This window comes from Zalophus californianus, chromosome 10 (genome assembly GCF_009762305.2).
Source record: "Zalophus californianus isolate mZalCal1 chromosome 10, mZalCal1.pri.v2, whole genome shotgun sequence".
NCBI lineage: Eukaryota > Metazoa > Chordata > Mammalia > Carnivora > Otariidae > Zalophus > Zalophus californianus.
The window spans coordinates 107,181,720-107,253,808 of record NC_045604.1 but is presented as its reverse complement, the minus strand read 5'-3'; the positions used below and the strand labels follow the sequence as shown (position 1 = coordinate 107,253,808).

General features: G+C 42.0%; 1 protein-coding gene and 1 pseudogene across 2 annotated transcripts in view; both read left to right on the top strand.

Annotated features, from left to right (window-relative positions):
* The window catches only part of LOC113932071 (cytochrome P450 3A12-like), a 46,770-nt gene extending 42,061 nt beyond the window's left edge, over positions 1 to 4,709 (top strand). Inside the window, exons 12-13 of one of the 2 annotated variants that reach the window (XM_035722054.1) lie at positions 2,308 to 2,470; positions 3,922 to 4,709. In XM_035722054.1, the coding sequence (XP_035577947.1) occupies positions 2,308 to 2,470; positions 3,922 to 4,017 (259 nt within the window). In that variant the 3' untranslated portion in view covers positions 4,018 to 4,709. Of the gene's footprint in view, positions 1 to 2,307; positions 2,471 to 3,921 lie in introns of those variants that run through there. The other variant, XR_004819344.1, reaches the window with a different exon arrangement.
* A 13,425-nt stretch (positions 4,710 to 18,134) lies between these two features.
* LOC113932072 lies at positions 18,135 to 50,323 on the top strand (annotated as a pseudogene).
* The last annotated feature ends 21,766 nt before the right edge of the window (positions 50,324 to 72,089 follow it).

The window sequence follows — 72,089 nt, the reverse complement described above, 5'->3', positions numbered from 1 at the left end:
GTCCAGAATTCACCAACTATCTTTACACCTTAAAGAACTGGAGAAAAAACAACAAATGATGCCTAAGCCCTGCATTAGAAAAGAAATAATGAAGATTAGAGCAGAGATCAATGAATTAGAAACCAGAAATACAGTAGAGCAGATCAACAATACTAGAAGCTTGTTCTTTGAAAGAATTAATAAGATCGATAAACCACTGGCCGGACTTATCCAAAAGAAAAGAGAAAGGACCCAAATTAATAAAATTATAATGAAAGGGAGAGATCACAACTAACACCAAGGAAATAGAAACAATTATTAGAATTTATTATCAACAACTATATGCCAATAAATTAAGCAACCTGAAAGAAATGGATGCCTTCCTAGAAACCTATAAACTACCAAGACTGAAACAGGAAGAAATTGACAACCTGAATAGACCAATAATCCAGTAAGGAAAACCTCCCAAAAAACAAGAGTCCAGGGCCTGATGGATTCCCTGGGGAATTCTACCAAACATTCAAGAAGAAATAATACCTTTTCTTCTGAAGCTGTTTCAAAAAATAGAAACAGAAGGAAAGCTTCCAGACTCATTCTAAGAGGCCAGCATTACATTGATCCCCAAACCAGGCAAAGACCCCATCAAAAAGGAGAATTTCAGACTGATATCCCTGATAAATATGGTTTCCAAAATTCTCAACAAAATCCTAGCTAATAGGATCCAACTGTACATTAAAAGGATCATCCATCACGACCAAGTGGGATTTATCCCCAGGATGCAAGGATGGTTCAACATTCACAAATCAGTCAATGTGATAGAACACATTTATAAGAGGAGAGAGAACCATATGGTCCTCTCAACTGATGCAGAAAAAGCATTTGACAAAATACAGCATCCTTTCCTGATTAAAACTCTTCAGAGTATAGGGACAGAGGGAACATTCCTCAAGTTCATAAAATCCATCTATGAAAAACCCACAGCAAATATCATTCGCAATGGGGAAAAGCTGAGAGCCTTTCCCTTAAGATCAGGAACACGTCAAGGATGCCCACTCTCGCCACTATTGTTCAACATAGTACTAGAAGTCCTAGCAACAGCAGACTACAAAAAGAAATAAAAGGTATTCAGATTGGCAAAGAAGAAGTCAAACTCTCTCTCTTCACAGATGACATGATACTTTATGTGGAAAACCCAAAAGACTCCACCCCTAAATTACTAGAACTCATACAGCAATTCAGTAATGTGGCAGGATACAAAATCAATGCACAGAAATCAGTTGCTTTCTTATACACTAACAATGTAACTGTAGAAAGAAAAATTAGAGAATCGATTCCATTTACAATAGCACCAAAAACCGTAAGATACCTTGGAATAAACCTAACCACAGAGGTAAAGGATCTATACCTAAGGAACTACAGAACACTGATGAAAGAAATTGAAGAAGACACAAAAAGAAGGAAAAACATTCCAAGCTCATACATCGGAAGAGTAAACATTGTTAAAATGTCTGTGCTGCCCAGAGCAATCTATACCTTCAATGCCATCCCAATCAAAATACCAATGGCATTTTTCACAGAGCTGGAACAAACAATCCTAAAATTTGTATGGAATCAAATATAATGAGTTTTAAATAATACATCACCACATTGCCATTATCACTTTCCCCAAATACACCTGTTTCTTTGATATAAATATGGAGGAATGAATTTTAAATAAAGTGTAAGTCTAACCTTCAAGGAATTTATAGCTTTGTGGAACAGATAGACCAAAACTCAGTAATTATAGTGATTATTCATATCGGTGAGTATGATTATAGAGGAGTAGCATCACGTGCCTATGTAAATCATCTGAAAATCTGATCTGTTTAAGTGGTTGGGGGTGGTCCTAGCAGGGAGGGTAGGGAAGTAAAGGGAAAAAATACCAATGTAAATCACGGGAGGCATTTCTCCTGCTTCCCTTTTCCATGGATAGATGACCAGTGTCAGTCAGTGGAGGCAGGATCCTACCTTTCCTTCAGTCAGGCTCATTTCTTGCTTGCCTTCCAGAGTGTGAACATCTCATCACCCTGAATATAATTCTAGTGTTTAAGATAAATCTTTTCAAAAGCATTCATCTCTCATCTCTTCAACAAGACTGAATGCTCCCATAGGGGAAGGGGTATCCAACAACCTATAGCTTATAATTGTCACAGCAGAATGAGCATACCAGGATTTCGGTAACCAGCCTATCAAAATTTCCTATGTACCCCTGGTTGAGAACCCTGAATATGTAGGTCTCGTGATTTTTATGTTTCACTGACTTGTTTTCAACTTGTATGGTGGAGCCAGGTTCAGTAAGAAGAACAAGGACAACATAAATCCTTATACATACCTGCCTTTTGGAACTGGACCCCGAAGCTGCCTTGGGATGAGGTTTGCAATCATGAACATGAAACTTGCCCTGGTCAGAGTCCTGCAGAACTTCTCCTTCAAACCTTGTGAAGAAACACAGGTCAGAGAGAGAACTTTCTGCAAAAAGAATGTTTTATTGTTTTATTTTTAAACTAAGATATGGAAGAAGGGTGTGTGTGTGTGTGTGTGTGTGTGTGTGTGTGTGTGTGTGTGTGTGTGTGTGTGCATGGGCTCATTTATCCTTAGTGATTTGTTCTATCAGCCAGAGAATCTATCTGGAGTCATCTGTGACCTTGAAAGTTACTTCAGCTCTTGAGTGCCACATCTGTGGTTTATGACCCCCCAATCATAAGGGTCATGTAGTCAGTACAGTTCATGTGACATCATTATGCACAGACCTATGATCTTGAACACTATTTTAAATTTCTTTCAAGTCCACTGAAAGGAAGGGAACATGTTGTGCATAGTTATGACGTGTAGTAATAACCATGACGTGACTTTTGAAAGATCCTCTTCTCCACCATAACTTACAGATACTCTGGTGACCGAGGTTCTCAAACCCTCATTGTACATGGGAATCAGTGGGTTTGTTAAAAATCCGGATGCCCAGGTCATCTCAGAAACTCTAATGTAATTCTCCCAGAGTGTGGCTTTAAAAGTGCCCCCATGATTCTCAAGGGCAAGCAAGGTTGAGAATCAGTGGTGTGAAGCATGTCTGCCTGATGGGAAGGACTCCCAGGGTCCAGGCCATCCTGGCTACTTGGCTCCACCTTCTGCAAGCCTGGCTCCAGTCAGGCTGTGCTCCCATCCCATCCCAATCTGTCATCATGAATGGGTGTTTCCATGGCAGAGGTGACAGGATGTTTAGCAGTGTGGATGTCCACACAATAAGATGTGTAATGAACACTCAGTATTCAATGTATGAAAATTAACAAAATAAAATAAAATTTAAAAAGAAAGAAAATTAACTCCGACACTTTTCAAAATTGTTTGCCATAATGGCTAAGAATCTGTTTTAAATTTTAAACACTCATCCTTTTTCCTTAAAATTAAAATAAAAAAAATACCAGCCAATATGAGTGTGTCGCCAGCCTGGTACAGAGTAAGTATTCAATAGATATTCTGTTGCAAGCGTGATGGATGAATGCTTCCATGCTCCAGTCTTGACTGTATACAGAGTTATTTTATTTTATTTTTTAAAGATTTTATTTATTTATTTGACAGAGAGAGACACAACGAGAGAGGGAACACAATCAGGGAACACAAGCAGGGGGAGTGGGAGAGGGAGAAGCAGGCTTCCCGCTGAGCAGGGAGCACGATGTGGGGCTCGATCCCAGGACCCTGGGATCATGACCTGAGCCGAAGGCAGACACTTAACAACTGAGCCACCCAGGCGCCCCCAGAGTAATTTTAAAGAATCAGAGATAGATGAATCTAAAAATAGTATTTATATGTTAGTAATGCATTATTGTCCTTCATGTATCTTGCTTGCTTTGCTTCTGTTGTTGGCAGGGTTTCATTTGTTGGTTCTCGTATGCTTAACTGTTGCAGATCCCTCTGAAATTAAATTCACAACGGTTACTTCGACCAGAAAAACCCATTGTTCTCAAGGTTGAGCCAAGAGATGGGAGTGTGAGTGGAGCCTGACTTTCTCTAAAGACTTACCCTTTGTTCTTCAAGAAGCTGTATCCCAGATTACCAGAGACCTCAATTTCCTTTGTGACTAAAACCCAGAAATGAAGATGGCCTACATGTACTGCCCGTGACGGATGACTAGGGATTCCGTACATTCTTTTAGCTTTTGTGGTGTCTGTGTGGAGCATTATATATTGTGGAGAGTAAAGGAGGTGATAATAATTGCCAGAGATGTAGACTCAGCCTGTCTCATTCACACAGACTACTCTCAGTTAGTACCAACTACTCCCCTGAGCACTGATCAAGAATAAAACTTTCTCAACAATTTTATCAACAAACTTTAATGAAAACAAGAATTAGTGTCATGACTGTGGTAGTGGCATTTATATCACATGTCTTATTTTGAATATTCTACATTAAATATCACACTGAGCCAGTCAATCAACACCTCTTTACAAAAGTATTAACTGATGGTTTCGAGCACATTAAGGGGGAATCCGTAGAACTGATGAGTGAGAGCCAGTGACTGAATGTTTTGACCATCACAGTTGCTGGGTGGATGGAGCTTGTTCAGAATTCTGATGTGATACGTTAAGATGGGTGAGAGTTAATCCGCTGTGACTTTGCCCATGGCTCAGAAAGTATATTCATAGTTTAATTCTACAGGTTTTGGAGCACATGTTTTTATAACTCGATCGAGGCACTTAGTATTATATGATTTGTTTTCACCTCATCTCCCCTGATATTCTGGTAGGCAGGGAACATACTTTCTTTCTGTGTTCCAGTCTCAGCTCCCAACTGGCCCGACACAGTGAACATGGAATCAGAGATGGTTGGTTGGCCAATTGATTGGACAGAAAGGCTAAAAGCATTTGTCCATTTCAGCTGGTATCAGAAGCTGCACAGGATTCTTCCTTTTCCTTCCCTCCCCTCCCCACCCCTTCTTTCCCTTCTCCTCTCTTCTCTTCCTTTGCCTTCCTTCCTGGATAATTCAGTCCTAAAGCTATAGGTGGGGCACAGCCAGGTGGGCAGCCCTACACTGAGGGTCAGGGGCAGAGAAGGGAGTCACAGTGACTCCAAGTTAGAGACTGAGTAGAGTGGAGAGGGTGTCCACATGGAAGAGCAGCCTGGCATGGGTGTGGGAGCCCACGCTAGGTGAGAAGGGGGCCCACACAGAGAGGTGGTCTGGTGACAGCCCCCAGAGCCCAACTACAGTATGGAGAACCCAAGTAGCATGGTGGGGGCATACATGAGTGTTAAGGGATGGAGTGAGGGTTAGTTACATGAAGGGGGATTGATCAAATAAGTAAATATATTAAAGCTACATGGTTTCAGGAGTTTCTCAATATTGGAGAAGTGTCATGCTTTCCTATGGATACATGATAGATTGGTAGAGAGAGATAGAAATGTGTGTTTGTGTAAAAACACATATTCCCTACCTCTCTCCACAGACAGTTCTTAGAAACATGACGTTGGGAGTAAAATGAACATACCTTGTGCCCATTTTTGGCTTATAAATGTCATTTTTGAGTGAAAGGAACTAGGGCTTTTCAGAGAAATGGCTGATTCCAGGCTGGGAGAGCACATGCTGAGCCTGGAGCATCTTGTGCTACAAAGTGATGGGGACACATCCACCGGACACAGAGCTACTGTGAGGGGTTTCACCCACCCATCAGGCACGATTTGGGATCACGGTCACTAACGCTAGGAAGAGATTATAACCCATTGACTAAAACTGGAAAATCGGGTACATACATGTGGAAATAAATACAGGGATAGATCACAATTGAAGAGGACAGTCACAGAGTTTTAAAGTACTACAGCTGAGACAGCCATGAGTTACTGAGTAAAGAGTAGCTCACAGAGCAGAGACCTGGCAGACCAGTGAGCCTCATCAGGAACAGGAGGAAGTGACGGAGCATCACCTGATAGGATGTGGTGAAAGGAACCCAGCGTCACCTCGGGGATATTCTTGCAAAGGAGGCAAACCTGAAAAGAAATCCCAAGAATTGTCAGACAAACCAAAATAAAATACTACCTACTCCTAATCTGTAACTGGTGTGTAATCTTCTACAAAGTCAGGGTCCTGAAATGATAAAAAAGAAAAAAGCCAGGATTGGAGTCACTTGCCCCCCCAACTCCACCACACAGTAAACAATGCCTAATTACCTCGATCAAATATCCCAGGAAGATGACCATTTAAAGGTCATCTGAAATTTCCTGTTGGCACTAATGAGTCATCTGCAGGATAGAAACCCTGCAAGTCCATCCCCCAGAATGAAGGTGTCCTGGCCTGAAGCAGTGCTTTCTTTTCCCTCTGTGCTCTTCTTGCCCTACCCTCCTCCCTAGAAGACCCTGCATTTTGTACACCTCCTGGGAGCATCTGTCTACTGGGCAGGTGAGATGGTGCCGATTCATGAATCGCTTAATAAAACCAATTAGATGTTCAACTTGAGTTGCTGGAATTTTGTTTTTTAACAAAAGCCAGAGACAAACTAAGGAAGTGGTCCAACTGAAATAAAGAGACAAAGGAGGGGTGACATATAACCTCAATGTGTGAGCGGGGTCCTTCTACTATAAAGGACATTGTGGGGACAGTTTGGGGAATTGCGGACTCTGATTGTTACCTGGAGTAATGTGTCAGCGTCCACTTCCTGACTTTGCGGGAGAGTGTCTTTGTAGGAATTATGAAAAGTAGCAGGTCAGCATTTACTGTGGGATGTGTCAGTAACATAGTTCTTGGAAGAGACCCTTCTAGAAGGCTGTGATTGTTTTCGGGAGAAGTGGGTCACAAAAGCAGCTTGAGCCTACACAGATCTCCCCGACCCTTGCCTTAGTCTGACTTGTATTGTTTAATACAACGAGGCAGCACCACACAGTGATTGAGAGATGGGGTGCTCTGAAGCTGGAGCTCCTGTGGTTTGAATCCCAGCTCAGTCTAAGGCTGAGTCTAGTTCAATCAGTGGCTTTGGGTAAATGAGGAAAAGGTGTCCCCTTTGCATAGCTGGACCCACAGAACTTGGGCCACATTTCAGCACGTGTATGCCCCGTAGCTGAATGCCGCTGTGCACAAATTAGCTTGGGCTTTGTCGTTGTCTCAGGTCAGGTCCGTAAAAGTAGAGCCTGAGGGGGGGGGGGTGCTCTGGAGCAAATGGTCTACTGCAAGAGTGCTCTCAGGAGGAAGGATTGGGGGGAGCTGGGTAGGGCAAGAGGACAAGCTGAGCAAAGCTGCGGTGGGGGTAGCCCGATGTCATGGGGAGCTCTGGAGCCAGAATTGTATTACAGAGTGGATATCACTGTGAGGCAGGGGCTGGCATTTTGTACCCCATCAGTGGGTCATACACTACCCTCCCAACCCCGGGAGGCACAAACTCCTAGGTGAAGTGGACTCAGTTTGGCCAAGAGTGATTCTCCAGAGAGTGGGGCAGCTGTGAGCTCATAAGAGTGACTACTGCCAGCAACTGGGGGATGAGTGAGTATGCTGCCCAGTGACAGGAGTCTGGTACCTTCCTCCTCTACGTGGGACCTTGAGCTAATTAGTTAACACTTCCCGCCTTGGTACTTAGTGCCTCAGGTTGTGTAAAATAGGGGCATAATGCCAGTGCCAATCTGACATGACAATGAAACCAGATGATGTATGTGTGAGGTGTTTAGGACACAGACCTCGGAGCACGCAGCGAGGATGGAATCAATGTCAGCTATTACTTTCATAGCTGTATTATCCTCTGTCCTCAAGAGGCCATGTTCGTTTGGACATTTGGGTTCCATCCCTGTCGAGTCCGGCTTCAGTCTGCCATTTGAGAAAGTAATTGCAGACATCTTTCACAAAGGTTTAACTGTGAAGATGTTAATGTCTCAGCTGATGTTGTCCATGAATTTTCCAAAGAACAATATAAACATCCCCCTTCTAGAAGTGCCTTTGTCAGATGATAATCAATATGTGAACCTCACTGAGACAGAGTGGGGAGGTTTCAGCAGGGGGCGCCCTCACGCCCTACCAGCCAGACCAACAGGAAGTGATGGACTTGACCTCCCAGGGACTTGACCTTGCTCTACCTTATTATCCAGCTGGAGGAAGAAGTCACCACAATCCACCACCTCTTCTCCCCAAGAAGAGCTCTGCCAATGAGAAGCCACCACACTTTCTCCCTCCTGGGTTCTCCAATGGACTCCAGTTTGTAACAGCCTTCCCAGCTTCCCCTTCTCTCCTGAAAAACATACCTCCCCTTTGTTCTTCAGACTTGGCTATGGTTGCGGCAGCCTGTTTGTTCCGGATTGCAATTCTCATTTATTCCTGATTAACTCCCTTTCGGCTGGTAAAACAACTGGCAGTTTTTAGTTTTATGGTTCATAGTCATCACAACTAGGAGTGGGCCGTCTTGGGGGCAGGGATGCACTGCCGTAAAAGCTCCACTGTGTTCAGATGGGCTCTCTCCAGCCCTGTCTTAGAATTGTTTTTCTGGTGCCAGAGTTCTGCTCAGGGTGTCTGGTCCTGTCCAGGCTGTGCAGTGTCCAGGATGCATGAAAAGCTCGGATGAGAGCTGCTTAAATCTTTGGGGGTCAAAGATAGGCAGGACCAGAGAAACGTCCAGTCACAATTAGCTAATTCAGGGGCTTGTTTCCTCTCCAGTGACAGACTGGCTTCTGCAGAGTAGATGACTGTCCATGGGGCTGGAAGGCCCTGTTGGGTGTGTAAACTTCCATATTCACTTCTTTAGGCCAAGAATTGTCCTCTCCGTGGAATCTTGTTTGAAGATGCAAATCCTTGTTTGTAAGTGTTGTATTGTAAGTCTGTATGTAAGTGTATAGGATTCTATCTATCATCTACTTACCTGTCTCTATCTCTTTATCATCTAATCATATTTACCTATTTACCTACCTGTCATCTATATCGATATATATATCTCTCTATCTATCTATGTATCTATCTATCTATCATCTATCAATCTATCTATCTATCATCATGGTATGTATCTACAAAGGCAGAAGTGCCTCAGAGCCCCAGGCAATCCAAGCCCAGCTGTTTGAGTGTCTCCAACCCAGACATATGAAGAGAGCCTTCAGGATGACCCCAGCCCCAGCCTGTCTGCAACCACATGAGACTCCAAGCAAGGGCTGGCCATCTGAGTCCAGTCCATTATTTCATGTATAAGATAAAATATTGTCCAATCTTTTTGGGTGGTCTGTCATGCCACATTAAATCAGTGGAGTCAGATGTATAGGATCCAGAGAGAGGTGACAATTGGGGTAAACTGGAGGAAGCCATCAGTTTTCAGTTCCTGTGAATCAAGGAGGCAGCAGTGGGGTTATTGGTGAGCTCAGAGAAAGGAGTGTTGGTGTCTAAGAATTTGGTGTCCAAGCAGGTGTCTTGGAGTCCCATGGATCAGGACAAAATGGAAGAAGGGAGAGGACTGATTTTATTGAGCACATGTCACATGCTGGGCCTCCTTGACACCAAGGCTTTGTGCCCCTAGCATGCCTCTCAGTAGGGCAACATTGTGCCTATAGGGGTAGCCAGCTTTGAAGAGCACCCCAGTGTCTCTCCTCCTGGTGTGTAGTCTCTGCCCCATGAACAGGGCTGGCCTGGGAAGCCGGGAGAATATTGTGGACATGTCGCTGTGTGACTCTGTGGCCGAGTCATAAGAGAAAAAGATGTCTCCACCTTGCCCCTCTTGGTCACTTGACTGGGGGAAGTCAGCTGCTGTGTTGTGAGGACAGTTAAGTGGCCACATGGCATGCACCTGAGACGTCCTGCTACAGTTGGTGCTGACCTGCCAGGTCCACGAGTGAGCTACCTGTGATGTAGCTTCCAGCTCAGTCCAGCGTGTAGATGATGACAGCCCCAGGCAATAGCTTAGCCACAGCCTCATGAGAGTAAGGTGAGAGCCACTCAGCCGAGTCACATCTGAATTGCTCACCCACAGATTCTGAGATAATAAAATCATTGTTTTATGCCACTGTCTTCTAGGGTAATTTGTTACAGAGTCATAACTAATCCAGAGACAGAGGAGCTGGGCTATCTTGGATGCCACAGCAGGGAACTCAGGAGTCTGTCCAGAGGTTGACTGTCAGCTGGGCTTGCCAGGCAGGGACGAGGTGGTGGTGGTGGTGGTGGTGGTGGTGTGTGTCTGTGTCCAGGTGACTGTTCATGTACAGGGGTGTGTTTGTATAGATTTGTGTGTCTGTGTACAGGGGAGTGTGTATGTACAGAGGTGTGGGTGTATTTGTGTGTACAAGATGTGCATGTCTGTGTGTACAGGGGAGTGTGTTGGGTGTATGTGTTTGTGTGTGTGTATATGTATGGGGGTTTTGTACACACATGTAAAGGATTAGGGTTCCAGCAGTTATTCTGTGGGAGGATGAAGATTACTGCCACCAGTTGGCTGTGGTTGTTGAGGGTCAGACTCTCCCTGGATTCATTAGCCAGCTCTGCCAAAAACTGCTGGGGGATCTAGTTATTCAACCCAAAAGGCTCCGTTTCCCCATCCGTGATGCAGGGATAATAGTAGCATCTACTGGGGGGTTTTGTGAGGATTGAGGGTGTTAATACAGATGATGTTCTGATGGGATTTCAGGCATGAGGCAAGCCACCAACACTGCTGGCCGTGATCACTGAGATTCACACTTCCTGAGCAGGCTCTCATGAGCTACAGAAGGGATAGAAGTCACCCAGTTTAGCACAGATCAATTTGCTGAAGAGCCAGTTTTCTGAATGACTCAGCCACTGGATTCCTGAGGATACTTTCTGAGGTTTCAGTTCTTCCCCCACCTCTTACCTTTGTGATATGAAGTATTTTTCTGTAAGTACACTTAACTGTTTTATATGAGGTCTTATGTCCTGCCTTAACACCTGACAAACCCCTGCACTGTCCTTTCTTTGGCCCACCCCACTGCCCCCGTTCTGTGGACACAATTGATGCTTTGGTGGGCTTTCCCATAAGCCCACTTTACGGTTTTCTCAATTTTTATGGAGTTATGCCTCTGTTTTGGTGAATTCACTCATCTTGAATTAAGAGCAAGAAGGAAGTACTGGCTTGGAGCCCTCTACCCTCCAGTGTCAATGTTGTCATGGCCGTGGTCACACTGACCACAGCTTGGCCTACCTACTCCAGTGACTTGCAAGGGCTTACATCTTTAAGCCTCATGACGCTTTCTGTCATGCAACCAGAACTGGTACTGATGATTCATTAATTGGTCTATTTATAGAGTATGTGACTTCTGCACTCTCCATCTTACTGATATTTGGAGGTGGTTGTGCAAAAAGGAGATTATTCCGTCATTCCTGTATGCCTTCAAATCACCATACCAGTTATGGCACTCTTAGACCCAAGAATATAGAAAGGAGGAAGTTGTGGCTCCTACCCAGGAGGATCTCATGAATTAATTTGGAGACAGAAACATAATTATTGTACAGCCAGTGAGTCCCAGGCCTCCTGCTTCAACCCATGAGAGAAGAATGGATCAGTATTAGTTTGCTGGGCTCCTGTAACAAAGAACCACTTATAGGGGAGCTTCAACAACAGAATTATATTCTCTCACATTTCTGGAGGCTGAAAGTCTAAGATCATGGGGTCAGCAAGGTTAGTTCCTTCTGAGGTCTCTCTCCATGGCTTGCAGATGGCCACCCCCTCCCTGTGTCTTCATATGGTCTTCCCTCTGTGGATGTCTGTGTCCTGATCTCTTCTCAACACCAGTCATGTTGGATTAGGGCCCATGCTAGTGACCTCATTTAACTTTCATTTCCTTCTTAAAGGTCACATCTCCAACTGCAGTCACATTTTGAATTGCTGGGATTTAGGACATCAACATACAGATTTGGAGGGGGACACAATTCAGCCTATACCAGGGTCTGTGGAGAGAACCCATGAGCCTGCACATGGCTGTCACAGGAGGGCTAGGGGATCCACAGCAGTGACCGTGCACTCTCAGCAAAACTGGGTGGAGGGTGGGGCTTGGTCCTGGGTGCCAGCAAGAAAGGTCCAGGTCCGCAGGGGCAACTCCCAGTCCTTATAGAACCATGGACACAGCCACAGACCATCAAGGACCTTCTGTAGAACCAGGCCAGAGAGCAGGTGTCACTTGTAAGGTCCAGGGCAGAGAGAGGGTCTCAGGCCCACTTTTCCCAGCCCAGAAGTCACACCCCCAAACATCCTGAGCTCATTCTGGGAGGAGCAGGGAAAGGGCAGTGGGGGATGGGATCAGAAAGACTGAACTAAGAAAAGCTCATTACCTAAGTGAGACCAAGAAGTTGTTTTATGGTAGCAAGGAATTCTCCCTCCCCAATGTCACCCCAGAAAAGGTCTCATGGGGATGAGGATGTCAAAGATGAGAAGTTAAAAAGTAACATTTTCTTTAGGCATCTGTTTTCAAAAGCAGTGTGTCTCTCATTTCTGCAGCTGGGACCATAACACAGCTGACTGATTAACAAAGATGAAATGGAAGAATCAGAGAGCTGGAAAGAGTCTCACTGTTTGAATCGAGGCTTTCATTTTACAGATTTCACATTTAATCGTCCTAACAACCCTCTGAAGAAACTGAGGCACAGAGAGGCTAATGACTTGCTCATAGTTAGAGAGTAGAAAAGGTGGAGCCCTCTGACCTGTGGCCTTGCTCATTATGCTGAGCTGCTTCCAGACAAGCTCATTAGTGCCAGTGCTGGGCTGGAGTCCACTGGCCCCCAAAGGACAGGGATGGCTTTGTGGCTAATGTTGACCCCACAGCTGTCCTCTCAGAGCCTACATACTGCTGAACGAACGATAGGCCTTCAGTAAAATATTGTGGCTGTTTGTGAAACACATCTTGGAAACAGCACATGGACTCCACCAGTACTTCTATTGTTTTGTCACTTGGGCATTTCCTAACACCTGCTATCTGAGGTTCATCTGAAACTCAAACATACCTAGAGGTCAGCAGGAATGTTCTTGTTCTGGTTTTTGTTTAGATCCACAAACATTTCCTAGTTACCACTCTGGATCAGGTCCAAATGTGCCCTGTAGATAGGGAAAAGTCAGACCCATTGATAGACAGATTCAATATGGCAGAAGTTTAGCTGCGGTGCTTTGAGAGCACAGAGAATGAACACTTGTCTCCAGAGGGAGTTGGGAGGAGCTGATACCTGGTCTGAGGCTTTTAAGAATTTATCTTTAAGAATGAATGTATAGATGTACATGCTTTAGAAAGTTGAACAGTACTACAGTGGTTATAACAAAGCTAGTGACACCTTACTCCACCTGATCTTTCTTGGTTTTCTCTCTCATTTTGGCAGAGGCCATCTCCTTGTAGCTTTCAGAAGAGTGATGCAGAGGAGTAAATTTTTCTTAAGAATGTGGGTGTCTGAATATATCTCTACTCTCTTATTTGATGGCTGATTTGAGCATAGACCTCTAGGTGGGCTAGAATTTTCTCTGTGAACTTGAAGACCTAGAGACTTGTCTCTAGTATCACTGTTGAGAAGATTAGTGGCCTTCTGGTTTCTGATTCCTTGTATGTGACCTGTGTCTTGCTCCCCTCACTCTCTGTGCAAGCATTTGGGATCTTCTTTTTGTCCCTGGTGTTCTGAAAGTTGATTACAGTGTGCCTTCGTGGATCTGCTATCATCCATTATGCTAGGCAGGGGCATCTAAGAGGCCTTTCTGCAATGATGCAAATGTTCTGTATCTGTGTTGTCCAACATGGTTGCCTTCAGCCACATGAGACTCTTGCACACTTGAAATGTGGCTGGTGTGGCGGAAGAACTGCATTTCTGATTTTATCTATTTTTAATAAATGTGTATCTAATTGTAACTTGCCACATGTGTCCAAGGGCTGTGTATTGGACAGTGCAGTGTATTGGCCTTTCATTCTGGAGACTTGCTCTTCAGTTCTGGAAAATTTTCTTAAATTATTTCTTTCATTTTGTCTTTTCTTTTTTCAGCAACCACTATAGTCAGATAATGGAACTCCTTGAATTATTCTCTAGTTTTCCTATTTTTCCCTCCCATTTTTTGGAGTGAATTACTTACATAAAATTAACTTAGTAAACGTCTTTATTTAAAATTTTGATATTTTACCCCTCATTTATTTTTCTGATTGAGTTATTTTTAATTTATTTTTTAGTTTCAGATGTAGAGTTCAGTTATTTGTCAATTGCGTATAACACCCATAGCTCATTACATCAACTGCCCTCCTTAATGCCCATCACCTAGTTACCCCATCCCTCACCCACCTTCCCTCCAGCAACCCTGTTTGTTTCCTATAGCTAAGAGTCTCTTATGGTTTGTCTCCCTCTCTGATTTCATCTTATTTTATTTTTCCCTCCCTTCCCCTATGATCCTCTGTTTTGTTTCTTAAGTTACATATATAAGTGAAACCATATGATAATTGCCTTTCTCTGATTGATTTATTTTGTTTAGCATAACACCCTCCAGTTCCATTGAAGCTCAGATGTCCATCGACAGATGAATGGATAAAGGAGATGTGGTATATATACACAATGGAATATTACTCAGCCATCAAAAGGATGAAATCTAACCATTTCCCTCATTGATTTCTTTGTATTAATATTGATTTTTTAAAATATTGTGTTCAAATAAAGTGTGTTATTTATATGATTATTAAGAATTTGGCAATTTTGCCCTTAGGTGGAATGCCTCACTCTCTTCGCTGGTCCCAGGCCTGCTTGGAAGTCCCAACTGAATTTTCTAAAACACTGTGTTGGTAAAGAGAGAATGAGTTCTCCTTACTCCTGCTGTTTTGGTTCTTTTGGAGTTTAACTTTTCCTGACCTACAGGGCACTCCACTTAGGGAACTGTTTAGAGACAAATTCTGCCCACTAGGAAAGGCAGACAAGTGGGTTCTCATCCTAGAGTTTCTTTAGATCCTACAGAGGTGGGGAAAAGTGAGGTGTGGTGGTCCTGCTCTCTGTCTGCTCTGTGTTTACACAGCTGGACAGACACTGCAGGCTCCAATTAGAATCCAGGAAATAAAGTCTCTAAACATTTATGTCCTCAGTGGCTCCTCACACAGCAGATGGTGAAAAGAGCCATTTACACATAATTGATAAGAAGGAAAAAGGTCAATAGTCCACATCCAGCAAACTCTCACCTTTTTAATTATGTCTCATTTAAAACTTGAACTCATGTCTCCTCCTGCTAAAAGAAACTACATTGCATCATTTGGGGTTACTCTATAACTCTTGTCCTCTCTCAGTCACCAGTTGAACTGTTTATGAGTTCATATTCAGTAAACATTTGTAAAGGGCCTGTGAGGTCAGGTATCTGGCTGAGCAAAGTAAACAGATATACCAAATGCCATTAATTTATAGCAGGTTTTGATTTATAGCTCCATAGTTGTGTGTTATTTGTTTAGTGTGTCTCATCCCTTTAGAGTGTCAGATTCATAACATAAGGATTTTGACTTCTTAATATTTAGTGCTTGGCCCATGGACTGAATGCAGCAGGTATAGAGACCAACCAATATCAAATGACAATGCGAGAGGGGCCCACCTCCTCCTATGGCAAGAATGTCCATGGACCTGTCACTTACCTCACCACTGCTACACCAACCACAGGGCCCAGCCACCAACACTTAGATACCCCCTAGTTATCCAGAATTGGCAAGATCAAGTTTGGCCTTACTGAGAAGAATGGGAGCTTGACAGCTTAGGAACAGACACATAATCTGGCTTTCATTTTTGCACACTTGAGATTGTGACCTGTGAAATTTGAATGTGAGGCACAAATCATTCCAGAACAACACTGGGTCTCCTACTGTGAGCGGTTCTCTTGGCCAGTAGAAATCAGGCCCAGCTTCTGAGAAGAGAAGAGGCACCATGTGGGCTCACGATACAAAGGGATGAGACTATTAGACAGCCAGGGCTCCTTGCATCGCTGAGTTTCTGACAATCTGTCCACCTACACTGATATCTGAGCCTAAGGCTTCCCTGAATGGTATTTGAGATTCAGTTGTGACCAATAGCTAGGGAGACTGAGAAAGCAGATAAATCCTTCATTGTTGAGGAGAAAACAGTTACTTTTCCTTGGCTGAGCTATAATTATCTGTTAAATTCCTCTATCTTCAACTGGAATGATGTCTGGGTCTTAGTTATATTTTTACCCCCACGTATTTAGAGCAGAGTATGGAAAGTACATGATGAGCGTGTTAGTACAAGAAGGAGTAGGTGAGAACCATGGGTGTGTGGGGTATTCTTCCAACACACAGTGTCTTCCTTCACACCTTCTGTACAACTCTGAAGATGCAAGTCTCGTCAGGTCAGGTGTTCCCTACTGGGGAAGGATGGAGCACAAAGCTCACACTTCTGTTGTGTCCCCTTGAAGACAAGTCATCTACATTGGTTCAGAGCTAGCTGCATTTTAGTCCCCAGCAATGACTAGCCTATCACTGTTGGGATAGATTCCAACAAGTTGGAGCAGACCCTGAGGTGACAAAGGCAGGTGGATGCTCATATTAGGCTTAGTTATGAAATCATCATTGCCGAGCATGCGTTTTGGAGGGGGATGAAAGCACATTAGTTCCCACAGAGACCTGATTTCCAAGTAAAATGAGAAAGGCTTTCTGTTTAGGTGAGAGAATTAAGTTGTCCAGATTATCATATGACATGATTCTTTCCTTGTTTGCATGTATTCTGTGTACTAGGGAACATAGGAAGGCAGATCCCTCCCGACAATATTCTATCATCTTGACTAGCGTCTGTCTTCCCTGATGAGATGAGGCAGTCCTTTGTTCAGGAAGATGCATAAGGAGGCTGCTGTTCAGGCCACCATGGAGGTAGGAACAGAAATTTAACCAGTTTGCTTTTGTAGTCTTGGGTCTCAGTTTTCTCTCATGACCCTTATCAGGGAAGAGCAAATGTTGAATACCAGTGTTGCAGAATTCAGAAGACTTTTCAGTCTCTCTTCATGTTTGCTTATTTACAATTTGTTCTTGTGATCAATGGCTGTTGGAAAGTGCATTGCAATCACTGAGACTCAGTCTCTACTTCTGTAAACAGGGATAATAGCATGGCCCTATTAAACAGTGTCCAGTGAAGGCACCAAACAGGGCAGAAATATTTCAGAATTCCTGGAACTTTCTCTCCTACTATATCTGGAGATCATCTTCTAGCTTCCCATGTCTGTCAATTGTTGATATTCAAGTTGGAGCCACTTCTTTCTTAATATCTATTTGTAGGGCTCCATTATCCCAGAGATTCCTGAGGTATGCCACATAATCCACAGTTTCTCAGATCATGCAGACACAGAACATGAGTCAGAGTGATGATAATGAGAGCCAGTGTAACTTCCAAATGCTATGTTCTCAGATCTCTCCCATCAAGTATGTGGCCTGGTCACCAACAATCCACCCAGGAAGGACACACAGGAAGCCCAGCAATTTCACCTCTACCAACTCAACTCCACCAACCTTTCTGGATGCCCCCTGAGTATATAGCGGTTTGCGGGGGACGAGAGACATAATGTTGACAAGTACTGAGACTCACCCTTGAGAAGCTCTCTATCTAAGGCTAATAGGTGTGGGGACCAACAATAGGGCTGGAGGGTGGAGAGGACAATAACAGAACTGGGGCTTTGGGGAGGGCATAAATTTCCCAGAGGAGGAAGTTGTTAGTTATATGTGTTCAAGGAGGTTGGTGAGGAAAAATCCTAACACAGGTGATTCTGTTGGATCTGGGTTTGAAGGAAGAGTAGGTTCCTTCTACAGGGCAGAGTGGTATTTCTAGGCAGAGGAACCTTCATGGGTAAAGATGTGCAGACCTAGCTTGTTTGAAGGATTTCATGTATTTAAAGATAGAGGCAGCCATGATAACAAGGGCAAGTTAGAGTTTTAAAGACAGTGAATTTACCTGAGTTTCTGTAACCTTTGAGATTACCAATAACACTGGGTTGTTTATTGATTTTGAACAGAATATGAACTCAACAGTCAATCTGGGTGTGTCCATGATGCTTTACCAACACTCATGGCTGGGGGGGCACCTGCTAGTGACTGCACTCCAGTCCCACCCCGTTTTCAGTATATACATTCCAGCCTCACTGAATCACCACTGGTGGGAAGAGAAACTCTGCACACACAGGCCAGCAAAGACTAGCACACATTGTTGAACTATAGTAGAGGAGAGTCACAGAGAGAAAGTGGCCATGGACCTGATTCCAAGCTTTTCCACAGAAACCTGGCTTCTCCTGGCTACCAGCCTTGTGCTGTTCTATCTGTAAGTAACTGTCCAGGTTCATCACCTCTGGAACCCTGGGCTTGGGTTGTTAACCAGCATCCACTCCCTTTTCCTTGTCTGTTTTGAGGATCAAGAGTTAAGAAAGAGGAAGTTGCTTAAGTGTTGGGTGCTTCAAAAATGCTAGGCACACTTAAGGGGTTATTATTTACCTTACCAAATCTGTTGAAGGAGTGCCAACTCCCAGACCCCAACTACAATTTCTGTTGCTAGAAGGGTATAAGTGACATTATTTGCTTCTGGGGAAAATCTTCTGATGGATTACCTGTTGGGACCTAGACTAACCCAGCAGAATTCAGCAGAGGCAGAGTAAAATCAACAGGCCCCGGTGCCCTGGGGTCCTCACCGCCTTCCAAGCTGTGGGGGATTCTGGAGGCAGAGGGAGTGCCTTGGGTCTTTGTCTCATTATCTTCACCTTCTCCTCTCTGTCCACTGCAAGAGATGTGTAGAAGGACTGCGCCTGTGTCACTCAGGTGGCTCCTACTCCCCTCTCTCCACCACCAGGCATCATGGACGCAGGGCACCTGGTGCACCCAGACTTCCAGGGGGGCTGCAGATGCCTCGCCTTCCTCTCCTGACTGGCCTCTTCCCTCTTTTCTGCCCTTCTCCTGGCCATTACCACCCTGCCCCCCATAATATACAGAACACTTTACCCCTAAATGAGCATCTTTAGAGCTGAGGAGACTTGGCAGAAATCTTGAAATGTTATTAATTTTACCTTTTCTTTCCAGTCTCTGGGAGGGTTAGCATCAGTATAGAGATTTCTTTCCCCTCAATGTAAAAGGCAGAACCCTGAAAGCCAATTTGGAATTTATTTATTTTATTTCAATTCAACTAGCTAACATATAGTACATCATTAGTTTCAGATGTACTGTTCAATAATTCATCAGTTGCATGTAACACCCAGTGCTCATCACATCATGTGCCCTCCTTAATGTCCATTACCCAATTACCCCATCCCTCCCCCACCTCCCCTCCAGCAACTCTCAATTTGTTTCTCTAAAGTTAAGAGTCTCTCATGGTTTTTCTCCCTCTCTGAGGACTTCCCATTCACTTTTCCCTCCCTTCCCCTATGATCCTCTGCTCTGTTTCTTATATTCCACATATGAGGGAAACCATATGATAATTGTCTTTCTCTAACTTACTTCGCTCAGCATCATACCCTTGAGTTCTATCCACATTGATGTAAATGGTAAGTATTCATCCTTTCTGATGGCTGAAAACTTCCAAACTCGTTCTATGATACCAACATTACCTTGATCCCCAAACCAGAGAAAGACCCCACCAAAAAAGAGAATTACAGACCAAAATCCCTGATGAACATGGATGCAAAAATTCTCACCAAGATATACTAGCCAATAGGATCCAACAGTACATTAAAAGGATTATTCACCACGACCAAGTGGGATTTATTCCTGGGCTGCAAGGGTGGTTCAACATTTGCAAATCAATCAATGTGATACACTACATAAATAAAAGAAAGGACAAGAACTATATGATCCTTCCAATAGATGCAGAAAAAGCATTTGACAGAACACAGCATCCTTTCTTGATTAAAACTCTTCACAGTGTAAGGATAGAAGGAACATTCCTCAATATCATAAAAACCATATACGAAAAGCCCACAGCGAATATCATTCTCAATGGGGAAAAACTGAGAGCTTTTCCATTTAAGGTCAGGAACACAACAGGGATGTCCACTATCATCACTGTTGTTCAACATAATACTAGAAGTACTAGCCTCAGCATTCAGAGAACAAAAAGAAATAAAAGGCATTCAAAGTGGCAAAGAAGTCAAACTCTGTCTCTTTGTAGATACATGATACTTTATGTGACAGCCTAAAGATTCCACCCCCAAATTGCTAGAACTCCTACAGGAATTCAGCAACATGGCAGGATATAAAAATCAATGCACAGAAATCAGTTGCAATCCTATACACTAACAATGTGACTGAAGAAAGTGAAATTAAGGAATCAATCCCATTTACAATTGCATGAAAAACCATGAGATACCTAGGAATAAACCTAACCTAACTTAGAAGACACTGAAGACACTGGTGTAGCCAAGAGTCAGTAGCTATAGACAGTGCCCTCTGCAGGCAATGCAATGCAATGGCAATAAAAATGGGTGGTTTTTTGTTAGCTCCCTCATTTGTGCCAACAGCAGCATTACAGTACCAAGAAGAGGGAAGCTAGAAAGAATCAGAAAAATTCACCCAGCCCACCCTCTGCCTTCTTATGGAGCCATGTGAGTTAGACACTAGACCAGATCTTTCCTTGGAACCAGTGTTGCTGACACGTTCACTCAGTTGCTTGGCTTCACTTGGGAGTTCACGGAACACGTTGAATGTTCAGAAAAAGGAATTGATTTGTTGTGGTGGTGATGGCAAAGAAGGAATGGAGGTGGGACTAACCAAGGAATGGAGGTGGGAATGGAGTGGGACTAATCCTGGCTTCTGCAATCAGTGCTGATGCATTCAACTGTAGTAGAGGAAGGATCCAAACACCCAGCTGGGCCCGGCTGAGGTGCCTCTGCTGGGACCCTAAAGCACATGTCCTTTCATGAAATTTTGTGAGTTTATTTGACTATGTAAGATTGGCTGGATTTGTACAGAACACTCAGAACCTGTGGTGCCTTAAAGGCTAGCCTCCAGAGAAGAGGAGACAAGGCCTTAATCCCAATCTCTGGGACATTTTATCCTTATTCATTTTATGTTGCATAATACATATTCTGCTGTCAACTGGATGTATCTGGATTCTGGAAGGCCCCCTATTAGTGAGCTGAAAGCACCTACAGGGCTTGTTGAGCCATTTCTGCCTAGCATCCTTTCCCACCATACTTTCTTTATTTGCCTCTATGGGGTTAGCCTTATAGGCTTAGTAGGTTCATGGTTAAAATGGTTTCTGGCAGCTTCTTCCTTCAGCCTGTCTTCTTCCTCCACTCTGCTATCTCTCAGCATCACCTCAGTGGAAGGACTGCAAGGATCTAGAACCCTCAGTTGTGTAATGGGTTTTTGAGATAGTTGATGCACAGATTTGGTAAAATAACTCTTTGTGAGTGACCATCTTTAAAAAAGAGTGTACCTGGCAGTGTGCTGAGCAAGTGAGTATTACAAGTTGAAGGACCAGATGCCATGAGGGGAAGAATGGTCTGGAAATGGATTGTTTCCTTACTGATTATTTTATATGGTATCATTTAGGGCACATATAGGTTAGTCCCCCCTTCTCTGCAGCTCAAGAGAACCAGAGTGCCTGACAACAGAGACTTGGGTAGAGCTGAAAGTATCTCACTTTCAATGAGGCCAGTGGAGTCTTGGACAGTTTTCATTGTACAGAAATAAGAACACTGTTGTTGCTCAAGGTCTGTCTACAAAGATAGATTTAAGAAGGTCCAGATCCAGAATCATTACAGAGCCAACAAGGAAGAAAAAGCACAAAGGTCTCTGAGCAAACTGTATGAGCATATTCATGGTAGGCTCTCAGTAACCCTCAGCTCCTGAGTAGGCTGGTGGGCTCCAACCTACTTGAGTAGGTGCAATTAAGCAAAATCTCATCATTGGAGGAGAGAAACAATTTTTCCTCTTTCCACCTAGAATGAGAATCTCCAAAATCATGGAAGAGTCATTTACTAAATAGGCATGAGTGAATTTCCTGGAAGAAATCAGCATGAACCTTTCAGTTTTCAAGCGTGGAACATTTCTGCAGTATTCATTCTAGGATTGAGACCATGATGTTTTAAGCTGCTCTTATATAATCATCGTTACTTTTTGTAGGTCTCACAGTGGAGGTGGGAAAGGAGATGATGTGAATGTAATTATTGCCATTGGAATTGCTCTTATTATTTCTTGCCTACATTTTACCTCCCTCCCTTGCCTGTTCCAGTTCTGCATCAGTGACTGGCCAGCCTCAGCACTTACTCAATCATCCCTCTGACCTGGCTTTCTCTTTCACTTTATAGATATGGGACCTCCACACATGGACTTTTTTTTTTTTAAGATTTATTTATTATTTATTTTGAGAGAGTGAGAATGAGAGAGAGAGAGAGAGAGTACACGAGAGAGGGGAGGGTCAGAGGAAGAAGCAGACTCCCTGCTGAGCAGGGAGCCCGATGCAGGACTCGATCCTGGGACTCCAGGATCATGACCTGAGCCGAAGGCAGTCGCTTAACCAACTGAGCCACCCAGGCGCCCCACACATGGACTTTTTAAGAAGCTGGGAATTCCTGGGACAACACCTCTGCCTTTTTTGGGAACTGTTCATGGTTACCAAAATGTGATTGTTGTTTGAGCTCCCTCTTTTTCCTCTTAAGGTTGCAAATCCCATTTTAGTTCCGTAGTAAAAATACTCCTCCTCAGGAAGTAGTTCTTAGGTTTCCTGACTTTCCAGAAATGGTGTCATAGGCCCCACCCAGCACATGGCCAAGTCTACCCCAGGCTTACATTGTCTGCTGTTAGGAGCCTCGGTGTTTTCCTCAGTGGGCAGCCCAGCTCTCTGGCTAATTCAGCGAAGGACGATGTTTTAGCTTGTGAGCATCCTGAAGAGGCTTTTGTTTCTGGCAGTTGCAGGTTCCCAGGAAGGCATAGTTGTACTTGGTATTAGGAGAAGAGCATCAAGGGTGTCCATGTTAGTGGTCCATTAAGCTGTGTATGCTAGAGTCAGACTTTTTGTTCATAGCACAAGCTCTGGGTAGCCAGGATAGCTCTGGAACTTCAGTTTATTGGGCAGCCCAAGATTCACCTTTAGGGAATTTGTACATACTTGAATTCTCTCAAGAACTGGCCAATCCCCTGCAGTTATTTCCATTGCTCTAATTCTCCTTTTGCTAATGGCAAAATCTCTTGGGATTTGAGAGGTTGAAGGAGAGCTCTCAGCTTTACTTCTCAACCTTCAGAGGAGGCACCCTATGGGTGAGTTGAACAGGGAGGGAGTATAACTGAGGTGAGATGGTGTTTGTCTATTGACTTCAGATTTTAACCTTTTTTTTAAAAAAGATTTTATTTATTTATTTGACAGAAAGAGACACAGCGAGAGAGGGAACACAAGCAGGGGGAGTGGGAGAGGGAGAAGCAGTCTTCCCGCTGAGCAGGGAGCCCGATGCGGGGCTCGATCCCAGGACCCTGGGATCATGACCTGAGCCGAAGGCAGACGCTTAACAACTGAGCCACCCAGGCGCCCCAGATTTAACCTTTAGATGAGTTGTGTGTGTGTGTGTGTGTGTGTGTTTTGTTTTTCATACAAAGGAAGAACTGTCCTTATAATATCACCAGAAGAGAGATACTTTAACAAAATTATTAAGAACGTAATGTAACTGGAGGTGCCTGAGTGGCTTGGTCTGTTAAGCATTGGACCTTTGATTTTAGCTCAGGTCCTGATATCAGGGTCATGGGATGGAGCCCCCACATCTGTTCTGCACTCAGCATTGAGTCTGTTTGAGATTCTTTCTCTTCCTCTCCCTCTGCTTGTGTTCTCTCTTTCAACAAATAAATAAAATCTTTAAGAAAAAGAAGAAATTAATAATGAATGGAATGTACTAGCAGACACACACACTGATGTTGGTGGAGCCACTGTGGCTCATCTAGCTCTGATTCCTTGTCCGAGGCCCAGCTTCTGGACAGAGGGCTAGGAGCTCACATCGAGAAGGCCAGTGGGCACAGTCTCACGTGCAGGCTGCTCTCTGCTGTGGAGTTCCTTTCTCACAGACCTGAGGCTTGTTTCTCAGATCCCACGTTCTCCCACTGAGACCCTCGGTTTCCAATTATCATCTAAGAACTACTTGGGCTTTTCCCTCTGAAAAAGTAATAATTTCCTTTCCACAGTTCCCAAATCAACTCCTTAGGACTTGCACCCAAAACCCACATTTCTGGGACCCAATTTTGCACGGTTAAAACATCAAAATCACAGTTGAAACTTAAGGACAGGAAGTTTTGTTTTTTTTTTTTTTTTTAAAGTGACAGAAGTGAAAACTCATATCAAATGTTTTAATCGACTCTGCCCTTTGTGGAGTAGTGGCACCATCCCATCTTTCCATGTTGAGGTGGAGGACTGGAAGGCGAGTCCACCTTGTGTCATTCATTCATTCATCTCTCACTTTCTCCCTCAACAAATATGTCTTAGACTTGTATAAATCTGCTAGACTAGAAGAGGTCACTGGTGTCTTAATATCCTAAATCCACTGGAATTCTAGTAGGGCTCATGAGATCAATAAACAGGACGCTGACTGAGCATTCAGAATGTTCAGGCCATGCTGACTTCCCCTCAGCTTCAGTTTTCCCACATGGCCCTGGAGGTAAATAATTCAGAGGGTTCTGGGATTTAGAGACAGCACATGCATAAGAAAAACACATGAGACAGACAGGTTACATAGTCTTCACAAATATGGTAAATTGTTCAGTATCTACACTACTTGGACATAATTCAAGAGGAACTTGAAATTCTGTTTCAGTACCTCCTCTGTTTTCTTATTTCTGGTAAGTCACCTGTGAATAAGAGCTTCCCTCTAACTGCCAGTGGGAGACAGTAAGCCACATTTCATGTGATCTAAGTCATTTTGGTCCTTGTTAGATGTAGGACTCAGTATATTTAGATTAGTAATATATTTTGTTTCTTCTTGCAGGGTTTCTGTGATTTTGATGAGAAATGTTTTAGAAAGTATGGAAGAATGTGGGGGTGAGCATTCTGGACATTTCCAGTGGATAGACTTGTTATGATGAGGCCCCCGGTGTGGACAGTCTCAGTCAAGAGCCCCTTGGGATACAGCCCACTGTAGTAAAGCTTCTTGAGCCTCTGCTTCCTGGGATTCTGTGTCACCAGCTGTGCGGGTCCAAGTGCAAATCGGGCCTGGAGGGTATCCTTTATTTATATTTTGGATTCAATATGCCCTTTTGAAAGAAGGGTTGGGGTAAACACAATGGGAAACCATTTCTGCTCACCTTTTCTTACTTTCACTAGAAGTGTGGAGTTTGTTTTGTGAGAAAGACAATTATCATATGGTTTCACTCATACGTGAAACATAAGCAATAGCATGGGGGACCACAGGGGAAGGCAGGGAAAACTGAATGGGAAGAAATCAGAGAGGGAGACAAACCATGAGAGACTCTGTACTCTGGGAAATAAACTGAGGGTTACAGAAGGGAGGGCATTAGGGGGATAGGATAACCGGGCGATGGGTATTAAACCACAATTGCAACCCAGGAATAAAGCCCACTTGACCACAGTGAGGAAAAAAATATCAAGCCAAGATTTTTCTTTCAATAGAAGTATTCAATATACAAATGTTTCTTTATTCTATGTACTTGAAGAGATGTAGGAAAATTTTAAACCACAGTGTTTCCTGGTGGGCTGATGGCCTTGGTGATTCTGTAGTATGGCCTTGGCTGCTTGCAGTGGATGCTCCTGTTTAGTGTGGCCAGAGGCTTGATGAAGCAGAGGAAGAGGTACAGTGTGGTGCTGGGATGCTCACCGCCAATAGTGTACCTCCTCGCACCTCTTTATCTTCTCTGGTCAAAGCCTCAGAAACCATAGGGCTCTGAGTGGGATGCACCACAAGCAACATGACAGAATAGAAAGAACCCAGATGTCTGGATCACCACTGGTTCAGCTCCACTGCCCCTTCCCACATTCAGTACTGCTCAGCTGTGGATGGAGCCAGTCTTACATGGTGGGGCCAGTTCTGTCCTTAGTACATGGTTCTCATGCTTGGCTGTGGGTGAGAATCACCTGGGAGAGCTTGTTCAAAATGCAGCTTCTTGCGCCCCATGCCCCAGCAACACCGAATGTGGAGAATATGGGGTGGGGCCCAAGAATCTGAAATTAACTCATAGTGGAAACAATATTAGGGCTGTGTGAGATCATGAATATAAAGGGTTACCCCAAACCACTGTCCCTTGTCCATCCAGGTGTTTTTGAACAAATATGATGGGATGAGGGGAAATATGATCAGGCTGATGGGAGAGCTTACCTATGTGCCACCTCATTAACTTCCATCACTGTTACAACACAAATGTACTCATCTCCCACTGAAACCTTCTGAGTCTTAGAACATTTTTAGAGATGCACAGCATTTAGTTCAGTGATTCTCATTCATCTTTTTATTTATTTATTTATTTATTATTTATTTATTTATATATTATGTTCAATTAGCCAACATACAGTACATCATTAGTTTTTGGTGTAGTATTCAACTATTCATTTTTAGATGTGATCACAAAACTATTTGAAATTCCTCTGTGATGTCAAAGAAAGAATAAACTTGTAGAAAATTGTTCATTTTGTTCTGGTAAATGCAAATGATTTATAGAGGAAAATACAATGTTAGAAGACAGTGTAATTTAACTTAAAGTAAACCTCATGCTGGTGGCTGATTCCCATTGATGGGCCATTTTGACCGTCAGGTCAGGACTAATAGGGATGGATCACATATAAAGAGTCAGCTTTGTGTGAGACATGTGTGAAAAGTGGGCGTGCCCTTCTGCTCCGGGATGTCACCTACATGGAGCCCAAGGAACTCAGACTTGGGACCCACATATAAGAATAAATACCAGTAATGAAAAGAAAATATGTCTAAAATGAATTATACATGTTCCTGTGTATTTCTTTATTCTCTTTGTCCTTTTGTTTCAAATTTTTCTGACTTTGACATTACCAAGGGCCTCTCTTTAATGGTTAAAATAATATTTCTTTTAAAATGTAATTGGGAAGGACGGGTGCCTGGGTGGCTCAATTGGTTAAACATCTGTCTTCGGCTTAGGTCATGATTTCTGGGTCCCACAGGGAGCCTGCTTCTCCCTCTCCCTCTGTTTCTCCCCCTGCCTGTGCACTTTCTCTTTCTTTCTCTGTCAAATAAATAAGTAAAGTCTTTTTAAAAATGTAACTAGGAGAGAAATTTTAGAAAATAGGGCAAAGAAATCATTCATAATCCTACCATCACTTTTTGAGCATTCCAAGACTTTTTCATTTGCAGACATCTTACATATTTGTGATCAGTGTGTCTTCAATTTTCATCTAATATTCTCTCCTATGCATTTCATGTGTTTGGTATTTCTTCAAAATTATAATTTTTCATATCTAAGTGGGTGGACTCTCCCTCATTTTTTTGTTCCTAGATAATTTGCTTGCCTTCAGGTATTCACTAACCTAAGTTGCTTCTTGATGATATATAAAAAGTATTTGAAATGTCCAAAACACATCAAAAATACTTGAAATATTCTAAAAATGCAAAAAACTATGGAGAATGGTCCAGGAAATACCCGTGTACACATCACCTAGAATTAACAAATGTTCTAATTTTATTTCTTTTTTTTCTAATGTTATTTCTAATCTAATGTCAGATTTTAGATTATATAACATCAGGATAAAAGTCTGGACTTCCAGGCATGGCTGCAACTGCAAAAACTGTCATGTTAAGTGTAATCAGCTCTGTTTTCCCAACACAGGTTTTATGTTGGGTAACAGCCTGTGTTGGCTATCACGGATCCAGACATGATCAAAACAGTACTAGTGAAAGAATGTTATTCTGTCTTCACAAACTGGCGGGTGGGCATGGAGTTATTTTTAAATTCACATACTTATTTATTTATTTATAAAACTTTCATTTTGACACAATTATAGATTCACAGGAAGTTGTCATGGGAGGTCCCATGTTGTATGATCTTCAAGTTCTTTCCCCTGAGGTAATATCCTGCATAACTATAGTACAGTATGGAATTGGAAATTGACATTGGTTCTCAGATTTCAACAGTTTTATGTGCACTCATTTCTGTGTGTATGTGTGCATGTGTGTGTTGCTTTCTGAACATTTATCTTACCTGTAAATTTGTGTATCCACCACCCCAATTATATTACAGAGCTGTTCCATCATCAAAAGTCTCCTGCTTACTATTCTTTTGTAGGCACTATGTATGGCTTGTCTTTTTGTTGTATCGGGGTCTCAACGGAGCAAACATTTTTTATTTTGATAAGGCCAATTTAACATTTTTTTCCTTTTATGGGTTGTGAGTTTGGCATCAAGTTTGAAAAATCTTTACCTAGCCCTAAGTCCCAAGGATTTTCTCAAAGTAGTTTGTTTTATGTTTTACATTTAAGTATATAGTTTTATATTGTTTTATGTTTTACATCAATAATATAAATCTTATATAATTTTATGTTTCACATTTAAGTCTTTGATCCATTTTGTGTCAATTTTTAATGTTAATTGTGAGGTGTGAAGTTTAAGTCAAAGATCCTTGTTTTTGGCCTATGGATGTCTAATTGCTCCAGCACCATTTGTGAAAAGGCTATACTCCCTCCATTGAATTGCTTTTGTAGCAGTATCAAAATTGAGTTGGGCCTATATGTGTGTATGTCTATTTCTCATTCTCTGTTCTCTTCACTGATCTCTACCTCTCCCTCCACCAATGCCAGGCTCTCTTGATTACTGTAGCCATATAATAAGTCTCAGCATCATGAGCAGTGATTCCTCCCATTTTATTTTTTGTTGGAATTGTTTTAGGTATTTTAGCTCCTTTGTCTTTCCATACAAATTTAGAATTAGCTTATCTGTGTTTACATGATATTTGCCAGGATTTTTTTAAAAATTTTATTGTTATGTTAATCACCATACATTACATCATTAGTTTTGGATGTAGTGTTCCATGATTCATTGTTTGTGCATAACACCCAGTGCTCCACGCAGAAGGTGCCCTCTTTAATACCCATCACCAGGCTAACCCATCCTCCCATCCCTCTCCCCTCTAGAACCCTCAGTTTGTTTTTCAGAGTCCATCGTCTCTCATGGTTGGTCTCCCCCTCCGTTCCCCCCCTTCATTCTTCCCCTTCTGCTATCTTCTTTTTTTTTCTTAATATATATTGCATTATTTGTTTCAGAGGTACAGATCTGTGATTCAACAGTCTTGCACAATTCACAGCACTCGCCATAGCACATACCCTCCCCAATGTCTATCACCCAGCCACCCCAACCCTTCCACCCCCCCACCACTCCAGCAACCCTCAGTTTGTTTCCTGAGATTAAGAATTCCTCATATCAGTGAGGTCATATGATACATGTCTTTCTCTGATTGACTTATTTCATTCAGCATAACACCCTCCAGTTCCATCCATGTCATTGCAAATTTGCCAGGATTTTTTAAGACATGATTAAACCTATCGATCATTTCTGCAAAATCTGTATCTTTAATAAGTCATGTCTTTCAATGCATGAACACAGTATGTGTTTATTTAGGTTTTCTTTGATTCTTTTCACCAACATTTAGTTCTCAGCACAGGAACACATGTTTTGTTCATCACACATCCTGAGTATTTCACCTTCTTTGTGTGATTATAATTGTTATTGTGTTCTTAATGTGTTTTCACATATTCATTATATAGAAATGTGGTTGATTTTTGGTGTTGATCTTATTTCCTATAACCTAGCTTAGCTCATTTATTAGATGCAGAGGTGTTCTTTTTTATATTCCTCAAGATTTTCTACATTGACAATTATGTCACCCGAAATAGGAACACTCCTATTTTTATCTTTCCAATTTTATGCCTTTATTTCTTTGTTTTGTCTTATTGCACTAGCTAGGATTTCTAGTATGATGTCGAATAAGAGTGGTGAGAGTGAACATTCTTACCTTGTTCCTGATGTTAGGGCAAAATATTCAATCTTTTGCCATTTAACAATTTGTGTATATGTTTTTACAATGAAAACTGTATATATTTAAATGTGATGTTTTCATTTATAAAGCGATTGTGACAAATGAAACATATTAACATATCTATCACCATCCAGAGTTACTTTGTGTATGGGTGTGCGTGTGTTAAGAACATGTAAGATCGAGGGAGGAGCAAGATGGCGGAGGAGTAGGAGACCTAAATTTCATCTGGTCCCAGGAATTCAGCTAGATAGGGATCAAACCATTCTGAGCACCTATGAACTCAACAGGAGATCAAAGAAAAGAATAGCAGAAACTCAATGAACAGAAAAGTGACTACTTTCTGGAAGGTAGGACATGGGGAGAAGTGAATCCGAGGTGATATTCGGGAAGATAGACGGTGGGGGAGGGGGCCCCTGTCAGCTGCTACCGGCAAGTGATAGAGCAGCAGAGCACAAAATCAGAACTTTTAGAAGTCGGCTCCACTGAGGGACGTTGCTCCAGTGGCTAAGCAGAGGGTAGAACACTCTCTGGGACAGTGTGGTCTCAGGACCCTCAGGGTCACAGAAAGACAGGCAGTGCCTGAGTGCGGCAGAGCTCCCAAATATTGGAGCGGGGAAGCCGGCTGCAAAGACAGAGCCGAGGAGTGGGCTCTCAGCTCGGGGTTGCCATAAACCGTGATCCATGGCACAATTGGGCCATTGCTCTTCCAGCAGGGACCCAACAAGCACAGATCCGGGGAGACCCCCCCTTCCTCCCCTGGGAGGAGGGGCATGGGAGCACACCACAGGGATCTGCTGGGTTTGGAGACTCCACATGGGGTTGGGTCCAGAGATAGAAATGCTCAGTCACAGGCCAGGTGAGCACAGAGTGCGGCAGGAGACCAGGGAGATGGGAGTGACTGACTGCTTTTCTTGGGGGCACACTGAGGAGTGGGACCCCAAGTTTTCAGCTCCTCCGGGGCAGAGATTGGGAGGCCGCCATTTCACTCTCGTCCTCCAAAGCTGTACAGAAAGCTTGCAGGGAACAAAAGCTCCCCAGAGCAAACCCGAGCAGATGACAGCCCAGCCCAGCAAGGGTGGGGCAATTCCGCCTCCGGCAAAGACATTTGGGAACCACGGCAACAGGCCCCTCCCCCAGAAGATCAGCACGAACAGCCAGCAAGCCAAGACCAAATTTACCGATCAAGGAGAACGGTAGGGGAATACTGCACATAGAATTCAAGGCTTTTTTTCCCCGTGATTCTTTAGTCTTTCAAAGTTTTGTGTTGTTTTTTTTTTTTACTTTCTTTTTCTTTTTGAATTTTTCTTTTTCCCTTTTTCAACCAACATCTTATCAATCCCTTTTTTAAAAATCTTTTTTATTTTTCATTTTTAGAGTCATATTCTATCCCTTCATAGTAGTTAACCTTATTTTTGGTGTATATATATATATATGTTGTTCTCTCTTTAAAATTTTGGGATACAGTTTCTTCTAACAGACCAAAATATACCCTAAATCTCTAGTGTATGGCTTTGTTCTAGTCTCCTGCCTGATCACATTCTCTCCCTTTTTTTTTCTTTTAAATCCTCTTCTTTCTTTTTTCAACCAACTTCTTATCAATTCCTTGTATAAAATCTTTTATAATTTTCAGGTTTACAGTCATATTCCATCCCTTCATCGTATTTACCCTTATTCTTGTACTTATATAAGTTTTTCTTTCTTTAAAATTTTGGGAGGCACTTTCTTCTAACAGACCAAAATACGCCCAAAATTTAGAGTGTGGCACTGATCTATGCACCAGCTTGATTATATTTGATCATATTCTGTTTTTTGTTTGTTTATTTGTTTTTATCTTTTTCTTTTTTTCTCTCTCTCTCTTTTTTCTTGCTTTCCCTTTCTTTTCCCCTGGTTTCAGGTCTTTTCTGATTTGTTTAGTGTCTATTTTTCTGGGGTCGTTGTTACCCTGTTAGCATTTTGTTCTCTCATTTATCTGTTGTCCTCTGGACAAAATGACAAGATGGAAAAAATCACCTCAGAAAAAGAACAAGAGGCAGTACCGACTGCCAGGGACCTAATCAATACGGACATTAGTAAGATATCGGAACTAGAGTTCAGAATGACGATTTTAAAGATACTAATTGGGCTTGAAAAAAGCATGGAAGATACTAGAGAAACCCTTTCTGGAGAAATAAAAGAACTAAAATCTAACCAATTCGAAATCAAAAAGGCTATTAATGAGGTGTAATAAAAAATGGAGGCTCTAACTGCTAGGATAAATGAGGCAGAAGAGAGAATTAGTGATATAGAAGACCAAATGATAGAAAATAAAGAAACTGAGAAAAAGAGAGATAAACAACTACTGGATCACGAGGGCAGAATTCCAGAGATAAGTGATACCATAAGACGAAACAATATTAGAATAATTGGGATCCCAGAAGAAGGAGAGAGAGGGACAGAAGGTATATTGGAGCAAATTATAGCAGAGAATTTCCCTAATTTGGGGAAGGAAACAGGCATCAAAATCCAGGAGGCACAGAGAACCCCCCCTCAAAATCAATAAAAATAGGTCAACACCCCCAACATCTAATAGTAAAACTTACGAGTCTCAGAGATAAAGAGAAAATCCTGAAAGCAGCCCGGGACAAGAGATCTGTAACCTACAATGGTAGAAGCATTAGACTGGCAACAGATCTATCCGCAGAGACCTGGCAGGCCAGAAAGGACTGGCATGATATATTCAGAGCACTAAATGAGAAAAACATGCAGCCAAGAATACTATATCCAGCTAAGCTGTCACTGAAAATAGAAGGAGAGATAAAAAGTTTCCAGAACAAACAAAAACTAAAGGAATTTGCAAACAGGAAACCAGCCCTACAAGAAATATTGAAAGGGGTCCTCTAAACAAAGAGAGAGCCTAAAAGTAACATAGACCAGAAAGGAACACAGACAATATACAGTAACAGTCACCTTACAGGCAATACAATGAGTATCCAAAATCTATAAAGAACTCATTAAACTCGGGCGCCTGGGTGGCTCAGTTGGTTAAGCGACTGCCTTCGGCTCAGGTCGTGATCCTGGAGTCCCGGGATCGAGTCCCGCATCGGGCTCCCTGCTCGGCAGGGAGCCTGCTTCTCCCTCTGACCCTCTTCCCTCTTGTGCTCTCTGTCTCTCATTCTCTCCTTCTCAAATAAATAAATAAAATCTTTAAAAAAAAAAAAAGAACTCATTAAACTCAATACCCAAAGAACAAATGATCCAATCAAGAAATGGGCAGAAGACATGAACAGACATTTCTGCAAAGAAGACATCCAAATGGCCAACAGACACATGAAAAAGTGCTCAACATCGTTCATCATCAGGGAAATCCAAATCAAAACCTCAATGAGATACCACCTCACACCAGTCAGAATGGCTAAAATTAACAAGTCAGGAAACGACAGATGTTGGCGAGGATGTGGAGAAAAGGGAACCCTCCTACAATGTTGGTGGGAATGCAAGCTGGTGCAGCCCCTCTGGAAAACAGTATGGAGGTTCCTCAAACAGTTGAAATTAGAGCTACCGTTCGATCCAGCAATTGCACTACTGGGTATTTACCACAAAGATACAAATGTAGGGACCCGAAGGGGTACGTGTACCCCAATGTTTATAGCAGCAATGTCCACCATAGCCAAACTGTGGAAAGAGCCAAGATGCCCATCGACAGATGAATGGATAAAGAAGAGGTGGTATATATACACAATGGAATATTATGCAGCCATCAAAAGGAATGAGATCTTGCCATTTGCAACGACGTGGATGGAACTGGAGGGTGTTATGCTGAGTGAAATAAGTCAATCAGAGAAAGACATGTATCACATGACCTCACTGATATGAGGAATTCTTAATCTCAGGAAAGAAACTGAGTGTTACTGGAGTGGTTGGGGGTGGGAGGGATGGGGTGGCTGGGTGATAGATATTGGGGAGGGTATGTGCTACGGTGAGCGCTGTGAATTGTGCAAGACTGTTGAATCACAGATCTGTACTTCTGAAACAAATAATGCAACATATTTTAAGAAAAAAGAAAAAGAAGAAGATAACAGGAGAGGAAGAAAAGGGGAGTATGTCAGAGGGGGAGATGAACCATGAGAGATGATGGACTCTGAAAAACAAACTGAGGGTTCTAGAGGGGAGGGGGGTAGGGGGATGGGTTAGCCTGGTGATGGGCATTGAGGAGGGCACGTTCTGCATGGAGCACTGGGTGTTATAAACAAACAATGAATCATGGAACACTGCACCAAAAACTAATGATGTAATATATGGTGATTAACATAACAATAAAAAATAAAAAATAAAAAATAAATTAAAAAAAAAAAAAAAGAACTCATTAAACTCAATACCCAAAGAACAAATGATCCAATCAAGAAATGGGCAGAAGACATGAACAGACATTTCTGCAAAGAAGACATCCAAATGACCAACAGACACATGAAAAAGTGCTCAACATCGTTCATCATCAGGGAAATCCAAATCAAAACCTCAATGAGATACCACCTCACACCAGTCAGAATGGCTAAAATTAACAAGTCAGGAAACGACAGATGTTGGCGAGGATGTGGAGAAAAGGGAACCCTCCTACACTGTTGGTGGGAATGCAAGCTGGTGCAGCCACTCTGGAAAACAGTATGGAGGTTCCTCAAAAAGTTGAAAAAATTACCATACAACCCAGCAATTGCACTACTGGGTATTTACCCCAAAGATACAAATGTAGGGATCCGCAGGGGTATGTGCACCCCAATGTTTATAGCAGCAATGTCCACAATAGCCAAACTATGGAAAGAGCCAAGATGTCCATCGACAGATGAATGGATAAAGAAGTGGTTTATATATACAATGGAATATTATGCAGCCATCAAAAGGAATGAACTCTTGCCATTTGCAAAAACGTGGATGGAACTGGAGGGTATTATGCTGAGCAAAATAAGTCAATCAGAGAAAGACATGTATCATATGACCTCACTGATAGAAGGAATTCTTAATCTCAGAAAGCAAACTGAGGTTTGCTGGAGTGGTGGGGTGTGGGAGGGATGGGGTGGCAGGGTGATAGACATTGGGGTGGGTATGTGCTATGGTGAGCTCTGTGAATTGTGCAAGACTGTTGAATCACAGACCTGTACCTCTGAAACAAATAATACATTATATGTTAAAAAGAAGAAGAAGAAGAAGAAGAAGAAGAAGAAGAAGAAGAAGAAGAAGAAGAAGAAGGAGAAAGGAGAAGAAGATAGCAGGAAGGGAAAAATGAAGGGGGGGGAATCAGAGGCGGAGACAAACCATGAGAGACTATGGACTCTGAGAAACAAACTGAGGGTTCTAGAGGGGAGGGGAGTAGGGGGATGGGTTAGCCAGGTGATGGGTATTAAAGAGGGCATATATTGAATGGAGCACTGGGTGTTATATGCAAACAATGAATCATGGAGCACTACATCAAAAACTAATGATGTAATGTATGGTAATTAGCATAACATAAAAAAATGTAAGATCTACATTTTAAGCAAATTTCAAGTATATAGTACAGTATTAATAATTATAATCACCATGTATATTCCATCTCCAGAACTTACTCATCTTAAAACTGAAAGTTTGTACCATTTGATTACTGTCTGCCCTTTGCCCTCCTCCCCAGCTTCTGATATCTACCATTCTACCCTCTGTTACTGAGCTTGACTTTATTTTTCTAGATTCCACTTATAAGTGAGATCATGGGATACCTGTCTTTCTCTGTCTGGTTTAGTGCTCCTAGTGTGTTGTCCATGTTGTCCAGGTTCATCCATGCTTGGAAATGGCAGGATTTCCTTCCTTTTTAAGGCTGAGCAATATTCCATTTTCTTTATCCATTTATCTGTACACTTACATTTATTTATTTATTTATTTATTTATTTATTTATTTATTTATTTATATTTAAATTCTAGTTAGTTAACATACAATGCACTATTGGCTTTAGGAGTAGAAGTCAGTGATTCATCACTCACATACAACACCCAGTCCTCATCACAAGTGCCCTCCTTAATGCCCATTACCCATCTAGCCCATTCCCCACCCGTCTCTTTCCATCAACCCTCAGTTTGTTCTCTATCATTAAGAGTCTCTTATGGTTTGTTTCCCTCTCTCCTTTTTCCCCCCTTCCCAAATGTTCCTCTGTTTTCTTTCTTAAATTCCACATATGGTATTTGTTTTTCTCTGACTGACTTCTTTCACTTAGCATAACACTGTCTTGCTCCATCCACATTGTTGCAAATGGCAAGATTTCATTCTTTTTGGTGGTTGAGTAATATTCCATTTGGTGGCTGAGTGAGTATATATATATATATATATATATATATATATATACCACATCTTCTTTATTCATTCATCAGTCTATGGACATTTGGGTTCTCTCCGGAGTTTGCCCATTGTTGATAATGCTGCTATAAACATCGGGGTGCATGTACCCCTTTGAATCTGTATTTTTGTGTCCTTTGGGTAAATAACTAGTAGTATAACTGCTGGGTCATAGGGTAGTTGTATTTTTAACTCCTTAGGAACCTCCATACTGTTTTCCAGAGTGACTGCACCTGTTTGCATTCCCACCAAAAGTGCAAAAGATTTCCCCTTTCTCCACATCCTCACCAACATCTGTTGTTTCCAGAGTTGTTAATTTTAGCCATTCTGACAGGTGTGAGGTGATATCTCATCATGGATTTGATTTGTATTTCACTGATGATGAGTGATGTTGAGCATCTTTTCATGTGTCTGCTAGTCATCTAGGTGTCTTCTTTGGAAACGTGTCTATTCATGTCTTCTGACCATTCTTAACTGGATCATTTGTTTTTTGGGTGTTGAGTTTGATAAGTACTTTATTTTTTGGATACTAGCCCTTTATCACATATGTCATTTGTAAGCATCTTCTCCCATTCCATAAACTGCCTTTTGGTTTTGTCATTTGTTTTTTTCATTATGCAGAAGATTTTCGTCTTGATGAAGTCCCAATAGTTCATTTTTGGCTTTGGTTTCCCTTGCCTTCAGTGACAAGTCTAGTAAGAAGTTACTATGGCCAAGGTCAGAGATGTTCTTCTCTAGGATTTTGATGATTTCCTGTCTCATATTTGGGTCTTTTATCCATTTTGAATTTGTTTTTGTGTATGGTGTAAGGAAGTGGTCCAGTCTCATTCTTCTGCATGCGGCTGTCCAGTTTTCCCAGCACCATGTGTTGAAGACACTGTCTTTTTTCTACTGGATATTATTTCCTGCTTTGTTGAAGATTAATTGATCATATAGTTGTGGGTCCATTTCTGGGTTCCCTATTCTGTTCCATTGACATTTAAAGTAATCGTTGATAGGTAACGATTTAGTACTGTTATTTCAGTATTCCAAGTGTTTCATAGATCAGTTGTTCCTTCTTATTGTCTTCCTTTGTAATTTCATGGGTTTTGTTACAGTGGTATGCTTTGATTTTTTTTTCTCTTTATCTTTTCTGAATCTACTCTAGGTTTTTGCTTTGCAGTTACCAGGAGGCTTACATAAAATATCTTATACATATAGCAGTCTATTTTAAGCTGATAAGAACTTAACTTCATTTGTTTTCAAAACAACGCTTTTACTCCTCCTCCACCAATTTTATGGTTTTTATGTCACAAATTACATATTTTTATATTGTGTGTTTAAAAATTATTTTAGCTACGTTAGTTTAATTTTCTTTTAACCTTTCACTAGAGTTATGAGTGATTTGCATGTCACTCGTACAATATCACTGTGTTCTGAATTTGACTGTATATTTATATTTACCGCTGAGATTTATACTTTCATAGGATTTCATGTTTTTAGTAAGTGTCCTTTTATTTTAGCTTGAAGAACTCCCTTAAGTATTTCTTGTAAGGCAGTTTCAGTGGTGAATTCTTTCCACTTTTTGATTGTCCGGAAATGTCTTTATCTCCCTCTCATTTCTGAAGGCCTTCTATTCTGGATAAGGTATTCTTGGTTAGTGTTATTTTTCAGCAGTTTGAATAAATCACCCACTCTCTTCTGGATTTCCAGATTTCTGCTGAGGAAACCACTGATAGACTTACAGGTGTTCCCTTCTTTGGGATGAGTTCCTTGTCTCTTGTTCCTTTCAAGAATTTTTCTTTGTCTCTAATTTTTTTTCTTTGTCTTCAATTTTTGACAATTTTATGATCATGTGTCTTGGTGAAATCTTTTTTGGATTCAATCTTACAGGGGACTTTAAGCTTCATGTCCCAAGATTTCTATATATTTCCCAATTTGGGGAATTTTTCAGCCATTGTTTCTTTATTTTTTTAAGGACTTTGTTTATTTATTTGACACAGAGAGACAGCTAGAGAGGGAACACAAGCAGGGGGAGAGGGAGAAGCAGACTCCCCACTGAGCAAGGAGCCCGACGTGGAACTTGATCCCAGGACCCTGGGATCATGACCCGAGCCAAAGGCAGCTGCTTAACCGACTGAGCCACCCAGCCATCCCAACCCTTCCACTTTTCTACAACAATTTTATTGAGACATACCTTCACGTAACATATAAGTCCCCCCCCCCTTTAAAATGTAGAATTCAATTTTTATGGTCTTGGTGTTCATCAATAAAAATTTTAATGTTGATGATGTACAATGTATGTATTTTTCTTTTTTTTAAGATTTTATTTATTTATTTGACAGAGAGAGAGATAGCGAGAGCAGGAACACAAGCAGGGGGAGTGGGAGAGGGAGAAGCAGGCTCCCCGCGGAGCAGGGAGCCCGATGCGGGGCTCGATCCCAGGACCCTGGGACCAGGACCTGAGCCGAAGGCAGACGTTTAACGACTGAGCCATATTTTTTCTTTTATTTCTGTGCTTTTGGTGTCCTTATCTTAGAATTCAGTGAGAAATCTGAGATCATGAAGATTTATCCCTTGGTTTTCTCCTAAAGGTCACAAAGTTTTAACTTTTAGATTTGGGTCTTTGATCGATTTTGAATTTATTTTTATATGCTGTATGAGGTAAGAGACCAACTTCACTTTTTTTTTTTTTTTTGCATGGGACTATTCTCTTGTCCCAGCACCACTGACTGAAAAGATTATTTTTTCTTCATTGAATGGTCTCAGAAACCTTGTCAAAATCAGTTGGCCATGGGTATCATTTTGGACTCTAAATTCAATTCCATTGATCTATATGTCTATCCTTATGCCTGGACCACACTGTCTTAATTATTATGCTTCATGTTAAGTTTTGAAACTGGAAGTCTGAAGTCTACAACTTTATCCTTTTTTTTTCCCCAAGACTGTTTTGACTAACATAACATAATAAAAAAATAAAAATAAAATAAAAATAAACAAAAAAACAAAAAACCCCAAAAACATTCAATTAAATTTTTATTAAAAAAAAAAAAAAGACTGTTCTGACTATTCTGGGTCCCTTACAATTCCATATGAGTTTTAAATTCAGTATGTCAATTTCTACAAAGAAGCCAGCTATCTTTTAGGTGACTTTCTTTCATCCTTTTTACAGATTTTGTGAAAAAAATCAGTAACTTTTTTTGGAAATAATGAAAGAATCCTAAGCCTCTTATTTTACACATTCTCCAGGGGAAGGTCCTGTGAGGCATCTGGTGGAGTATAGTCTTTGTTAAATTTGAGCCTGTCATAGTCTGGAGTGGGCAGGAGTCTTCCCTGGGCACTGAGGCTGCAAGCTGGCCACGCCTGCTTCACCTTCCTGAGGCCTGGCAGCCAGCACAAGGATGTGTAGGACAGGGAAACAGGGCTGGGTACCCCAGAATGTCACTGAAAATGGTGCAGAGTTCCGGGAGGGTGGGGCATTAGAAGATGCTGACACAGAAGCTGCCCATGGATTCTGCAGAGGTCAGGTGATTGGTCTATGTAGCCATTCATTAAGAATTAAGGCTGGAGAAAAAAAGGACTGAAGTCAGGGACTTTCTCCTGGGTTAACAGGCGTGACAGGAGAGGGAGTATGCAACACTTTGGCCAGAAGGCTGTGTTCAAAATCCAGAGAAACTCAGGATCAAGGGAGCAAGAACCAAAAAGCAGTGGGACACAATAGCTGAATTCCTGTCAGGAAAACATCCTGCTGCCAGATTCGTAGCTAGCTGATTTTGTCACTGATGAGTCAGACTTCTGGACTTAAAGGGACCATATTCTCAGGAAAAAAGTTAAGTCCTGCATCCTAATTTATTTCTTTTTTTTAATGTTATGTTAATCACCATACATTACATCATTAGTTTTTGATGTACCCAATTTATTTCTGACTTCACAAGTGATGTTTTGTTGTTGAAACTTTTCTTTCTGCTTGTAGCACCAAGTGGATTTTCTCCAACTGATGATTAACTCCCAGAATTCCAAAGAAATGAATGCCCACAAAGGTAAGTAAGGAGAGCTTCAGAGAGCCAGTGATGGGGAGTTTCTGATGCAGGGGGGTGGTTCTGAGATGTGGAAGAAGATTTTTAGCAGATGAAATTTCTGCAAATTGAAGAAAGACACATGTTCAGATACAAATGGTAGTGTAAGCACTTTCCAGAAGCACCCAGCCATAAGTTTGTTCGAAGCCTGAAGGGCAACCATAGACAAGGCAGTCGGTGGTTCATGGATCACCTACATCAGAACCTCTGGGGAGTTTGTTTCTCATGTCAATCCTCTGGCCTAATCCAGACCCAGTGAATTTGAACCTGGAAATTCACATCAAGCCTTCATCACCTCAGAAGGCACATGGCCCCAGGGTTGGTGGCCCGGAACACTTGGTTAAAATTGTATTCACTGGCTTAACATACTGTAAAGTTTTACTTTTCGTCTTGTAATTAAGAAGTAACTGGTGCAAGATGCCTTTTCAACTGTGTAAATACTATGTCTCTCTTCAAACTTTCACCTACTCCTTTTATTGTCCATGGATGGTATTTAACTGAAACCATTATTACCATGATGGCTCCAAAATGGTGACTTTCCAATCCCATCAATTCTTCCACGTTGATGAGTGATTGTCCATGGTTAGGGAGATTTTCGTTCTGTCTCTATAATTAATTTATTTATGTCAGGATGATTTCATATATTTCATATATTACTAACTTAGTCTCTTACATCATTCTTTATTTAGATACTCAATTATCTCAGATTTGTCTTCTGGAAGCCCTTTCAAATGGGCTTCCGTGTTATTATTTTTTTTCTTCCTCTTTATGTTTTCAATAGTCTTTATTTTTTATAGCAGTTTTAGGTTCCCTGCAAAAGTTACTGAAAGACACAGAGATTTCCCATATTCCTCCTGCCCCACCTACACACAGCATCTCCCACTATCAAAATATTTTACCATGAGGTACATTTATTACAATCAATGTACTTACAATAACACATTATTACCACCCAAAATCCATAGTTTACATTACAGTTCACCCTTGGTGTTGTATATTCTATGAGTTTTGACAAAGGCATAATGATGTCTATCCCCCATTACAGTACAGAGTATTCTGTATCTTTTCCCATATTATTTTCTGAGCATTTGCTTGCATTCTAGTGTGAGACATTCCAAGTTTCTCTTCTGTTTCCCCTGATGAGCCCCAGAATCAGCCCTTTCTCCAGAAGCTTTGTTTCCTTTTAGTGAGAAATGGTATTTAGAAAACAAAATCTGGGATCTAGGAGTGCTCAGTGCTATAGTTTCTTTGCTTCTATTTCCTCTCAGTGGGCCAAGTTAAGAATATCAACTATATTTACACAGGACTGATAAACATAAACACTTCTATATCTATCTATCACCAGTGATCTAATTATGGTCTCTGTGTCTGAAAGGAAAAAAGATTTATAGTTTGCTTCTATCACAGAAATAGTCCATCATGGTTAATTTCAGGCTAAATATGGTTTGACAACCATCTCCCAAAATTCTTGAATATTTAACAATTGATTCTAGAGAATAAGGATGGGCTTACTCCATCACACCACTAAAATATATGTATGCCTATGTATACATCTACTTCTATCTATCTATCTATCTATCTATCTAGTTCTACTATTTTCTGTGATGAAGAAAATATTCTGTATGTCCAGTTCAATACAGAACCACTACACACATGTGGTTAATTGAACACTTGACATATGGCTAGTGTCACTGAAGACCTAAATCTTATATTGTTTTAAATGTAATTAATTAACATTTAAATATAAATAGGCACATCTGGTGAGTGGCTACCATACCGGACAGCAGAGCTATGAAATTTGATTATCATGGGGTTCATGGCAATCAGGGGAAAGACTCTGACAGTTGAATTTATCCACAGCAGCATCACAGAAAGTATGAATGGGAAATCAGAATTCTGTAGACCTTTCTTACACTCACTTTGTATTATTTTTAGTTGTGAATTTCATGCCTGTGGCAAGTACCATGTTAATTTCAGTCCTCTAAGTATTATGTAATCCAGTTCTGATCAAATAAGTTAGAGCAGGACCATGCTTAGTTTCTACTACAAGAAAATCAAAAGGGAGGCCAACTTATAGTCAGAGTGGGGCCATTTACTAAGGAAAGTGACATGAATAAGCATTGCTAATTCCACTCACTGGATTCTGTTTGTCTATAATTCATGCTGGCCTGTGTCCTTTTATTTATCATTGTTTCTTTTGCTGTTTTATGCAGTTGATTAGACTAACATCATTCACCATTCTTCTAGCATTTTGTCTGTGTCGTAGTTTCTATACCTATCTGAGATCATCCATGTGAAGAATGTGCCCCAGGTCTTCTCTTACCTGAAACCTCTTAAAGGTATAATCCATACTTCTCAAGCCAGCTTGTGCACACAAATCACCACATCTCAGGAAGCTCAGATTTTTATTTGATAGTTCTAGGGTAAGGTTTGAGATTCTGCATTTCTAATAAGATCTCAGGTGCTGCAGATGCTGCTGATCCATGGACCACACTTTAAGTAGCAAAAGTTTATCTGTAGCCCAATATTGACCACTTAAATTCCTGCAAATTATGTTTAGATGAAAGATCATTCAATTTTCATGATAATTAAGCCTTAGCATTGTTTACTCTCTGAAAAAATTTAAGCTGTATTTTAGCTGAAAGAAATCATATTTTTCCTGGGGGAGGATGCTAGCCCATGTTACTTAGGGCAGAAGTACTTTTATGATTCTCCAAAGGACAATACTGATAACTCTGTGTATGTTGGACAGAAATACCATCTCCTGAAATTACCCACCTATGTTGGTGGGGAGGGTGGCATAACCAGTAACAGGTGTCCAAGAATAGTATGGACCTTCAGAATAACCAGATCAAGACAACTTTTAACTTTTTCTGGCTCTACAAGATAGACATTAGAGTGAAACCACTCCCAGTTTGATTCAGAATTGCTTTTACGTTTTCCACCAGGGATTTGGGGGTTTCAAGTGGATTTGTCATCATCTAATCTGTGATCACCTGCTTTAGCTAAAATGTCTTTTCTCTCCTTTTAGCTCTGTCTGATCTGGAGCTTGTGGCCCAATCTATTATCTTTATTTTTGCTGGCTACGAGACCACTAGTACTTCTCTTTCCCTCCTTATGTATGAATTGGCCACTCACCCTGATGTCCAACAGAAACTGCAGAAGAAGATTGATGCAATGTTCCCCAATAAGGTGAGTGAGTCATACTTGAAGAGGGAGTCAGGATAGGCTCTGTTATGCCTCAGTAACAGATTAGCCATCAAATCTAGGAGGGTTTCCTAGCAAAAGTTTACTTCTATACATGGGTATAGTAGAGGATGGGAGTGAGTCTCTGCTCCACAGAGTTACTTGGGTAATACAGGATAAAGAAGTTCCACTTTCTTTACCTGCATTATCTGGAATTTAGGGACCTATTGTTGACTGGGTAACAAGAAACTAAAGTGTTGCTCACTTGCTTTTCCAATATTTGGCCCTGAACTGACGTACATCTCCTCAGTTTACAGCCCATTTGCAAAGTGGTTTCCCCTAAGGTCACATGGGCAGGGAAATATGGGGGTCTACGTGGGTGTTGGGTGAGCAGAAAATGTCTCTGCCACACAGCCTATGAAGTGTCAATTCTAATTATCTCCACGTAACAAGTCAGGAAACTGAGCTACAGAAAGACAACATAACATTCTTAGACTAATACATAACTTGTGGTGAAGAAGCCAAGCAAGGAGCCGGGGTGCCAGGATCCTTATTAACCTCTTAACCTGTACAATGTTGGCTCTTAAATATAACACCAAGTGATAGACACATATTTTCTGTGTGATAGACACACTGTTTTCTTTTCTTTTCTTTTTTTAATTAACATATAATGTAACCCACACTGTTTTCTGACCTCTGCCTAAACTGGAGCTCCCAACTTCTGAAGAGACCTGGTCTCTGGGGCTGGAGCGGCTTATTTGGCAAACAGTGAAACCCCAGACCAATAATGGGGAGACCTTTCCAGCAACAGAGGGTGGGGCTGAGAGTAGGATTCTGATCCCCTTCACAATATTCCCTAGAACTGAAATTGTGTTCCCTCAATTGGTGGCATCCAATTCCACCCTTCTTTGCCCTATTTGGGTTGAAAGGAAACAGTGGCACCCCAAAATTATTTATATTTTATATAATATAGTATATCCCTCCAAATATTATATATATAATCAAAGAGCAAGGAAGCAGGATATTTCAGCTAAAAGAGTTTATGTGGATAGGGGAATGTTTTCTGCTGCATGTCCTCCTTCCGTGGTACAGATGTGAGGCCCCTGTTTTGAAAGGAAACAGTGACTTCAACATATTTCACTCAAGATTAAAAGTCATAGTATATTAGTCACTTTTGTTCATATGAGGAAGAAGAACCGCTACTTGGTAGTGGGAAGGATGTGAGGCCCTGTTGAGAGGAGTTTCCCAGCAGTCTCTTCTAATTGTTACTATTACATACAAGTCAGTGGGCCATTGAGTAAGTCAAAGGACATGGCAGACATTAAAATGCCTAGAAATGCCTGTCACCAAAACAAATGATTCTTAGGGGTTCCTTTCTAACACTTCAGTAGTAGTGTGTAGACTGAGTTGAGACAGATCCCAAATCTCAATTTATGAAAATCTGTTTCTTTCCTTCCAGGCACTGCCCACTTACGATGCCCTTGTACAGATGGAGTATCTGGACATGGTGTTGAATGAAAGTCTCAGATTATACCCAATCGCTGATAGACTTGAGAGGGTCTGTAAGAAAGATGTGAAAATCAGTGGTGTGTTCATTCCCAAAGGGACAGTGGTGATAGTGCTGACCTTTGCTCTTCACTGAGACCTGGATCTCTGGCCAGAGCCTGAGGAGTTCCGTCCTGAAAGGTACAGGGAGCCCTCAAAAGGGGAACCCACCCTCATATTGAAGGATATCCTGATATTTTCTTAGTATAGATGACAAGCATGTGGTTGTACAATTATTTATTTGTACATCTTTTTATTTTTAGAAGTAATTTTCTTACTGCAAAATGATCGTTGTTATCAAAATTTTATAAACTGTAGACCCTAAAAAAGAATACTAAAGTCATCCTCAGTCCTAATACATCAAGATTACTAATAGTGATACCTCTGTCCTTGTGGACATTTTTCCATGCATATATTGACTACTGAAAATTATCTTGGCCGTATATTTTTTGAATGACTTACTTAATGTAACATTAAACTATAACAACATACTATATTTATGTTTGTGATATATGCATATGCCATAATTTACTTAACCACCATCTTATTGAAGGAAATAGGTTTTTTATTTTCCCTTAAGTTTTTTGGTCACCTTTAGCTCTCTGAACTCACCCCCACATTCCCATATTCCATGTTTGTAAACGTTGGCCGCTGTTCTGCTAGCCATAAGGGGGGAGAGCTAAGGCTGTGGACCTGAGAGTTCTCATCCCTGACAGGAGGAACAACCTCATGAGAACATAGGCACATACAGGTCCTGTGCTGTCTGTGGTGGCAGTCCTGTCCCAGCTCCCACCTCTGTTGGTGTCTGGGGTTCATCCAAAGCAAAGTCACCTGAGAAATCTGCTCTCTAGCCATCTGAAACATCCTCCTTGGAGGGGTCTTGAGCTTTCTCTTCTGGGAGCAGAGTCTGGCTTTGGGCACAGTTTGAATTCTGCAAAAGTTGGTGCTTTCCTGTTTGTTGTATTGGTGAGCAAAATCTGGAGTGAAGTTTTTAGGAATCTAGACTTTCAGCCCCTGCCTCTAAGTTCCCTGATGGCAGAGCCCTTGTCCTGTTGCATGGTGTTCCTAGTGCTAAAATCACATCTATACATAGTACTTGCTGAAAAAAGTCAGAATTGACCAAGTCATCTGTTTTCTGGACCAGGAGCCCTGGTGGTTCCCACAAGCTCAGCAGTCCCCAGTCCTGTACCTTCTTGAACAGAAACCAGAGCCCACTCCCAATACTTCTTCATGATTCATTCAGGCATGAGAGGAAGTGCTTACATATGTGTGTTAGGGACTGTGCCAGGCAGTGTGAGATCCACGTGTTAAAAATGCCTATTATGGAGAATTTTTAACACATTCACAACCATATTCTGTAGATACAAGTCTAAGAAATACTTGTTTTTTAAAGATTTTATTTATTTATTTGACAGAGAGAAAGCACAAGTATGCAGAGCGGCAGAGAGAGGGAGAGGGAGAAGCAGACTCCCCGCTGAGCAGGGAGCCTGATGCGGGGCTTGATCCCAGGACCCTGGTATCATGACCTGAGCCAAAGGCAGACACTTAACCAACTGAGCCACCCAGGCACTTCCTAAGAAATACTTTTAATGCATCTATATGTGCCCATCACCTGCTCAACAACCACTCACTCATGTCAGCGGCCCCATCCACACACCATTTCAACTCCTCGTCTGATTCCCATATAATTTTAAGACTCATCACCTGTAAACATTCCAGTATGTTCTTCACAATATATGGAGTTTTTAAAAATACCTACTGAGAATGCCATTATTAATTTCCCCAAATCCACATTTTTCCTTAATATAAATATTGAAGAATGAGTTTGAATAAAACATGTCTAACCTTCAAGGAATTTATAGCCTCATGGAACAGATAGACAAGAATTCAGTGATTATACTGGTTATACATAACCATGAGTATGAGTACTGCAGTAGCATGATGTGCTCACGTAAATCATCTGACATGCTGTCCTGTGAAAGTGGTTGAGGGGGTGCTAGTGCGGAGGAGAGGGAAGTGAAGGGAAAAATAATGATGTAAATCATGGGAGGCATTTTCCCTGCTTCCTTTGTCCGTGGATATGTGACCAACGTCAGTCAGTGGGGGCAGGATCCTAACTTTCCTTCAGTCAGACTCATATCCTGCTCACCTTTCAGAGTATGAACTACTCACCACCCTGAATATAATCCCAGTGTTTAAGATAAATCTTGTTTCAACAGCATTCATCTCATCTCCTCAACAAGACTGAATGCTCCCATAGGGTAAGGGGTATCGACCAATCTGTAGCTTACATTGTCACAGCAGAATAAGCATAGCAGGATTATAGTAACCGGCCCATCAGAGTTTCTTATATACTCCTGGTTGAGAACCCCGAACATGTACCTCTTGTGGATTTTATGTTTCACTAACTTGTTTCCAATGTGTACTGTGGAACCAGGTTCAGTAAGAAGAACAAGGACAACATAAATCCTTATACATACCTGCCTTTTGGAACTGGACCCCGAAATTGCCTTGGGATGAGGTTTGCGATCATGAACATGAAACTTGCCCTGGTCAGAGTCCTTGCAGAACTTCTCCTTCAAACCTTGTAAAGAAACACAGGTCAGAAAGACAACTTTCTGCATAAATGGTGTTTTATTGCTTTTTTTTTTTTCAACTAAGAGATATTGAATGGATGTGTGTGTGTGAGAGAGGCGGTGGGGAGCTCATTTATCCTTTTTTTAAAGATTTTATTTATTTATTTGAGAGAGAGAATGAGAGAGAGAGAGAGCACATGAGAGGGGGGAGGGTCAGAGGGAGAAGCAGACTCCCTGCTGAGAAGGAAGCCCGATATATGTGATATATGCATATGCCATAATTTACTTAACCGATGCGGGACTCCAGGATCATGACCTGAGCCAAAGGCAGTCGCTTAACAAACTGAGCCACCCAGGTGCCCGGGGCTCATTTATCCTTAATAATTTGTCCTATTGCCTAAAGAATCTATTTAGAGCCATTTGTGACCTTTAAGGGTCCTTCAGCTCCTGAGTGCCATGTTTGTGGTTTATGACCACCCATCCATAAGGGTCATCTAGTCAGTGCAGTTCACATGACATCATTATGCACAGACGTATGAGCTTCAGCAAAGTATTAAATTTCTTTCAAGTCCACTGACAGGAAGGGAACATGCATACAATCATGATGTGCAGTGATTACTGCAACATGACTTTTGAACGATGCTCTTTTCTACCACAGCTTACAGACACTCTCAAGACTGTGGTTCTCAACCCCTGGTTGTACATAGATATCAGTGGGTTTGTTAAAAATCCTGATGCCCAAGTCATCACAGAAATTCTTTTTTTTTTTAAGATTTTATTTATTTGAGGGGTACCTGAGTGGCTCAGTCATTAAGCGTCTGCCTTTGGCTCAGGTCATGATCCCAGGGTCCTGGGATTGAGCCCCGCATCTGGCTCCCTGCTCTGCAGGAAGCCTGCTTCTCCCTCTCCTACTCCCCCTGCTTGTGTTCCTGCTCTCGCTGTGTCTCTCTCTGTCAAATAAATAAATAAAATCTTTAAAAAAAGGTTTTATTTATTTGAGAGAAAGAGAGAGAGAGCACAAGCAGGGGGAGGAATGGTAGAAGGGAGAAGCAGACTCCCCACTGAGCCAGGAGCCCCGCACAGGGCTCCATCCCAGGACTCTGAGACCATGACCTGAGCCAAAGGCAGATGCTTAACCAACTGAGCCACCCAGTTGCCCCCATCTCAGAAATTCTAACATAATTCAGGGAGTGTGGCTTTAAAAGCGCAAGCAAGGTTGAGAATGGGTGTGGTGTGAAGCATGTCTGCCTGATGTGAAGGACTCCCACGGTCCAGGCCATCCTGGCTACTTGGCCCCACCTTCTGCCAGCCCCACTCCAGTCTAACTATTCTTCCTTTCTATCCCAATCTGCCATTATGAATGGATGTTTCCACTGGGAGAGTGACAGAATCTTTAGCAGGGGAGATGGCCATAGAATAAAATACATAATACCCGCTCAGGATGACCTTGCAAACTTCAACATACACAATTTAACTCTCTATCACTTTTCAAAATTGTTTGCCATAATGGCTAAGAATCAGTTTTAAATTTTAAACACTCATCCTTTTTACTTAAAATTTAAATCAAAAAAGAACACAAGCCAACATGAGTTTGTCTCCAGCCTGGTACACCGTTAAGTACTCAATAGATACACTGTTGAATGACCTGATGGATGAATGCTTCCATGCTCCAGTCTTCAGAGCTTACAGAGTAAGGTAAAGAATCAGAGATAGATGTTGCTAAACAGAGTATTTATGTTTGTAATACATTATTGTCCTTCATGTATCTTGCTTGCTTTGCATCTGTCATGGCAGGGCTTCATTCCTGGTTTTCATATGCTTGTTTAACTGTTGCAGATCCCCCTGAAATTAAGTGCTCAAGGGTTAATTTGACCAGAAAAAAAACATTGTTCTCAAGGTTGAGCCAAGAGATGGGAATGTGAGTGGAGCCTGACTTTCCCTAAGGACTTTCCCTTTGTCCTTCAAGAAGCTGTATCCCAGATCACCAGAGATTTCAATTTCCTTTGAGAATAAAACCCAGAAATGAAGATGGCCTTCAGGTACTGCCCATGATGGGGATGACTAGGGATTCTGTACATTCATTTAGCTTCCTCGGTGTCTGTGTGGAGCATTATATATTGTGGAGAGTAAAGGAGGTGATAATAATTGCCAGAGATGTAGACTCAGCTTGTCTGGTTCACACAGACTACCCCCAGTTAGTACCAACTCCTCCCCAGAGCACTGATCAAGAATAAAACTTTCTCAGCAATTTTATCAACAAACTTTAATGAAAACAAGAATTCGTGTCAAGACTGTGGTAGTGACATTTATATCACATGTCTTATTTTGAATATTCTACATTTAATATCACACTGAGCCAGTCAATCAACACCTCTTTACAAAAGTATTAACTGATGGTTTCATGCACATTAAGGGGGAATCCGTAGAACTGATGAGTGAGAGCCAGTGACTGGATGTTTCGACCATTACAGTCACTCACTGGGTGGGTGGACCTTGTTCAGAACTCCAATGTGATACGTTAAAATGGGTGAGAGTTAATCCACTGTGACTTTGCCCATGGCTCAGAAAGTATATTCATAGTTTAATTCTACAGGTTTTGGGGCACGTGTTTTTTATAACTCGATCGAGGCACTTAGTATTATATGATTCATTTTCACCTCATCTCCCCTGATGTTCTGGTAGGCAGGGAACATACTTTCTTTCTGTGTTCCAGCCACAGCTCCCAACTGGCCCGACACAGTGAACATGGAATCAGAGATGGTTGGTTGGCCAATTGATTGGACAGAAAGGATAAAAGCATTTGTCCATTTCAGCTGGTATCAGAAGCTGCACAGGATTCTTCCTTTTCCTTCCCTCCCCTCTCCACCCCTTCTTTCCCTTCTCCTCTCTTCTCTTCCTTTGCCTTCCTTCCTGGATAATTCAGTCCTAAAGCCATAGGTGGGGCACAGGCAGGTGGGCAGCCCCACACTGAGGGTCAGGGGCAGAGAAGGGAGTCACAGTGACTCCAAGTTAGAGACTGAGTAGGATGAAGAGGGTGTCCACATGGAAGAGCAGCCTTGGGTGTGGGAGCCCAAGCTTGGTGAGAAAGGTGCCCTCACAGAGAGGTAGTCTGGTGACAGTCCCCAGAGCCTAACTACAGTGTGGAAAACCCAAGTAGCAATGGTGGGGGCATACATGAGTGTTAAGGGATGGAGTGAGGGTTAGTTACATGAAGGGGGATTGATCAAATAAGTAAATATATTAAAGCTACATGGTTTCAGGAGTTTCTCACTGTTGGAGACGGGAGTCACTTATTTGAGAGGGGAAAAAGCCAAATGAAGCCTGTGTATTGAGAGACTGGAAGTTTGTCAATGTAAAATCATGCTTTTCTATAGATAGATAAATTGATAGAGAGCAGTTGAAATGTGTGTGTGTTTGTCTCGGTGTGTGTAAAAAAACATTTTCTCTACCTCTCTCCACAGACAGTTCTTAGAAACAGTGACACTGTAAGAGCAATGAGCATACATTGTGACCAGATCTTGGCTTATAAATGTCATTTTCCTCTTAAAGGAACTAGGGCTTCTCAGAGAAATGCCTGATTCCAGGCTGCGAGATCACATGATGAGCCTGGAGCATCTTGTGCTAAACAGTGATGGGGACACATCGACAGGATGCACAGCCAGCCTGCAGGGCTTCACTGACCCATCAGGGACAATTTCATGATAACCGACAACATGAAGGGATATGACTCATTGAAAAAAACAGGAATACACAAGTACACACAGGTGTAGATAAATACAGGGATAAATTACAATTGATGAGGACACTCACACAGTTCCAAAGTACTACCACTCAAACACCCATGAGTTACTGAGAAAAGAGCACACACAGCAGAGACTTGGCAAACGAGTGAAGGTCATCAGGAACAGGAAGAAGTGATGGCCTATCACCCAATGGGACAGGGTAAGAGGGTTTCAACATCACCTCTGGCATATTCTGGCCAGGGAGGCAAACCTTCAAGAAATCCTCAAAAAATCAGACAAACCCAAATAAAGGACTATCTACTCCTAATCTGTAACTGGTGTGTCATCTTTAATAAAATCAAGGTCCTGAAAGTGATAAAAAAAGAAAAAACAAGCCCAGATTGGAGCCACTTGTCCCCCAACCCCACCTCACAGCAAACCAAGACTAATCACGGTTTCGATCTATCCCAGGAAGGTGACCTTTTAACAGTCCGTCAAAATTTCCTGTTGGGCACTAGTGAGTCATCAGCAGGATAGAAACCCTACAAGTCCATCCCCCAGAAAGAAGGTGTCCTGGCCTGAAACAATCCTTTCTTTTCCCTCTGTGTTCTTCCTGCCCCACTCTGCATTTTGTACACCTCCTGGAAGCATCTGTCTACTTGCTAGTTGGGATGGTGCTGATTCATGAATCACTTAATAAACTCAGTTAGATCTTCAATTTGGTTTTCTAGAATTCTATTTTTTAATAAAAGCCAGAGACAAACTAAGGAAGTGTTCCAGACTGAACTAAAGAGAATAAAGGGGGTGACATGTAAAATGGTGTCTGAGCAGGGTCCTTCTGCTATAAAGGACATTCTGAGGACAACGGAGAAACCAACTCTGATGGTTCCATGGCAGTAATGTGTCAGCGTCCACTTCCTGACTTTGTGGGAGAATGTCTTTGTAGGAATTACAGGGGATTATGAAAAAGCAGGTCAGCAATTTACTCTGAGATGGGTCAAGAACATAGTTCTTGGAACAGACTCTTCTGGAAGCTTGTGATTATTTTTGGGAGAAGTGGGTCACAAAAGCACCTTGGGCCTACACATCTCTCCCCGTCCCTTGTCTTAGTCTGACTTCTATTATTTAATACAACGAGGCAGCACCACACAGTGATTGAGAGATGGGGTGCTCTGAAGCTGGAGCTCCTGGGGTTTGAATGCCAGCTCAGTCCAGGGCTGAGTCTAGACCAATCAGTGGTTTGGGGCAAAAGAGGAAAAGGCGCCCCCTTTGCATAGCTGGACCCAAAGGGCTTGGGCCACCCTCCGCTACAGACATGGGACCTTGAACAAATTACTTAATATCTCACTGCTCAGGACTTAGTGCCTCCAATTGTTAAAATATGGGGATAATGCCCGTGCCTATCTGATCTGATGACGAAACCAGATGATGTGTGTGAGGTGTTTAGGAAACAGAGCATGGAACACGCAGTGAGCACATAATCAATGTCAGCCATTACTCTCATAGCTGTATTATCCTCAGTCCTCAGGAGGCCATGTTGGTTGGGACATTTGGGCTCCAGCCTAGCCAAGTCCAGCTTCAATCTGCCATTTGAGAAAGTAATTGCATACATCTTTCATGGAGATTTAACTATGAAGGTATTGATGTCTCAGCTGATGTTCTTCAGGAATTTTCCAAAGAAAAATATAAACATCCCCCTTCTAGAAGTGCCTTTGTGAAGTGAGAATAATGTGAACCTCAGTGGGATGGAGTGCAGAGGTTTCAGCAGGGGGGCGCCCTCAGGCCTACCAGCCAGACGCAACAGGAAGAGATGGACTTCACCCCACTGGGACCTGACCTTGCTCTACCTTACTATCCCAGTTGGAGGAAAAATGGCTCTCCTTTTCACCACAACCCACTACCCCTTCTGCCTCACAAGAGCTCCGCCAATGAGAAGCCAGCACACTTTTAACACCCAGGTTCTCCAGTGGACTCCAGTTTATAACAGCCTTTCCAGCTTCCCCTGTTCTCCTGATGGAAGCATACTGTAGAGGCCACTTTTAGGCAAACAGGCTTGAGCAATGGAAGGGCCCACAGTGACCACCTGGCTGAATACAAACGGGCCCATCAGGTGACCCATCTCAAAATATCCATAGGCCCTAACTTACCAATGAGCTCTTTACCAAAAAAGGAAAAATGCCGTATGTGGCCATACTTCCTCACCTTCCCGCTTAAAAACACCCACTCACTGCCTCCTTGCAGACAGTCTCTGCTTTGCCGTCCTGCCCATTGCGTCCTTGCAGTGTATCCGATAAACTTCTTGTTTATTAACTCCTCTGTTCTGCCTCAGGTGAATTCTTTCACAGCCTGTGTGCAGGCTTCCACTGGATCGTCGCCCCACATTTGGGGGCCCCCCCATCCGATTGGGACAGACACTCCATTTAGATACCACATTTGGTAGCCCCACATGGGGAGCCTGCCCCCCCACCCCCCCACACACATTTGGTGGCCACTGATGAGGGCCTTTATCAGTCCCAGGATGCTCCCCAGATTCTCCAGGAATTTCTGGGGACTTTCCCTCAGTGGACCCAGTCTAGTACTCCTCGGGGAACTGACAACCTCCCGCGGAGGTGACTCCTTGCGGAGGGTCCCGAGCCCCAGGGGGAACCAGGCCGACGCCCCTGCCCAGAAGGGTGAGGGATTTCCCCTTCTGCCCTTCGGGGAGGCCCTTCCCTCTCTCTCTCTTTGCGGTCCTTCCGCAGTCTAACCCCAGGACTTCTCAGACACGGAAGGGCTCCTGCTGGGGCGGCTCTCCCGTGCGGTCTGACGGTCTGAGGGCGAGCAGGTCAGACTGCCCGCACCCGTGAGGGCGCGGGACCCCTGCCCTCTGCTTTCTCACTCCACCCGGGAGTGAGTGTGTTCCCAGCATCCTGCGCAACCGGCCGCTGGCCCAGGGCGAATCCGCACACGTTACAGGCTCGGATGGGATCCCTTGCTGACTCTGTGGTGTCTGGGCCACCTAGCTTCTTGCGGCCTCCGCCCCTTTCCCAATCTTCCCGCGCCTCCAGCCGCCGTCTTTGATCTGCGGGCAAAGGCGAGCCTGCTCCTGGGAGCGGTGAGTTTTCCCCCTCCTTTTCCCGGCCAAACTGGTCTGGCCAAACTGGTGTGCGGCTCTCCCTGTTGCCAGGGGACGTCCCCACAGGAAGTGCCAGGCCAGTTGCCGTGACCCTCTCCGTGGTGGGATGCTACCAGGACGCCGCCGCCAGGACAGTCGGCCGCCCCCTGTGGGCCCTGCCCTTTTTCAGGTCGGCGGGTCACCCTGAGTGAAATTGCGACCATGAGCCGGAGCTCCAGTCCCTTTGGCGGGATGCTCCTTGGGAACGGGTAGCTCGTCTTTCTCACTATGGTGAGGGAGCAGACGGCTAGCCGAGGACAAAGCAGAGGCGCCCCCCCGCCCCCATGTGGTATGTGTGACATGCCTCTAGCACTCCTGGCGGCCCTAAAGGAAAAACAAATGGTTAACTGATAGAGATCCCAGTCCTGCAGGACAGGAGTCTCCCTCAGTTTACTTACAAAAGCCTTAGCAATAGCTTCCGGAAGGAAATGTAAATAAAACAGAATTTCTTCTAAACCCATTGACGCGGACGTGTGATAGGAAGGATGTAACATTCCTCCCAGAAAGTCCCAACTGGCTTCATGTTAGTGCCTCATTAGAGGGGAAAACAGCCTTGGCTTGACAATAACCAGGCCTCCAGTATCCTGAGAGTCTTTAGATATGACAGCCCTTCTGGACACCCCCTTTGTCCTCACCTCCCCAGCTTCCAAGTATATAATCAACCACACCTCACAAACCCAGAGCAGCTCTTTCTGCCCACGGGTCCTGTCCCCATGCTTTAAATAAAACCACCTTTTTGCACCAGAGACGTCTTAAGAATTCTTTCTTGGTCATCGGCCCCGGACCTCACTTACATTCTAAAACTTCATCAACTATGGGATCTCCCTGGGCTCTGTTTTTAAAAGCTGGAAGAAGGATGCCTGGGTGGCTCAGATGGTTAAGCGTCTGCCTTCGGCTCAGGTCATGATCCCAGGGTCCTGGGATCGAGTCCCGCATCGGGCTCCCTGCTCCTTGGGGGCCTGCTTCTCCCTCTGCTTCTCTGTCTCTCTCTCTCTGTCTCTCATGAATAAATAAAATCTTTTAAAAAAAATAAATAAAAAAATAAAAGCTGGAAGAAATTTGGGGCACTTGGGTGGCTCAGTCGGTTGAGCATCCAACTCTTGGTTTCTGCTCAGGTCATGATCTTAGGGTATGAGATGCAGCCCCACGTCCGGCTCCACCCTCACCAAGGAGATGGCTTGAGATTCTGTCTCCCTCTGCGCCTTCTCCTGTCTCTGTCTCCCTCTTTTGCATAAATAAATAAATCTTTTTAAAAAAGAAAAAAAAAAAAGGTCGGAAGGAATCTGACCCCCAAGGCCTGAGGAAAAAATGTCTCATCTTTTTATGTGTCCTGGCCTGGGTACAAACTCCCAGATCAAGATATATGGCCCTTCCATGTGACGGGCTTTTACAATATTGGTGAGGTTCGGTGGGGCAAGGTGTGGTGGGGTGAGGTCCGGAGCCCACGACCAAGAAGGAATTCTTGAGACAGGTCTTTGGTGCAAAATGGTTGTTTTATTAAAGCAAGGGGCAGGACCTGTGGGCAGAAAGAGCTGCTGCCTTCCCCTCCCCCTCCTCCTGTTTCTGCACCACCTTAGGTGAGGCCTGCATAACTGGTTCCTATACCATCCTGGGCGCCTCTGGCACCACTGGTTCCTATTCCTACCTTTTCTGTGAAGTAGCTAGGAGCACCCGTTGAAATTAACACAGCCACTTCAGATTTCTGCGTGACTGTCCCCAGGTAAAAATTGACAAAGGGGAACAAATTGATTTAAGTGGACCCAAGTGGAACATAATTTGGTATTTAAACTAGTTGAAACTTTTATTCTACCGAGGTTTACTCAAGGTCAAATAAGCTTGCGAGTTGTTCACAAAAAGGTGACTTAAAAATGATGGTTAGTTTTGTCCATCTTAACGTTTTCCAGGGCAATTGTTACCATAGCTTTCAAAGTGTTTGGTAACCTGAAACTTTAAAGTTTTGCTTGAATGATAAATTGGCTTGAATTCATTGGACATCTAAATCTTTTCCAAATGAGGTGAGATACTAAAGCGTTGATTACTGAACTTAGGTTTGTCTTTTGGCTTCTTACTGCACACAAACCAAGGATATTTGAGTCTCTTGGTAAACATGCTTTGTGTTTAATTGATTCATAAATCTGCCATCTAAAGAATTCCAGTGTATAGTCAGAATGGCTAAAATTAACAAGACAGGAAACAACAGATATTGGTGAGGATGCAGAGAAAGGGGAACTCTCTTATACTGCTGCTGGGAATGCAAGCTGGTGCAGATCTGGAAAACAGTATGGAGGGTCCTCAAGAAGTTGAAAATAGAGCTCCCATATGACCCAGCAATTGCAGTGCTAGATATTTACCCAAAGATACAAATGTAATGATCCGAAGGGGCACCTGCACCCCAGTGTTCATAGCAGCAATGTCCACAATAGCCAAACTATGGAAAGGATCGAGATGTCCATTGACAGATGAACGGATAAAGAAGATGTGCTGTATATATACAATGGAATATTACCTAGCCATCAAAAAGGATGAATACTTACCATTTATATTGACGTGCATGGAACTGGAGGGTATTATGCTGAGTGAAATAAGTCAGTCAGAAAGATAATTATCACATGGTTTCACTTATATGTGAAATTTAACAAACAAAACAGAGGATCATAGGGGAAGGGAGGGAAAACTGAAGTCCTCAGAGAGGGAGAAAAACCATGAGAGACTCTTATCTATAGGAAACAAACTGAGGGTTGCTGGAGGGGAGGTGAGTAGGCTGATGGGGTAACTGGGTGATGGGCATTAAAGACGGCACTTGATGTAATGACCCCTGGGTGTTATACACAACTGATGAATTATTGAACATTACATCTGAAACTAATGATGTACTATATGTTGGCCAATTGATTTTAAATTAAAAAAAAAATAAAATAAGAATTCCGGTGTAACAATGCACAATTGATTACTACTGAGTTTTCACTGGAAGACTAAGGTTTCTAAGGGTTGAAATTCTGCTAAATGTAATTAAGACTGATGGAAGTAAGGGAAGCAACTCTGTATGTGGGGAAATAGGAGATGTGTAAGAAAGGTATAAGAAGTGGGAATACATTTTTGTTGAAGGAAAAAGAAAGTAACTTTGTCCTAAAATGAGACCGGTTGTTTGGAGAGAAATGGTTTGGGACAAAATCTGAATGCAAAATAAAATTGTAGAAGGTTGTGAAGGTAAATCTTTGGAAAGGAATTTTTTGTGTGGTCAGGATGGACTAGACTAAGATTGAAATGAATAGGTAAAGTATGCTGGTATAAGATTGAAATTCTGCTTTCTGTCAAAGAGACAAGATTTTCTTGGATTATTAATTGCTGCTCTTGGTAAGATAATGTAAACAAAGTTGCTTTTTCTTTGTCTGACCGGAAAAACCAGTTTCTATGTTTTGTCTTTATCAGGTCTTTGATTAGCTGTAATCCTATTTAGGCATGTTCTTTATTTTATTTTATTTTATTTTTATTATGTTAGTCACCATACAGTACATCATTAGTTTTTGATGTAGTGTTCCATGATTCATTATTTGTGTATAACACCCAGTGCTCATTACAACACATGCCCTCCTTAATATGCTTTAAAACTTTCTAAGGTTTTTAACAAACTTCCCCAAGATTTAAAATCGCAAATGAGGTCTTTTTGACAAATTAGGAATGTTGATTTGGTATGGTATGTTCTGGTATAAGGTCATCACTCTATATTATGATTATTAAAGTGTTGTGTGTTATGTGTCACAGAAATAACTGAATTTCCTTATCAGCTACATCACAATGAACTCTCAGATCATTAACAATGTCCATTTGTGATTTTTTAAGTCATTTATACTTACTGTTCTGATGCTCTTGCAAAATGTGTTTCATCTTCCAGGAGATTCATAAAATGGGCTTTTGACAAAACACATATTTGATATCTCTAAGAATCAGAAAGCAAATGGGAAAGAATTTCCAGAACTGACTAAAAAGCTCCATTCAAATGGAGTAAGAATTAATAACATGGAACTAAATGAACTGAAGAAGATGATTATGGTTTTGTGACTCTTGTTTGAAACATTGCTGGTTCTCTAATGTTTGCTCTTCCAGATTAAGGAAACTTTCTCCTAAAATATATCTATGACTTACAGAAATGTGATAAAATATTCATTTGTGAACAATTGGAAGCATTTAACTTTTCTCTCTATTCAAAACTTTTCAGTGTGTACTCCTTTCATGGCAATCATAGTTGTTTGCATAAGTTCAGTAAGAATGTGTTCTCCTTGTAACAGGACACCACTGGGAACATTGGTTATTTTAGCAAGGCTTTGACTGGAATGTCATAGTTGAGAGACATGCATAGACTCAGATATGCCCAGACAGCTTTAAGGATCTAAGGTTGACTTTATGGAGCCAATAAAGCCCCCTTAGAACTGCTGGCCTGATACCTTACTTCCAAAGTTCCCAGCAGCCTTACCAGGTGAATAAACAATGTCACTTCCTGGCAGGTGCAGGAACCTCGGGATATGTTGGGGACCTCAAGAAGAGGAATTTGCCCAAATCTACAGGTATTGCAGGCATGTTTGATGGCAAGTATTTGGCTTGGCTTCTGCCCTAGAGAGGCTACTGAAAGTTCAATTGAGATTCCTTTTGAATAGTTCTAGCAAAGCAGATTTTAGATCTATAGGGTCAATCACTATTCTTGCTGAGCTAATGAAAATAATTCAGCCAAGTTTGTTAAATTGGTCTTGTATTGCAAATGAATTAGTCTTGATTTGGCTATCTCTGGAAATAAGGGTGAATTTAGAGAAAATTTATGTTTCAATAATGCACATTTGTGGATGTTAAATTCTAGTTCTGATGGTCTTTGAATATTTGTTGTTTTCCTAAGCTAGACAACTTGAGGTAAAGTTCTGAAAAATTGCCACAATAGCACATGTATGATACTCTTTGTGCTTGTTATCCTGTGGGGATAATAACAGGACCCCTGGCCATAAGATTATTTGAACAGCTGGAAAATGGAATGGGTTCTCCAACATCTGTATAAGTTAACTAGCACCTTGACCAGTTCTCTGTGGCTGGGATGACAAAATTGTTCCTTAAAAGCCAGAGTGTACCCCACTCCGTGGGGTTAACTATGGACTTGTAGAGATAATGGATGACCCCACTTTTTTTATGTTTGGATTGGATGATACACTTTGGGGATGCCCATATTCCCAGATAAATCTTCTCCCACTTGTCAGTGATTCCTTGTAATTAGGATATTGTTAAGGCTAGACATCAAACAAAGAGGGCTTCTTGGTGGTTTTATCCCTTAGCCATGTTCCTCTCCAATAGAGGAGCCACCTCTATTGATATAAAATTGCAAGTAGAGGCTTGAGCCAAGCATACAATGATCACCTTTAAAGGAACTCAATATGCAGGTCACCCACAAATTCAAAAGATGGCCCTCCAAAACCCAATGGCCTTTGATATCCTGACTAGAGCTCAAGGAGGAACCTATGGTTTATTAAAACAGAGTGTTATAAAGGGGGGCCTGCATGGCTCAGTTGGTTAAGTGTCTGCCTTCGGCTCAGGTCGTGATCTCAGGATCCTGGAAATGAGCCCCATATTGGGCTCCCACTCGGCGGGGAGTCTGCTTCTCCCTCTCCCCCTCCCACCCGTTCATGTGCTCACTCTCTCTCTCTCTCTCTCTGGAATAAATAATAAATTTAAAAAAATACTGTTATGTATACTCCAGATTACCACAAAAATATTCTGGGTTTCTAACTGATATGGATACTGGGGGCCAGTGAGAAGGCCCCAGGTCCGCAGGGGCCCGTCCCAGACTTTATAGAGCCATGGACACAGCCACAGACTATCAAGGACCCTCTGTAGAACGAGGGCAGGGAGGTGTCACTTTTAAGACCCAGGGCAAAGAGAGGGTCTGAGGCTCAATATCCCACCCTGAAGTCATACCCCAAAAATCCTGAGCTCAGTCTGGGAGGAGCAGGGAAAGGGCAATGGGGGCAGGGGGAAGTATAAACAGAAAGACTGAACTCAGAAAAGCTCCTTACCCAAGTCAGACCAAGAAGTTGTTTTGGGGTAACATGAAATTCTGCCTCCCCAGTCTTACCCGAGGAAGGGTCTCAAGAAGATGATGATGTTAAAGATGAAAAGTTTAAAAAGCTACATTTTCCTTGGCATCTGTGTGTTTTCAAAAGCAGTGTGTCTCATTCCTGCAATTGGAACCATAACACGATTGATTACCAAGATGAAATGGAAAAAATCAGAGAACTACAAAGTCTCAAGGCAAAGCCTTTAATTTTACACATTTCTCATTTAGTTCTAAGAGGCCTTGGAAGAAACTGAAGCACAGAGAGTTGTTCTCTGACTTGTTCAAGGTGAGAGAATGGGAATGGTGGAGCCCTGTGACCTGTGGCCTCATTCACTATGCTGAGCTGCTTCCAGACAAGTTCATTAGTCCCACTGCTGGAATGGACCCCACAGGCCCCCCAAGGGACAGGGATGGCTTTGAGGCCAATTTTGGCCCCACTGGTGTCTTCTTAGGGCCCAGCACTCTGCTTAGCACACAGAAGGCCTTCAGTAAAAACATCCTGAGGCTGTTTGTGAAACACATATTAGAAAAACACCTAGACTCTCACCAGTAGCAGTCATCATTTATCATTTGGGGAGTTCCCAACACCTGCCCTCAGGGTTCATCTGAACCTCAAACATGCCTAAAAGATCAGCAGGAAGGTTCTTGTCCTGGCTTTTGCTTAGATCCACGGACATTTCCTTGGCACCACTCTGGATCAGGTCCAAATGTGCCCCGTTTGTGGAGAAAAGTCACATCCCTGAATAGACAGATTCAATACGGCAGAAGGTCAGCCTCGGCATGTTGAGAGCACACAGAAGGAGCACTTGTCCACAAAGGGGGTTGGGAGGGGCTCATACCTAGTCTGAGGCTTCTAAAAATTTATTCTAAAAAGCAAATATATAAATGTATATGCTTTATAAAGTTGAACAGTACTACAGTGGCTATAAGAAAACTAGTGGTCCCTTGCTCCACCTGATGTCCATTCCCATTTTCCTGAGTCCACTTTCAACCAGTTCTGTAGTTTCTTCTCATGTTGACTGCTGTGTCATTAAATGACATGCTTTTCCTGCTACTTGTTGATTACTTGGAAGCGAAGAGTTTAGGTTGCTAATATTCTCTTGCCTCCCACTCACTTCCCACCCTCCCCAAACTGGGATGGGTATTGAGTCTTACTTGGTGAATGACAAACTTCTCTTTATTCACAAATCTATGCTTCCATTTCTAGACAAGTGTTCATATTCCTTGGAATCAAGAGTTCCTTTTTATAATTTGATGAGTTTTCTATGGCCCGTTAGTCTATTTCCACCAGAAGCATCACTTGCCTCTGCATGGTCAAGCCCTCCTGAGGCTCTCTCCTTGCCTTGGCCTAGTCTGTTTGCTGCTTGTAGCGTGTGCAGGGCTGTCATCCTGGGCATTCCGCTCGCCTCTCCGCTGCACTGAATTACCTGTTTGAAGACTCTGAGGTGTTTTCTTTCTTGGTTTTCTCCCTCATTTTGGCAAAGGCCATCTTCTTGTAGCTTTTAGAAGAATGATGCAGAGGAGTAAATTTTTTTTTTAAGAATGTGAATGTCTGTCTGCTCTACCACCATTCTTGATGGATGATTTGAACTTAGACTTCTAGGTGGGCTAGAATTTTCTCTGTGAACTTGAAGACATAGAGACTTGTCTCTAGTATCACTGTTGAGAAGATTAGTGCCCTTCTGATTTCTGATTCCTTGTATACAAACTGTGTCTTGATCCCCTCACTCTCTCTTCAAGCATTTGGGATCTTTTTGTCTCTGGTGTTCTGTAAGTTCATGGCAGTGTGCCTTTATAGATCTGTTTTCATCCATCATTCTTCTTTTTTTTCCCCTAAGATTTTATTTATTTGTCAGAGAGAGAGAGAATGTGCACGAGCCAGCAGAGGGAGAAGCAGGCTCCCCAGTGAGCAAGGAGACTGATGTGGGACTTGATCCCAGGACCTGGGATCATGACCTGAGCCAAAGGCAGACATTTAACTGATTGAGCCACCCAGGTGCCCTCATCCATCATTCTGAGCAGAGGTGTCCAAGAGACCTTTCTGCAGTGATGCAAATGTGTATCTGTGTTGTCCAATATGGTTGCCTTCAGCCACATGAGGCTATTACATACTTGAAATGTCGCCGGTGTGGCTGAGGAATGGCATTTTTTTATTTTATCTATTTTAAATAAATTTATATTTAACATAACTAGTCACATGTGTCCGGGGGCTGTGTATTGGACAGTGCACTCTAATGGCCTTTCACTCTTTAGACTGTTGCTTTTCAGTCCTGGGAATTTTTGTTAAATTATTTCTTTAATGTTTCTAATTGTTTGGAAACGCCTATTGGTCAGATGATGGAACTCTTGCAATTATTCTCTAGTTTTCTTGGTTTTCCCTTTTCATTTTTTTTTGGGGGGGGGGGTGAATTACTTACATTAAGTTAACCTAGTGAACATATCTTTATTTAAAATTTTGATATTTTTTTCCATTATTGCACCTTGTCTACCTTTCCATTCTTTTTTAGGTATTTATCTAATATTTCTTTCATTCTATGCCCTCTCTTGGCCTTCCTGTTTTTCTCTCCTTAATTTTTCAAAATGTGGTTCAGGCATTTTTATCGTTGTATTTGGTTTATGTATATTCAGTTTCCTAGGTTTGGATAGAGCTGCTGATGTTGACATTCAACCAGGATGAGTGAAGCCTCAGGAAATTTCAGGCTCACCTAGTCTGCTCGCTTACCCCCATACTGTCTCCCTCTCTCTTTCTTTGCTCATTTTATACAATTATTTTCTACTGTTTTCCCATTCTAGTCTTAGTTTCCTCTCTGACCCAAAGTGACCATTATACTGCAAGTGATTTAATGTGTTTCCTACTTTTTGGTACCGGATGAAATATCCTTTATGGGCCTACTAACCAGATCCCAAATCTGACCACGTCCTTGCCGAGCTACTGAATTAAACTCTCCACATCAGAAAGTACAATCTATTCAACTATTCATCTTGTCAAAGAAATAGCAAGTGTGTTACATTTTTTATTATTTCACTGGGCCCCTCTGCTCAATTCTAATGCTTGTAGAAATAATACAGGTCTTAAAAAGCTTTTAAGTATATCACACTTTCAGAGAAGTGAGCAGATCATAAGGGCACAGCATGATGAATTTTCACAAAGCAAACATATCATGTAACCAGTACACAGATCAAGAAACAGAACATTGCTTTGCCCCCCTGAGAGGTTCTCCCTGTGCCACTTTCAGTCACTGACCCACAAGGGCAACCACTATTTTCACTTTTAATACCAGAGACAAATTTAGCCTGCTTTTGAACTGTGTAAGTTTGGGATCACATAGGGCATAACTCTTTTTTGTCTAATTTATTTTGCTCAATATTTTGTTTTGCTCAATTTAGTCATGTTGGTGGGCCTAGTCATCTGTTCTCATTACTGGATAGATTTGCACTGTGTCCCTATACCATAGTGTATCCGCTCTAATATTGATGGGCATTCAGGTAGCTTCCAGTTTGGTGTGTTACAAATAGTACCAGTATGAACATTCTTGTACATAAATCTTGATGGTTGTTATGTTAGCATTCCTTTATTATTTTTTTATTATTACGTTATGTTAATCACCACACAGTACATTAGTTTTTGATGTAGAGTTCCATGATTCATTGTTTGCATATAACACCCAGTACTATGCTGCCATAGTACATGCCCTCCTTAATACCCATCACCAGGCTAACCCATCCCCCCACCCCCCTCCCCTCTAGAACCCTGAGTTTGTTTCCTGGAGTCCATAGTCTCTCATGGTTCATCTCCCCCTCTGATTTCCCCCCCTTTCATTTTTCCCTTCCTTCTCCTAATGTCCTCCCTGCTATTCCTTATGTTCCACAAATAAGTGAAACCATATGATAAGTGACTTTCTCTGCTTGAGTTATTTCACTTGGCACAATCGCCTCCAGTCCCATCCATGTTGATGCAAAAGTCGGGTATTCATCCTTTCTGATGGCTGAGTAATATTCTGTTGTATATATGGACCACATCTTCTTTTCTTTTATCTTTTTACTTTTTTTTTTTATGTATTTGACACAGAGAGAGACAGCTAGGGAGGGAACACAAGCAGGGGGAGTGGGAGAGGGAGAAGAAGGCTGCTGGCTGAGCAGGGAGCCCGATGCGGGGCTCGATCCCAGGACCCTGGGACCATGACCTGAGCCAAAGGCAGACGCTTAATGACTGAGCCACCCAGGCGCCCCTGTACCACATCTTCTTTATCCATTCGTCTGTTGAAGGGCATCTCGGCTCTTTCCACAGTCTGGCTATTGTGGACATTGCTGCTATGAACATTGGGGTGCATGTGGCCCTTCTTTTCACTACATCTATATCTTTGGGGTAAATGCCCAGTAGTGCAATTGCTGGGTCATAGGGTAGCTCTATTTTTAACTTTTTGAGGAACCTCCACACTGTTTTCCAAAGTGGCTATACCAACTTGCATTCCCACCAACAGTGTAGGAGGGTTCCCCTTTCTCCACAACCTCTCCAACATTTGTTGTTTCTTGCCTTGTCCATTTTTGCCATTCTAACTGGTATAAGGTGGTATCTCAGTGTGGTTTTGATTTGAATTTCCCTGATGGCTAATGATGATGAACATTTTTTCATGTGTCTGTTAGCCATTTGTATGTCTTCTTTGGAGAAGTGTCTGTTCATGTCTTCTGCCCATTTTTTGACTTGATAATTTGTTTTTTGGTGTTGAGTTTGAGAAGTCGTGTATAGATCTTGGATACCAGCCCTTTATCTGTAGTGTCATTTGCAAATATCTTCTCCCATTCTGTGGGTTGCCTCTTTGTTTTGTTGACTGTTTCCCTTGCTGTGCAGAAGCTTTTTATCTTGATGAAGTCCCAAAAGTTCATTTTTGCTTTTGTTTCCCTTGCCTTTGGAGACGTGTCTTGAAAGAAGTTGCTGGGGCCAATGTTGAAGAGGTTACTGCCTATGTTCTCCTCTAGGATTTTGATAGATTCCTGTCTCACACTGAGGTCTTTCATCCATTTTGAGTTTATCCTTGTGTATGGTGTAAGAGAATGGCCTAGTTTCATTCTTCTGTATCTAGCTGTCCAATTTTCCCAGCACCATTTATTGAAGAGACTGTCTCTTTTCCATTGCATATTTTTTCCTGCTTTGTTGAAGATTAGTTGACCATAGAGTTGAGGGTCCATATCTGGGCTCTCTAGTCTGTTCCATTGATCTATGTGTCTGTTTTTGTGCCAGTACCATGCTGTCTTGGTGATCACAGCTTTGTAATATAGCATATGTTAGCATTCCTGTTGACTACATACTCAAGAACTCATGCTCAGCTTTAGTAGATACCAACAAGTCTTCCAAAGTGGCTGTTGTACTAATCAACTCTCTGACCTGCAGTGTATGAGAATTCCATTTGTTCCTGTTCTACATCTTCACCAATATTTAGTGTGCCTGTATTTTCATTTTTGCCATCATAGGACATAGGTAGCTATATTTAAAACAAAGGTTCAAGGGCACCTGGGTGGCTCAGTCGGTTAAGCGTATGCCTTTGGCTCAGGTCATGATCCCAGGGCCCTGGGATCGAGTCCCTCATCCAGTTCCCTGTTCAGCAGGGAGCCTCCTTTGCCTTCTGCTTGTCCTCTCTCTCTTTCCCACCTTCTCTCTCTCTCTCTGTTGCAAAAACAAATAAATAAAATTTTAAAACATAGGTTCAATTCATTTTCCTAGTGACTAATCATATTTAAAAAAAAAATCTTCCTGGGGCGACTGGGTGGCTCAGTCGTTAAGCATTTGCCTTTGGCGCAGGTCATGATCCCGGGGTCCTGGGGTCCCCAGGATATTCATCCTTTCTGATGGCTGAGTAATATTCCATTGTATATGATGGGTACTTTCATCTAGAAATGCTGTATCACAAGTTGGGTTTCCAGAGAAACAAATTCTGAGATGAAGTTTAGCATGTAGGATGTTTGTTAGGAGGGAGGAATAGGAAGAAAGAGTGGAAAGAGGGAAGGGTGGAAGCCAGGCTGCAATGGAGACCGAATGACAGGCTCAGCTGACCCCTTTGATGTCTAGAAGCTAGAATGGCCCTTTAGCATCATGTTGAGTTGGGCCAAAATGGCCAGGCCTTTGTACTTCTTCATCAGTCAGTCCTTGAATTGGGCTCCCCTGGTAAAAGCTGTGATCTTGGGCAATGCAGCCACAGACTACCTTCCTAAACTAGCAGGCATTTATGTCACCTTGTATATGGGTTGAAGCTGAATCCCAGATATGGAATATGTTGCTGATAAAACAGAAAGAGCCTTACTTGGCACTGTACTTTCTTATTTATTGTGGGAGATGTCAGATGTAATGATTTATCTTTTACTTTGGATGTGATGTCCCAACATGATCCTAACAAGTAGACATAAATAACTTTACTGAAAATGAATCAGGCCCCTGAAATTTTGTAGGGTTTATCTACCATCCTCTGGAGTCATGTGTTTTACCAAGGTCCCCAATATGTATTGTTCTGTGTTCTTTTATGTGATCATTAGTCAGGTGCTACCACAAGTGGAGACACCAGAAAGGTTCAGGAAAACAAAGTTTATTATATTCACAGGTCCTAGAGACAGGAGAGACAGCACACTGCCCAGAGCCACAAGACAAAACACTGGTGATTACAGGAGGCAGAAGGGTCATGAACAAGGGGAGAGACTAAGCCCTGGCCTTTATTGGAATTTCCTAGGAAAAGGCAAGGCAGGGCAGGGTAAAAAATTTAGGATTGGCTAGTTTGAATAAATTTAGGGGGCTCTAAACTATAAGGGCGGTCCCTAGCTGCCTCGTACCTGGCCCTGGGATGCTTAAAAGAGAGGAATGTTGCTTCCTGGGGTGTACCAGCAGATAGAGGAGGTATGGCTCTGGATTGGGTATGCGCTGAACTCTTTGCTATCTCCTGGTTGTCTGCAGGAGATTAGAGTATCACTGTATACTACCTTGTAGACCTTTTCCTTTCATACTTATTTTACAATTGCCAACTAATCGCTCTCACCTTTTCATTATTTTTTTTCCACACCATCAATCTAGTTACCAATTCCATTGTTCTCATAGTTACTATTTCTCATATGTTTCTCCAATGCCTAATACTTCACATAAGCATAAGAATCCCCTTCCATCATTTTACCATCATACTTCATCACTGTTTGAAGGTTTAACAATTGGATCTCCATCTTGTGCCAGAGATTATCTGTGTTCACCGCTAATGATGGGGTTCTTTGCCATCTGACCAGAAAGTAGAGAATGATTCCATTTTGAAACCCCATATTAATGGCTGTTTTCATTTTTTTGTTTGTTTTTGTTTGGGGGTTTTGTTTTGTTTTTCGATTACCCCCCAATGCCAAACATTACATATTGAGTTTCATGGAAAGCAAACTCCAAGACAGGGTTTATCATGCAGGATGTTTACTTAAAGAAATACATGTAGAAGTGAAGAGGGAAAAGCAAGAGTGGACAGAGGAGTAAGTTGAGCTGTAATGCACAACTAATGACAGTTTGGACCAACACCACAGGGAGCTCTGGAGCTGGGATGTCCCTTCAGAAATGTCTTGTTGGGCTGATATGGCCAGGCTTTTATATTCTTACTTCAATCTTTTAATGAACATGGGCCACCCCAGGAAGGGGCACAACCTTGAATAAGGAGGGCACGTGATGTAATGAGCACTGGGTATTATGTAAGACTGATGAGTCACTCACCTCTACCTCTGAAACCAATAATATATTATATGTTAATTAATTGAATTTAAGTTTTAAAAAGGAAGAATGTTAAAGCTTAAAGCGTGCCCAAGGAGAACTTACCACCAAGCCCTGGGACCTCCGTGTTCATTGGACTATAAACTCCTGACCACGCTTAGTAACAGATCATCAGAGTGTGGTTAGCCCACCCACCAGAACGCCTCATGGTAGGTTTGTTCTGATAGAATTTAATTGTCTTTTCTGACCTGCTAATTAGCTGTCCTCACTCATTAGGATGTGGCAGCTCCTCATTTTTAATTAGAATTAGCAGAGTTGGGTTGGCTTTACATGGCTCACTTGCTCCTAAGACTCTTCAAAAACATCCTCTCCTCCAGAAACTCCAGAGTGGAGATGTTCAAACCTAAGAATTTGACTTAAAAATATGGATTAAAGAAGTTCCACTAGAATAAAAATAAAATAAAATAAAAAAATAAAACTTGCTGATTTTCCCTGAAGTGCTCTGGTTGCACAGGACTAGATCATATTTGCAGATTTTAACAAGACTTTCTCTGGTTTCTTCAGCCTACTCACTCTGTGTGCAGCAAGAGCTGTTGCCATGGATCCAGGCAAATTCCACAATGGGGAAAGGCTGCCTACTGCTTTGACTGGGAAGGAGATTTCCAATGACATAGGTACAGACCTGGAAGGATTTCCCCTTCTCGTCGTTTCATTTATATCCCCACTTGTCCCCCCAAATTGGAAGGATCTAGAATAGGACTGGAATCTCAAAGTTGTTCTTTTTCATTTATTCAGTAATTTCATTCTTGAAGTTAGTAATCCTTCCTATGAAAAAGATACTTTTCTCTTTGACCTGACTTATTCCTACTCATCTTTTTGACCGTTAGCCTTACCTACTCAAGGAGAGATTTTTATGGGCCATCCCAGAATCTTCTGTTAGTTTCTTCCATGGAACTTGATACATGGTATTGTGAGTATCTTGGTTTAATCATATGTGTTTCTTTCAACCAAACCCTGACCACATTGAAGGCTGCATAAGCTTGATTTCCCAAGTGCCTAGCACCATTCATGACACAAAGTAAGTGTTCAGAGATAAGTTTCATGATTAAAAGTATCCTCTATCACTGCTCTGAGCCAGCCACTGTGCACTGTGCATGTTCTACCATGTCTGTACTCCATTTCAGAGGTGGGGAGAGGAGATGACCATGATGAGTAATCCCAAGGAGCATATGCAGTAAGTACAAAGACGTGGGGAGTAGGGGGTAATCTAACCTTACTTTGGAACGTCAGGGAATTTTCCACAAAGGATGCAGTTTTGTTTTGTTTTGTTTGAGTTCTGAAAGATGAATAGGATTATATCAGCTGAATAAAGGGAGAAAAAAATTTCTTGTCAGAAATAATTAAAATCGTACATTTCCATTCCCCCCTCCCCCCACTATTCAGGGACATGCAAAAAAAAAAAAAAAAAAAGTCTAGAAAAAGTGGCTAGAAAATAGCCAGTCTAGGATGGGATGGTGAGACCCCATGATGAGAAGTGACAATAGACTGGCTGGTAAGACTTTTCACACCATAGCTAACGTTTGGGATTGCCAACGGACAGTGGAAAACTGGAAACACCCTCCAGCAGTTAAATTTGTAGACAAAACAAAATGTCCACTTTCATTCCTATTATTTAACGTTGCTCTGAAGTTTTGAGCAGTACAGCAATTCATGAAACAAAAAGGGTCATATTAATGGAAAAGGAAGACACAAGAGATTAAAATATATCATTTTATACCAAAAATGCTCCAAAAAACCAACTGAAACAGTATAAATTGTAAAGCAAAACATAGGGGAAGGGAAGAAAAAATAAGATAAAAACAGAGTGGGAGACAAACCATGAGACTCTTAACTCTAGCAAACAAACTGAGGGGTGCTGGGGGGAAGGTGGGTGGGAGGATGGGGTAACCGGGTGGTGGGCATTGAGGAGGGCACGTGATGTGGTGAGCACTGGGTGTTATATGCAACGGATGAATATCCCCCTGAAACAAATAATCCTCTATATGTTAACTAAATTGAATTTATATAAATTTTTTTTTAAATAAAGTAAGGGTCACCTGGGTGGCTCAGTCGTTAAGCGTCTGCCTTCAGCTCAGGTCATGATCCCAGGGTCCTGGGATTGAGCCCCGCATCGGGCTCCCCGCTCAGCAGGAAGCCTGCTTCTCCCTCTCCACTCCCCCTGTTGGTGTTCCCTCTCTCTCTGTCTGTCAAATAAATAAATAAAATCTTTTTTAAAAATAAATAAATAAATAAAATAAAAGTAGCAGGTGGCCTAGCTTCCTCCATTCTGGCAAATTTATGCAGAATTTTGTTCCAGTCCGTGCATCTTGGAGTTAGCTTGCAGGCCGTGATGACAGTATAAAATAGAGAATGCCCATGGGTGTGATTTATTATTAGGGTAGCTGACTGTTACAGGGTCTCTCAGGAGCATACAGGGCTTTAGGTTCATCCTCTAGGTAAACTCAAATTTTTCCTTCCCTTACCCTTGTCACCACAAACCCTTTGCAAAGTTGGCTGCTGAATAGCTCACTTTGAATTAGTGTTGGCTTTAGGTGTGTGTTTTTTTTCTCATTGGAATCTCCTTGTCATCAGTTGGGATCTCATTGCCAGGCAGCTTGCAGTATATCATGTGCCCTGAGAAAGAACCTTTATTTTGCTTGATCGTCTGTTTTTGCTGTTCTTGGCTTCCCACCTTTGGCATCAAAGGTGCACAGACCTCTGCAAAGTTCCACCAGTTTTCTCTCTGTATGCACGACTCTGACTCTGAAGTATAATATCTCCTGAATTCACTGATTAAGGCCTCTTATTTCTATCTGCTATATTCGAAAAACTGCCTTTTTCCTATATAATAGATTCCTCCGACTGTCCATATGATATATGCTTATTTTACAGAATAAGAATTTGGGATATTGTAAACATCTTAATCTACTCAGAATTAATTGGTAATTTTAAAGAAATTATAAATAACAGTGCCAGAACCCGTATTTTGGAACCAGGCAGAATTATCCTAAATTTCAACCTATAAGAAAAGTCAATTCAAAGAAAATAATTATATAGGAAAGTAATTAGGGAGAAAACCCCATTTAAGATATTAAAGATTATTAAAAAGGTAAACTTTTTTCAGTGTGGTTCTAACACTCTTATTTAAAAACAAGAACAAGACAAAAATGACCATTTTTGCCATAATTTGGTAAGAAGGTCAGTCTCCAAATATGTATACAATATGGTAGCTTTTTTATGCACAAGTAATAACCATATTAAATATATAGCATAAAAATATTCCAGTGATGTAACAACACATTTAAAATATTTATTAATAAACCACGAAAAGTTTGCAAATCTAATATAAAGAAAAATTCAAAAATTTGATTATGAATATAAAGCAGTTTTTGAATAAACAAAGGGCTCGCATTATTTATTGATAGGAAAACTCAGAATTGGAAAGATATCAAAACTAAATTAATTTGCAAGTTGAATACATTTCATACTGAAATTTCATTGAAAATGCAGACCTTTGCATAATATATTATAATGTTGAAACAGACAATAATTTGGAGAAAATATTGGAAGAGAATTTTGACAGATGGGAGACTTTTATTGCCAGATATTAAAACATGTTTTAAAACTCTAACAATAAAGGGGCGCCTGGGTGGCTCAGTAAGTTAAGTGTCTGCCTTTGGCTCAGGTCATGATCCCAGGGTCCTGGGATCTAGCCCTGTGTCAGGCTCCCTGCTCAGCGGGGAGTCTGCTGCTCTCTCCCCCTCTGCCTGCCACCGCTCCCCACCACCGCCGCTCATGCTCTGTCTCTCGCTTT